This window comes from Nerophis lumbriciformis, linkage group LG25 (genome assembly GCF_033978685.3).
Source record: "Nerophis lumbriciformis linkage group LG25, RoL_Nlum_v2.1, whole genome shotgun sequence".
Lineage (NCBI taxonomy): Eukaryota > Metazoa > Chordata > Actinopteri > Syngnathiformes > Syngnathidae > Nerophis > Nerophis lumbriciformis.
This window is the reverse complement of record NC_084572.2, coordinates 3,877,457-3,949,545: the sequence shown is the minus strand read 5'-3', so window position 1 is coordinate 3,949,545 and position 72,089 is coordinate 3,877,457. Positions and strand designations below refer to the sequence as shown.

The window sequence follows — 72,089 nt, the reverse complement described above, 5'->3', positions numbered from 1 at the left end:
TTGGTGACCCCTGTACTAGGGCATCAAATCAGTGTCAGTTGAGTCGGTCCATAGGTTGCCTGTAGGGATTTTTACTGTCCAGCAGATGTCAGTATTTAGTGACACAGTATCGACACAGTATCAATACAGTTTTGCAATGTGTCGAAACGCTTCATGACGCCTCATCAACCCATCACTAGCTCGTAGCAATCACACCTCCTCCTGTTATTCGCTCAACCTTAGAGCCGGTTGCATATCTCTAGGTCACAAAGGTGTCGGATGGAAGTACGGTAGATTAGATTGGCGACGGTGATAGGAAAAAAAATAGTCTGCTCTCTACAGGATGTCTGTGTGGATTCTCAGTCGGCGTGGTTGTGGTAATCCTCTGCGGTTCTAGGTGTGGGGTTTTCTTTAATGTATGCTTTACTGGGCCTGGGCCTGTTTAAACTCTCAGGCATTTTTTTTTTTTGTCCTTGATTTGTTCCAACATTATAATGGCAAAATCTTAAAGAGAAGGTTATTGAAGAGATCTCAGGACCATTAATGTATATTAGTAACCTATCATTTCAAACAGGTACATTTCCAAACAAAATGAAAATAGCTAAAGTTGCACCAATTTACAAGACTGGCGACAAACATCAATTTACAAGCTATAGACCTGTTTGCTTACTTCCACAATTTTCTAAAATCATTGAAAAACTGTTCAATAACAGATTAGAGAGTTTCATAAATAAAAATAGAATACTCGAAGAAAATCAATATGGATACAGAGCTAATGTTTCAACTTCGATGGCTTTAATTGAAATTACAGAAGAAATGACCAATGCTATAGATAATAAAAAAATGTGCGGCAGCAGTTTTTATGGATCTAACTAAAGCATTTGACACAATTAATCCCAATATTTTAATCAAAAAACTAGAACGATATGGCATCAGAGGGTTAGTCTTAAACTGGATAAGAAGTTATCTAATGAACAGGAAACAATACGTGAAGCTAGGCGAACACACCTCTACAACGCTAAATATATCCTGTGGTGTACCTCAGGGATCAATACTAGGACCCAAATTATTCAATCTATATATAAATGACATTTGTAAAGTTACAAAAGATTTAAAGTTAGTATTATTTGCGGATGATACAACAGCGTTTTGTTCAGGAGAGAACACACAGAAGATACTACAAATAATAACAGAAGAAATGAACAAATTAAAAAGATGCTTTGACAAAAACAGACTATCGTTGAATCTCAGTAAAACTAAAATAATGCTATTTGGTAACAGTAGAAGAGAAAGTCAAACACAAATACAAATAGACGGAATAGAAATTGAAAGAGTAAATGAAACCAAATTTCTAGGTATAATGATTGATGATAAATTGAACTGGAAATCTCACGTAAAAAATATACAACATAAAGTAGCAAGAAACACGTCAATAATGAATAAAGCAAAACATGTTCTAGACCAAAAATCACTTCATATTCTCTACTGCTCACTAGTGTTACCATAACTGAGTTATTGTGCAGAAATATGGGGAAATAATTACAAAAGTACACTTCATTCATTAACGGTGTTACAAAGAAGATCAGTTATAATAATACATCATGTTGGATATAGAGAACATACAAATCCTTTATTTATTCAATCAAAGATACTGAAATTCTACGACATAGTGAATTTGCAAACAGCTAAAATTATACACAAAGCAAACTATAACCTGCTACCCAAGAATATACAACAATTCTTCTCAAAAAAAGAGGAGAAATATAATCTTGGGGAGAAATGTAATTTAAAACATTTGTATGCACGTACAACACTTAAGACCTTCAGTATATCAGTATGTGGAATTAAATGATGGAATGGATTAAGCAAAGCAATCAAACAATGTACTAATATGATCCACTTCAAGAAACTCTTCAAACTTAAAGTGTTTGCAAAGTACAAAGAAGAAGAACCATGATAAACATTCTCAATTTATTTAACTCATCCATTCTTTCATTCTTTCACTCACAAAATAATCTTACTTATCTCAACATATGAAATGTAACTTACTTCACCAATTATCATTTATTTACTTATTTGATTGTGATTACTTATGGAGTATATTGTGAATACATTGAGAACAGGAAGTGAACAAAAGTTTTAGCGACTGTTATGTAAAAGAAAAGGGGTAGGATTAAATAAGCTCTGCTTCTTCCTACTCCTTTTCGAACATGTTGAAAAGAGAAACTGGAGATTGTGATGTATCATGTTGTATACTTGCATGTTCGAAATAAACTCAAACTCAAACTCAAGTCGTCAAATAAAAATAGCAAAACTATCTATTTTAAAACACATTTTAGTTCATTTAAATGTGGCTTTCACAATGTAACTAAAAGGAGCTGCTGACAAAAACATACTCCATTATGTAAACAACCTCCCTTAATAATGATGCAAAGCTAATTAGTCATTTTCCATTGAAAAAAAAAATTGGGTTAATGTGCTTTTTATTATCAGGAGAGCCACAGATGGACATCGGGTGCTGACTACTCCACGAGCTCTCTCTCTAACGAGCTCCACTTATTGCCATGGAAACCCTTCGGCCTGCAGACAGATCATTAGAAAGTGGTGATCCTTCTCCATTGTTCAATCCTCATTCCTGACTTCAATCGCTTCTTTTTGCTCCCTACTGTACATCCATCACCCTCTATAATATTAATGATACATATTCTATAGCATCAATAATTGCCCTTGGTAGTTTTAAATAAGGAAGGGGCCTAGGACTGATTGAAGCCCCAACTACAAACCCCGTTTCCATATGAGTTGGGAAATACAATGATTTGCAAATCATTTTCAACCCATATTCAATTGAATGCACTACAAAAACAACATATTTGATGTTCAAACTCATACATTGCAAATAATAATTAACTTAGAATTTCATGGCTGCAACACGTGCCAAAGTAGTTGGGAAAGGGCATGTTCACCACTGTGTTACATGGCCTTTCCTTTTAACAACACTCAGTAAACGTTTGGGAACTGAGGAGACACATTTTTTGAAGCTTCTCAGGTGGAATTCTTTCCCATTCTTGCTTGATGTACAGCTTAAGTTGTTCAACAGTCCGGGGGTCTCCGTTGTGCTATTTTAGGCTTCATAATGCGCCACACATTTTCAATGGGAGACAGGTCTGGACTACAGGCAGGCCAGTCTAGTACCCGCACTCTTTTACTATGAAGCCACGTTGACGTAACACGTGGCTTGGCATTGTCTTTGTTACGATCATAGTTTGTTTATGTTTGAGTCACATGTGTTTTCAGCACCTTGAGTTTCGTTTATTTCTGTTGCCATGACGGCAGATTGTATACACCTGCCTCTGGTTAGTGTCCGGGACGCGCACCTGTTGCCCGGGCGCTAATCAGAGGGCTATTTAGTCTTTGCCCTGGCCTCACTCGGTCTGGCTTCCTAGTTTGTTCCCATACAACTGATAACGACTACTTAGATTTCATGCTATGCTATTTTTTCCTGCTAGCTCCCACGCTAGTCCTTTTGTTTTGCCTTTTGTGCTACGTGCATGTCTTTTGTTTATCCATCATATGATTTATATTTAAAATAAATCATTTTCCTACCTGCAAGCTGTGTCCGAAGCCGTCTGCATCCTTGGGAGAACCACATCCGCATCACTATGCGACCACGTCGTTTCAGTCTTGCTGAAATAAGCAGGGGCGTCCATGGTAACGTTGCTTGGATGGCAACATATGTTGCTCCAAAACCTGTATGTACCTTTCAGCATTAATGGCGCCTTCCCAGATGTGTAAGTTACCCATGTCTTGGGCACTAATACACCCCCATACCATCACAGATGCTGGCTTTTCAACTTTGCACCTATAACAATCCGGATGGTTCTTTTCCTCTTTGGTCCGGAGGACACGACGCCCACAGTTTCCAAAAACAATTTGAAATGTGGACTCGTCAAGACCACAGAACACTTTTCCACTTTGTATCAGTCCATCTTAGATGAGCTCAGGCCCAGCGAAGTCGACGGCGTTTCTGGGTGTTGTTGATAAACTGTTTTCGCCTTGCATAGGAGAGTTTTAACTTGCACTTACAGATGTAGCGGCCAACTGTAGTTACTGACAGCGGGTTTCTGAAGTGTACCTGAGCCCATGTGGTGATATCCTTTACACACTGATGTCGCTTGTTGATGCAGTGCAGCCTGAGGGATGGAAGGTCACGGGCTTAGCTGCTTACGTGCAGTGATTTCTCTCCAGATTCTCTGAACCCTTTGATGATATTACGGAGCGTAGATGGTGAAATCCCTAAATTCCTTGCAATAGCTGGTTGAGAAAGGTTTGTTCTTAAACTGTTCAACAATTTGCTCACGCATTTGTTGACAAAGTGGTGACCCTCGCCCCATCCTTGTTTGTGAATGACTGAGCATTTCATGGAATCTACTTTTATACCCAATCATGGCACCCACCTGTTCCCAATGTGCCTGTTCACCTGTGGGATGTTCCAAATAAGTGTTTGATGAGCATTCCTCAACTTTATCAGTCTTTTTTGCCACCTTTCCCAACTTCTTTGTCACGTGTTGCTGGCATCAAATTCTAAAGTTAATGATTATTTGCAAAAAAAAACATCAAATATTTTGTCTTTGTAGCATATTCAACTGAATATGGGTTGAAAAGGATTTGCAAATCATTGTATTCCGTTTATATTTACATCTAACACAATTTCCCAACTCATATGGAAACGGGGTTTGTACTTGCCAGTGTGCAGCAGAAGAACAAAAAAATAATCATATTTTCATCAAGAGGCACATTTTCTCAAGTGATATGTTTTCATGGCGGTCAATTGAAACTGAATAATTATGCTAATGTCCACAGGAGGATCGTGCAATCTGTTGCAGGGAATGAACAGACGCGATGACTAGTTGTTATGTTGTTGTTTGGTTACCACGGCGATGGTATAGCTGCAGAAATCGTTGTTAGGAAAGCAGTAAGTGAAACAGTTGGCATAGACTTAGTATACTTGATTGAAGTGCACTGCAATGAAGTACAGTAAATAAAACAGAGTCCAGTCCATAGTGGATCTAACATAATATTGTGAGAGTCCAGTCCATAGTGGATCTAACATAATAGTGAGAGTCCAGTCCATAGTGGATCTAATATAATAGTGAGAGTCCAGTCCATAGTGGATCTAACATAATATTGTGAGAGTCCAGTCCATAGTGGATCTTACATAATAGTGAGAGCCAAGTCCATAGTGGATCTAACATAATAGTGAGAGTCCAGTCCATAGTGGATCTAACATAATATTGTGAGAGTCCAGTACATAGTGGATCTAACATAATAGTGAGAGTCCAGTCCATAGTGGATCTAACATAATAGTGAGAGTCCAGTCCATAGTGGATCTAACATAATAGTGAGAGTCCAGTCCATAGTGGATCTAACATAATAGTGAGAGAGTCCAGTCCATAGTGGATCTAACATAATAGTGAGAGTCCAGTCTATAGTGGATCTAACACAATAGTGAGAGTCCAGTCCATAGTGGATCTAACATAATAGTGAGAGTCCAGTCCATAGTGGATCTAACATAATATTGTGAGAGTCCAGTCCATAGTCTATCTAACATAATAGTGAGAGTCCAGTCCATAGTGGATCTAACATAATATTGTGAGAGTGCAGTCCATAGTGGATCTAACATAATAGTGAGAGTCCAGTCCATAGTGGATCTAACATATTAGTGTGAGAGTCCAGTCCATAGTGGATCTAACATAATAGTGAGAGTCCAGTCCATAGTGGATCTAACATAATAGTAAGAGTCCAGTCCATAGTGGATCTAACATAATAGTGGGAGTCCAGTCCATAGTGGATCTAACATAATAGTGAGAGTCCAGTCCATAGTGGATCTAACATAATAGTGGGAGTCCAGTCCATAGTGGATCTAACATAATAGTAAGAGTCCAGTCCATAGTGGATCTAACATAATAGTGGGAGTCCAGTCCATAGTGGATCTAACATAATAGTGAGAGTCCAGTCCATAGTGGATCTAACACAATAGTGAGAGTCCAGTCCATAGTGGGGCCAGCAGGAGACCATCTCGAGAGGAGACAGGTCAGCAGCGCAGAGATGTCCCCAACCGATGCACAGGCGAGCAGTCCACCCCGGGTCCCGACTCTGGGGGTCATAATGGGACTTACCGTATTTTCCAGATTATATGGTCTATTCAGTAGTTTAACAAAAACTACTTTCAACTATTCAAGTTCTAATTTCAAAGCAATTTTGAATTAACTTAACATAACTAAAACAAAGCAAAGCTACTCTACTTTTAAAGCAGCTTGTTCTGATTTTAAGGCAATTTTAAAGGAATTAGTTGACAGTGACTACCAAAAAAAGTATTAAGTAACATTCACCTATCAATAGACTCAACTACTGTCAAGACTTGGACTATGGCGTGGTTTGTTCTCCCGAGGTGCAAATGATTTGGACCAGACATGACGTGCAGGTGAATACATATTTAATTTTAACACTCAAAAAAAGAATAAACAAAAGGTGCGCACAAGGGCGGCGTCACGGCCAGGGCGCATTGGAATGCGTCCTCATCCTTGCGCGCTGCAAGCACCGCGGGACACGCCCACGACTGTGGCGCAGATCTAGGGACGCGCCGCGCGCGTCTCCGCCCTGCAGCTGCTGCCAGCTGCAATCACTTGCCGGCAATCATCACACCTGCCTGGAATGAAGGAGCTGCCTTCATAAGCCTGGACATCTTGGCATGCCGGCGCCGGAATATAATCATCTGTTGGCGTATAGTAAGCGATCATCCTGCTTGATGCAATACTGTTCTCTCTGTCTGTTTTCCCTTCCGTGTTTCATTGTCGTGTCATCCTACTGCAGACCTCCGTTCCCGTGTTTTGACGTTGCTGTGTGTCTCGTCATTTCTCGTCGTCGTTCCCCTGCTTCTCGGACTGCTCCTTGGATCTCGACCTCCCGCTTGGACACGGATTCCCCTCTTCCCCTGGACTTCCTCATCTCTTGTTCAACACTTGGTAACGCACACCTCAGTTAAATACTACACATAGTCGTACACCATACACACTCTTGGATTTTGCCACACTCCATTTTCTTAGTTCATATATTTAGTGTTTATTATTATATATATTACTATATATAATAAATCATTGAACATTACTGCCATCTAGTGTCTGTTGCCGTCACCTCCTCTGCAAACCTTAACAGTATATTCCGGCCAATTGATTAGGGACCTGACGGCACAGTTCCTTAGCCCCGCCCCCAGTGACTTTAGCCCTGCCCCCAGTGGAAATTCTTTTTCACTTCCCTTTTTTTTTCTTTCTTTTTGCCCCTCTCAGGATGTCTTTTTCTTTTACCTCCACCCTGGACACATTTTCTAGCCCTCAACACTCCTTAAAGGGACTGTTTAACTCCAATATGAAGGAATTTACCCGTCGCTTGGACACCCTCCTCCCACCCTTAGTGACAGTCCCTCAGTCAGCTGGTAGCGTCTGGCATCCGTGTTCGGAGGGGGGGGATAGTACTAGTCTCTTCCATTTTAGCACTGGTGGCTGTTCTGATGTGGTAGCACAGCTGAACCCAGACAGGCTACCACCTGCCAGTACTAGTCTCTTCCATTTTAGCACTGGTGGCTGTTCTGATGTGGTAGCACAGCTGAACCCAGACAGGCTACCACCTGCCAGTACTAGTCTCTTCCATTTTAGCACTGGTGGATGTTCTGATGTGGTAGCACAGCTGAGCCCAGACAGGCTACCACCTGCCAGACAAATACCCCCTGTTTTCTGTTTTTCCCAGCCGCAGCCACCAGTCCCCCGGCTAGCCTCCGAGCTAGCACCAGTCCCCCGGCTAGCCTCCGAGCTAGCACCAGACCCCCGGCTAGCCTCCGAGCTAGCACCAGACCCCCGGCTAGCCTCCGAGCTAGCACCAGACCCCCGACTAGCCTCCGAGCTAGCACCAGACCCCCGGCTAGCCTCCGAGCTAGCATCAGCCACCAAGCTGGCCTCCGAGCTAGCACCAGCCACCAAGCTGGCCTCCGAGCTAGCACCAGCCACCAAGCTGGCCTCCGAGCTAGCACCAGCCACCAAGCTGGCCTCCGAGCTAGCACCAGCCACCAAGCTGGCCTCCGAGCTAGCACCAGCTCCCAGGCTGGTCCCCGCGTCTCCACCAGCTCCCAGGCTGGCCCCCGCGTCTCCACCAGCTCCCAGGCTGGCCCCCGCGTCTCCACCAGCTCCCAGGCTGGCCCCCGCGTCTCCACCAGCTCCCAGGCTGGCCCCCGCGTCTCCACCAGCTCCCAGGCTGGCCCCCGCGTCTCCACCAGCTCTCAGGCTGGCCTCGACCTCTGCGCCTCGGCCAGCAGCATTGGCTTCAGCACCTCGGCCAGCTCCTCAGCTGCCCTCCTCGTCTCCGGCTCCGATGACGTCTGCTGCTTCCACCCCTCCGACGACATCGTCCTCCTTGACTCTGGCTCCGACGACATCGTCCTCCTCGACTCTGGCTCCAAGGTATTCATCCTACTCGTCTTTGGCGGGCCTTTCCACGGCGCCGCCTGCTCCCTTGTCTCCTGCATCGTCGCTACCGCGACCTCCGGCTGGCCGGGCGCAAAGGCAGCCAACAGGCGCCCGCACACGGCGCCCTCTGTGGCCAGGGCAGGGACACTTTCTGCACCAACAGCAACGCCCAAAACATGGATATGTTTCCCGTAGGCTGCTGTGGTTCTGGCGCCACTCGCGTCTGCCCTCTGGACGTCCAAGAAGGTGGTCGTTCCTTGGTCGTCCACCTCGCAGGCTGCTGCGGCGTTCTACTCGCCGCCGCCACCAGACTCGTCCCCGCTGGATTCGGGGACACTTGGGACGACGACCCACCTCCAGTTCACCCCTCCACCCTCCCTTAACTTTTGACCTCTGTGTTCTCGTGGTTCCTGCTAGAGGACATCTGGGAGCTGTCCATAAGGAGGGGGATACTGTCACGGCCAGGGCGCATTGGAATGCGTCCTCATCCTTGCGCGCTGCAAGCACCGCGGGACACGCCCACGACTGTGGCGCAGATCTAGGGACGCGCCGCGCGCGTCTCCGCCCTGCAGCTGCTGCCAGCTGCAATCACTTGCCGGCAATCATCACACCTGCCTGGAATGAAGGAGCTGCCTTCATAAGCCTGGACATCTTGGCATGCCGGCGCCGGAATATAATCATCTGTTGGCGTATAGTAAGCGATCATCCTGCTTGATGCAATACTGTTCTCTCTGTCTGTTTTCCCTTCCGTGTTTCATTGTCGTGTCATCCTACTGCAGACCTCCGTTCCCGTGTTTTGACGTTGCTGTGTGTCTCGTCATTTCTCGTCGTCGTTCCCCTGCTTCTCGGACTGCTCCTTGGATCTCGACCTCCCGCTTGGACACGGATTCCCCTCTTCCCCTGGACTTCCTCATCTCTCATTCAACACTTGGTAACGCACACCTCAGTTAAATACTACACATAGTCGTACACCATACACACTCTTGGATTTTGCCACACTCCATTTCCTTAGTTCATATATTTAGTGTTTATTATTATATATATTACTATATATAATAAATCATTGAACATTACTGCCATCTAGTGTCTGTTGCCGTCACCTCCTCTGCAAACCTTAACAGGCGGAAGTACAAAACTTGACTCTAAACACAAAACGTGCACAAAGGCAGAAACTATGAACAATGAACAAAACTTGCAAACTATGGCATGAATAAAGAAAACTTACTTGGACGAGAAAACGGCATGAAAAAGAGCAGCAAGGGTCATAAGGGTGTGTAGAGAGTGTGATGTCGCCAGAAAGACAGCCTGGCAACTCGAAGCTTAAATAATAGTGACATGATTAGTGAAAACAGGTGCGTGACGTGACAGGTGAAAACCAATGGTTGCTATGGTGACAAAACAAACAAAAGTGCACAAAAAGTCCAAAAACAAAACCGAACATGATGACACAGACATGACAACTACTGTGTAATAAAAACTAACATAAAGCAAAAGTAATTAACATTTAAAGATGTCCATTCTGAATTCAAAGCCCTTTTAAAGGAATTTGTTGCTGACTCAAACTGTGACCACCAAAAAAAAAAAAAAAGTTTTACCTGTTTTAAGTAATATTACTTATAAAGAAAGAATAACCACTGTGCAATAAAACTAAAACAAAGCAAAACAAAATCAACATTTTAAGATGCCTGTTCTGATTTCACAGCAAATTTGAATTAATTCAATGCAGTCTTAAACTGTGACCACCAAAAACATTCTTTAACTTTTCGGTCAATATAAAAAATAAAAATAAATTAAAACTGCAAGCAGCGTTGGTCGGGCCCGCGTATTTAGCAGGTGCTAGTCCTAAGTGTCCCAATACGTTTGTCAAGTTGTAGTCCTAAGTGTCCCAATACATTTGTCCAGTGTAGGTGTCCCAATACTTTTGTCAAGTTTTAGTCCTAAGTGTCCCAATACTTTTGTCAAGTTGTTGTCCTAAGTGTCCCAATACTTTCGTCAAGTTGTAGTCCTAAGTGTCCCAATACTTTTGTCCAGACTACCAATACTTTTGTCAAGTTTTAGTCCCAAGAGGCCCAATACTTTTGTCAAATTCTGTCCTAAGTGTCCCAATACTTTTGTGCAGTTGTAGTCCTAAGTATCCCAATACTTTTTTCAAGTTGTAGTCCTAAGTGTCCCAATACTTTTGTCCAGACTACCAATACTTTTGTCAAGTTTTAGTCCCAAGTGGCACAATACTTTTGTCAAGTTTTAGTCCCAAGTGGCCCAATACTTTTGTCAAGTTTTAGTCGTAAGTGTCCCAATACTTGTGTCCAGTGTAAGTGTCCCAATACTTTAGTCCAGTGGTAGCCCTAAGTGTCCCAATACTTTTGTCCAGTTTTAGTCCTAAGTGTCCCAATACTTTTGTCTAGTGTTACTCCAAAGTGTCCTAAAACTTTGGTCCAGTTTTAGTCCTAAGTGTCCCAATACTTTTGTCCAGTTTTCATCCTAAGTGTCCCAATACTTTTGTCAAGTGTTAGTCCCAAGTGTCCCAATACTTTTGTCCAGTTTACGTCCCAAGTGTCCCAATACTTTTGTCAAGTGTTAGTCCCAAGTGTCCCAATACTTTTGTCCAGTTTACGTCCCAAGTGTCCCAATACTTATGTCCAGTTTTAGTCCTAAGCGTCCCAAAACTTTTGTCCAGTTTTAGTCCTAAGTGTCCCAATACGTTTGTTCAGTGGTATTCCTAAGTGTCCCAATACTTTTTTCCAGTATAAGTGTCCCAATACCTTTGTCCAGTTTTCGTCATAAGTGTCCCAATACTTTTGTCTACTTTTAGTCCTAAGTGTCCCAATGCATTTGTCCAGTGTAGGTGTCCCAATACTTTTGTCAAGTTTTAGTCCTAAGTGTCCCAATACTTTTGTCCAGTTTTCGTCCTAAGTGTCCCAATACTTTTGTCAAGTGTTAGTCCCAAGTGTCCCAATACTTTTGTCCAGTTTACGTCCCAAGTGTCCCAATACTTTTGTCAAGTGTTAGTCCCAAGTGTCCCAATACTTTTGTCCAGTTTACGTCCCAAGTGTCCCAATACTTATGTCCAGTTTTAGTCCTAAGCGTCCCAAAACTTTTGTCCAGTTTTAGTCCTAAGTGTCCCAATACTTTTGTTCAGTGGTATTCCTAAGTGTCCCAATACTTTTTTCCAGTATAAGTGTCCCAATACTTTTGTCCAGTTTTCGTCATAAGTGTCCCAATACTTTTGTCTACTTTTAGTCCTAAGTGTCCCAATGCATTTGTCCAGTGTAGGTGTCCCAATACTTTTGTCAAGTTTTAGTCCTAAGTGTCCCAATACTTTTGTCAAGTTGTTGTCCTAAGTGTCCCAGTACTTTCGTCAAGTTGTAGTCCTAAGTGTCCCAATACTTTTGTCCAGACTACCAATACTTTTGTCAAGTTTTAGTCCCAAGTGGCCCAATACTTTTGTCAAGTTCTGTCCTAAGTGTCCCAATACTTTTGTGCAGTTGTAGTCCAAAGTGTCCCAATACTTTTGTCAAGTTGTAGTCCTAAGTGTCCCAATACATTTGTCCAGTGTAGGTGTCCCAATACGTTTGTCAAGTTTTAGTCCTAAGTGTCCCAATACTTTTGTCAAGTTGTTGTCCTAAGTGTCCCAATACTTTTGTCAAGTTGTAGTCCTAAGTGTCCCAATACATTTGTCCAGTGTAGGTGTCCCAATACTTTTGTCCAGTTTTCGTCCTAAGTGTCCCAATACTTTTGTCAAGTTGTTGTCCTGAGTGTCCCAATACTTTCGTCAAGTTGTAGTCCTAAGTGTCCCAATACTTTTGTCCAGACTACCAATACTTTTGTCAAGTTTTAGTCCCAAGTGGCCCAATACTTTTGTCAAGTTCTGTCCTAAGTGTCCCAATACTTTTGTGCAGTTGTAGTCCTAAGTGTCCCAATACTTTCGTCAAGTTGTAGTCCTAAGTGTCCCAATACTTTTGTCCAGACTACCAATACTTTTGTCAAGTTTTAGTCCCAAGTGGCCCAATACTTTTGTCAAGTTTTAGTCCCAAGTGGCCCAATACTTTTGTCAAGTTTTAGTCGTAAGTGTCCCAATACTTGTGTCCAGTGTAGGTGTCCCAATACTTTAGTCCAGTGGTAGCCCTAAGTGTCCCAATACTTTTGTCCAGTTTTAGTCCTAAGTGTCCCAATACTTTTGTCTAGTGTTAGTCCGAAGTGTCCTAATACGTTTGTCAAGTTGTAGTCCTAAGTGTCCCAATACTTTTGTCAAGTTGTAGTCCTAAGTGTCCCAATACATTTGTCCAGTGTAGGTGTCCCAATACGTTTGTCAAGTTTTAGTCCTAAGTGTCCCAATACTTTTGTCAAGTTGTTGTCCTAAGTGTCCCAATACTTTTGTCAAGTTGTAGTCCTAAGTGTCCCAATACATTTGTCCAGTGTAGGTGTCCCAATACTTTTGTCCAGTTTTCGTCCTAAGTGTCCCAATACTTTTGTCAAGTTGTTGTCCTAAGTGTCCCAATACTTTCGTCAAGTTGTAGTCCTAAGTGTCCCAATACTTTTGTCCAGACTACCAATACTTTTGTCAAGTTTTAGTCCCAAGTGGCCCAATACTTTTGTCAAGTTCTGTCCTAAGTGTCCCAATACTTTTGTGCAGTTGTAGTCCTAAGTGTCCCAATACTTTCGTCAAGTTGTAGTCCTAAGTGTCCCAATACTTTTGTCCAGACTACCAATACTTTTGTCAAGTTTTAGTCCCAAGTGGCCCAATACTTTTGTCAAGTTTTAGTCCCAAGTGGCCCAATACTTTTGTCAAGTTTTAGTCGTAAGTGTCCCAATACTTGTGTCCAGTGTAGGTGTCCCAATACTTTAGTCCAGTGGTAGCCCTAAGTGTCCCAATACTTTTGTCCAGTTTTAGTCCTAAGTGTCCCAATACTTTTGTCTAGTGTTAGTCCGAAGTGTCCTAATACGTTTGTCAAGTTGTAGTCCTAAGTGTCCCAATACATTTGTCCAGTATAGGTGTCCCAATACTTTTGTCAAGTTTTAGTCCTAAGTGTCCCAATACTTTTGTCAAATTGTTGTCTTAAGTGTCCCAATACTTTCGTCAAGTTGTAGTCCTAAGTGTCCCAATATTTTTGTCCAGACTACCAATACTTTTGTCAAGTTTTAGTCCCAAGTGGCCCAATACTTTTGTCAAGTTCTGTCCTAAGTGTCCCAATACTTTTGTGCAGTTTTAGTCCTAAGTGTCCCAATACTTTTGTCTAGTGTTAGTCCGAAGTGTCCTAATACGTTTGTCAAGTTGTAGTCCTAAGTGTCCCAATACTTTTGTCAAGTTGTAGTCCTAAGTGTCCCAATACTTTTGTCCAGACTACCAATACTTTTGTCAAGTTTTAGTCCCAAGTGGCCTAATACTTTTGTCAAGTTTTAGTCCCAAGTGGCCCAATACTTTTTTCAAGTTTTAGTCGTAAGTGTCCCAATACTTGTGTCCAGTGTAGGTGTCCCAATACTTTAGTCCAGTGGTAGCCCTAAGTGTCCCAATACTTTTGTCCAGTTTTAGTCCTAAGTGTCCCAATACTTTTGTCTAGTGTTAGTCCGAAGTGTCCTAATACGTTTGTCAAGTTGTAGTCCTAAGTGTCCCAATACATTTGTCCAGTATAGGTGTCCCAATACTTTTGTCAAGTTTTAGTCCTAAGTGTCCCAATACTTTTGTCAAATTGTTGTCCTAAGTGTCCCAATACTTTCGTCAAGTTGTAGTCCTAAGTGTCCCAATACTTTTGTCCAGACTACCAATACTTTTGTCAAGTTTTAGTCCCAAGTGGCCCAATACTTTTGTCAAGTTCTGTCCTAAGTGTCCCAATACTTTTGTGCAGTTGTAGTCCTAAGTGTCCCAATACTTTTGTCAAGTTGTAGTCCTAAGTGTCCCAATACTTTTGTCCAGACTACCAATACTTTTGTCAAGTTTTAGTCCCAAGTGGCCCAATACTTTTGTCAAGTTTTAGTCCCAAGTGGCCCAATACTTTTGTCAAGTTTTAGTCGTAAGTGTCCCAATACTTGTGTCCAGTGTAGGTGTCCCAATACTTTAGTCCAGTGGTAACCCTAAGTGTCCCAATACTTTTGTCCAGTTTTAGTCCTAGGTGTCCCAATACTTTTGTCTAGTGTTAGTCCGAAGTGTCCTAAAACTTTGGTCCAGTTTTAGTCCTAAGTGTCCCAATACTTTTGTCCAGTTTTCGTCCTAAGTGTCCCAATACTTTTGTCAAGTGTTAGTCCCAAGTGTCCCAATACTTTTGTCCAGTTTACGTCTCAAGTGTCCCAATACTTATGTCCAGTTTTAGTCCTAAGCGTCCCAAAACTTTTGTCCAGTGGTATTCCTAAGTGTCCCAATACTTTTTTCCAGTATAAGTGTCCCAATACTTTTGTCCAGTTTTCGTCATAAGTGTCCCAATACTTTTGTCTACTTTTAGTCCGAATTGTCCCAATACTTTTGTCTAGTGTACCTACCTTGTCTGCATTGTGTGGGCACGCTGGTGCTTCCTGCTTTTAAGCAGCCTTCTTGAAAAAACAGCAGCATCAGCGCAGCGGCTCTTTGAAGGGTCATAAAATCAAAACCGGAGCAGTTATAAAAACGCTGTTCTAGATTTTTATACACAAGGGTTCAATCTCTCTCCTGTGTTAGTTTGAAGCCGAAACGACAAACGCGCTCAGATGAGATAATTTTTGAAGGAAGGTGACCGGTTTTTACAAAAATGTTGTTTTGAAGGGGGAATAGCAAACTTCCTGTAGATTTTTGCTGGGGGTTGTCAATTTATGAATTGTACGTAGAGGTTTTTGTTTCATGTCTCTCCGACCTTCCCAGTGGGAGTTACAGGCAGTTTTGTCATTTTTTTCTTCCGAGGAGCAGTTTTTTCTCCGTTTTATTCAAAAATTGCTCTAGAGCGCAATTTTGAGATTTGGAGTTAGGTTTTTTTATTAGAGCGCAATTTTTGCGTTCAGTTTGGTGAGTTTTGAAGCGTGTTAAGGGGGTCAAAATGCAGCTGAAAGAGGCAAAAGTTACTGTTTTTAGTACTTTTTTGTCTTGAAGGGGGAATTACCAACTTCCTGTTGATTTTTGCCCGAAAATGTACAATTATAAAATCTAGGTCTAAGTCAGACCTACATAGAAGTTTTTGTTTCATGTCTCTCCGACCTTTCCAGTGGGAGTTACAGGCAGTTTTGTCATTTTTCTTCTTCCGAGGAGCAGTTTTTTCTCCGTTTTATTCAAAAATTGCTCTAGAGCGCAATTTTGAGATTTGGGGTTAGGTTTTTTTATTAGAGCGCAATTTTTGCCAGTCCTGATGTGTGCGTTCATTTGGTGAGTTTTGAAGCATGTTAAGGGGGTCAAAATGCAGCTGAAAGAGGCAAAAGTTACTGTTTTTAGTACTTTTTTGTCTTGAAGGGGGAATTACCAACTTCCTGTTGATTTTTGCCCGAAAATGTACAATTATAAAATCTATGTCTAAGTCAGACCTACATAGAAGTTTTTGTTTCATGTCTCTACGACCTTCCCAGTGGGAGTTACAGGCAGTTTTGTCATTTTTTTCTTCCGAGGAGCAGTTTTTTCTCCGTTTTATTCAAAAATTGCTCTAGAGCGCAATTTTGAGATTTGGGGTTAGGTTTTTTTATTACAGCGCAATTTTTGCGTTCAGTTTGGTGAGTTTTGAAGCGTGTTAAGGGGGTCAAAATGCAGCTGAAAGAGGCAAAAGTTACTGTTTTTAGTACTTTTTTGTCTTGAAGGGGGAATTGCCAACCTCCTGTTGATTTTTGCCCAAAAATGTACAATTATAAAATCTAGGTCAAAGTCAGACCTACATAGAAGTTTTTGTTTCATGTCTCTACGACCTTCCTAGTGGGAGTTACAGGCAGCTTAGTTTTTTTTTTCTTTTTAGGGGGCGCTAGAGCACAATCTTTAGTTTTTGGGTTCGGTTTTTTTTATTAAAAGACAATTTTCGCAAGTGTGGGTCAAATATGGTGAGTTTTGAAGCATGTTAAGTGGGTCAAATTACAGCTCAAAGAGGTGGCGGAAGAAAAAAGAAAGAATAATATAATAAAACCTTACAAATTCAATAGGTCCTTATGTCCCATTGCATAAGGACTCCCTTTGGGAGTCCTTTTGCAATGGGCCATGCGGGCCCTAATAAATAAAATGCTAACCACTCTGTAATAAAACTGAAACAGAGTAAAACAAATACAAATTTTAAGATGTCTGTTCTTACTCCACTGCAATTTTGAATTACTGTATTTCCGTCTCAAACTGTGACCACCAAAATGATTAAGACTTAAAAATAATAATAATAAATTAACCACTGTGTAAAAACACGAATAAACAAAAAAGTTGTCTCAAATATCAAGGCCTTTTTTTGAAACGTATCGCCCCTATCGATACGTAATGGAGAGGAAACAGGAAGTGGTGCATACTTGCCAACCTTGAGACCTCCGATTTCGGGGGGTGGGGGGGTGGTCGGGGGTGGGGCGGGGGGCGTGGTTGGGGGCGTGGTTAAGATATATATATATATATATATATATATATATATATATATAAGAAATACTTGACTTTCAGTGAATTATAGCTATATATATATATATATATATATATATATATATATATATATATATTTTATTACATATATATATATATATATATATATATATATATATATATATATATATATATATATATATATATATATATATATATATATATATATATATATAAATAAATAAATAAAATAAATACTTGAATTTCAGTGTTCATTTATTTACACATATACACACACATAACACTCATCTCCTCATTGTTGAGTTAAGGGTTGAATGGTCCATACTTGTTCTATTCTCTGTCACTATTTCAGAACACACACATTATACAAATATACATTATAAAATCAATAAGAAAACGGGAGCTCTAATTTGGGAGTCTGAATTAGGATCAGAAGTTCCTATATAAACATTGCGCACTCACGTCGCCTTTTTGTATTGATTACTGCAGCTGTGCACTGGATTCATTCACAAATACAAACTACAACTCACAAACACTTTAGAGTTAGGCTCCACCATCAGAATGTGTACTTAAACTTATAAAGATCACATGGCTATTATTCAGGGAGTTGATTCACCAAAACTAACCTGTTATACAGGAGGAAAAAGCACACAGGACGTTTCAATTGTTCACAGACTGGTCGCGCTCATCAGAATGACAAGACACTTCCGGTCTGCAGGTGATAGCATTCAATTGGGAAGAAACGCCCTACTGCCCCCTACTGACCAATGTGAATACTGATAAATGTGTAATGACAGCTCCAAAAACGAATTCAAACCACAAAATAAAATAAATAAATCAACACAAAAATGTGACACATTATGGGTGGGTCACATATGCATGTACAGTAGATGGCAGTATTGTCCTGTTTAAAAGTGTCACAACATTGCTGTTTACGGCAGACCAACTGCTTTACGGTAGACTGCTGTTGTTGTGTGTTGTTACCGCGCTGGGAGGACGTTAATGAAACTGCCTAACAATAAACCCACATAAGAAACCAAGAACTCGCCCTCCATCATTAGCTGTTTATATTGTGGGAAAGCGGACGTGTGAACAGGCTGTCAACACGTCACTCAGGTCCGCATGGAGCTGGAGGGGGCATGGCCTCCAGCTCCGCCTGAATTTCGTGAGATTTACGGGAGAAAATTTGTCCCGGGAGGTTTTCGGGAGAGGCGCTGAATTTCGGGAGTCTCCCGGAGAATCCGGGAGGGTTGGCAAGTATGAAGTGGTGTATCGCTGCAATTAATCAATGTTCTTTTCTAAACGTCACGCAAACGAGCTCCCAGGAGTCATGCAGAAAGTCACGGCCGTCGTGACATCATCACACAGATGTCCTCACCAATGACATCATCAATGACATTATCACACCATGGGACCATAGGGCCTTGTTTTCTGATGTTTTGCAAAAATGAGGTAAACTATTTTATTTATTTTTTTCACTTCTAGTAATACAGGTATACATTTTCAAATATACATAATAAAAGGAGAAATGTGAACAAAGACCCTTTCTCCGCCATCTGGTGACAAGACAATCACACCGACGCTCTCAGCTCTCAACAGGGGGTCTCTTTTCTTTGCCGCCTCAGTCCTATCTTCCTCGGGATTCACACACACACACACACACACACACTAATCAACACAAGACGCATACACACACGAACACACTTGCAACAACACACTAACCCACACACATGCCGTAAACACACTATCCATTAGTGATGGGTTGATGAGGCGTCATGAAGCGTTTCGACACATTGCAAAACTGTATTGATACTGTGTCGATACTGTGTCACTAAATACTGACATCTGCTGGACATTAAAAATCCCTACAGGCAACCTATGGACCGACTCAACTGACACTGATTTGATGCCCTAGTACAGGGGTCACCAACCTTTTTGAAACCAAAAACTACTTCTTGGGTACTGATTAATGCGAAGGGCTACCAGTTTGATACACACTTAAATAAATAAATATATTGTCATTTGTAAGTTACACGTAAGTGTGATTTAAACAAGAATAGCTAAATAAATAAATTTATATATATAAAAAAAAATGGGTATTTCTGTCTGTCATTCCGTCGTACATTTTTTTTTCCTTTTACGGAAGGTTTTTTGTAGAGAATAAATGATGAAAAAAAACACTTAATTGAACGGTTTAAAAGAGGAGAAAACACGAAAAAAAATTAAAATAAAATTTTGAAACATAGTTTATCTTCAATTTCGACTCTTTAAAATTCAAAATTCAACCGACAAAAAGAAGAGAAAAACTAGCTAATTTGAATCTTTTTGAAAAAATTAAAAAAAGAATTTATGGAACATCATTAGTCATTTTTCCTGATTAAGATACATTTTAGAATTTTGATGACATGTTTTAAATTGGTTAAAATCCAATCTGCACTTTGTTAGAATATTTAACAAATTGGACCAAGCTATATTTCTAACAAAGACGAATCAGTATTTCTTCTAGATTTTCCAGAACAACAATTTTAAAAGAAATTCAAAATACTTTGAAATAAGATTTAAATTTGATTCTACAGATTTTCTAGATTTGCCAGAATAATTGTATTGAATTTTAATCATAGTAAGTTTGAAGAAATATTTCACAAATATTCTTCGTCGAAAAACCAGAAGCTAAAATATTTATTATTCTTTACAATAATAATAAAAAATTGTTTTACTTGAACATTGATTTAAATTGTCAGGAAAGAAGAGGAAGAAATTTAAAAGGTAAAAAGGTATATTTTTAAGGTTGTATTTTTTCTCTAAAATTGTATTTCTAAAAGTAATAAGAAGCAAAGTAAAAAATAAATGAATTTATTTAAACAAGTGAAGACCCATCCATCCATCCATTTTCTACCGCTTATTCCAAGTGAAGACCAAGTCTTTAAAATATTTTCTTGGATTTTCAAATTCTATTTGAGTTTTGTCTCTTTTGAATTAAAAATGTCGAGCAAAGCGAGACCAGCTTGCTAGTAAATAAATACAATTTAAAAAATAGAGGCAGCTCACTGGTAAGTGCTGCTCTTTGAGCTATTTTTAGAACAGGCCAGCGGGCGACTCATCTGGTCCTTACGGGCTACCTGGTGACCGCGGGCACCGCGTTGGTGACCCCTGCCCTAGTATATACAATAATATAAACCAAGTCATTGTATTTCATTTAGGATTATTTCATATCTTCATTTAAATAAAAATATATTTGTATCTTTTTTAGATACAGTCAATAAATAATGTGAACATGTATCATAACATGGAAATCTAAGAGAACGTGTTGTGGATGATTGTGGACTGGGAATTTTTTTAATTAAATTTTTTTACACATTTTTATATTAAAAAAAAAAAAAGTTTTTCCCACGTATTACATTTTAGACGATTTCTCTTCTTAGTTATTATTTCTCCGGCTGTAGAAAAGAGCCGCTCACAGGGCACAGAGGAGGCGACACAGTTGGCGTATCGGTCACGTGACCAAAACAGCTCATGATCGGTCACGTGACTTTCTAAAAGCGGTACGCGCACCGACACAGGGTTTTGCTCTATGAGCTCGATGGCACGCTGTTAATACAGATTGTAGAGGGCGTCGAATGTTGTACCATCATAGCACGCCCTTATTATATCTGTAAGGGTGAAAATCGGTGAATATTGAGTTTTCTGCGAGAGTCACTGAAATCGCGGAAGTCTCACGTGAAAATTGGGGGGTTCAGCAAGCAAGCTGCTGAGCCGCATCAGAGTGATCAAAGAGCCGCATGCGGCCCCGGAGCCGCGGGTTGCCGACCCCTGGGATAGGCAAATATAAGCTTTGGCTTCAGCCTATTCCCTTTTTCGGTCATTCTTTTTCTTTTCTTTTTGTGTGTATGATTGTTAAATATGTCTAATATGTGCTGTTAAACTGCTCACACAAAACGGTCGATGGTTGATTATACGCCCGAAATAGACTTCTTTCATTTCAAAGTGACGAGACAAGGTAAAATGCTTGAGAAAGCGGAGAAACGCGGCTCGATCTAAGCTGCTCGAATGTCGTGACCATCATCAAGGATAGAGATTTTTTGAACATGTGAAAGGATTTGCTCCGATGAATAGGATACTGGTCTCATTATTTAGACCCTCCCCCACCTAACAAGATTATCTCTCCCTGTGGCCTTTGTGGTGTGTGAGCCAACGACGGATAAAAGTAAGGAGTTGTTGTTTTCATTTCATTCTCGTATTTAAAGGGGAACATTATCACCACACCTATGTAAGCGTCAATATACAGGTAAAAGCCAGTAAATTAGAATATTTTTAAAAACTTGATTTATTTCAGTAATTGCATTCAAAAGGTGTAACTTGTACATTATATTTATTCATTGCACACAGACTGATGCATTCAAATGTTTATTTCATTTAATTTTGATGATTTGAAGTGGCAACAAATGAAAATCCAAAATTCCGTGTGTCACAAAATTAGAATATTACTTAAGGCTAATACAAAAAAGGGATTTTTAGAAATGTTGGCCAACTGAAAAGTATGAAAATGAAAAATATGAGCATGTACAATACTCAATACTTGGTTGGAGCTCCTTTTGCCTCAATTACTGCGTTAATGCGGCGTGGCATGGAGTCGATGAGTTTCTGGCACTGCTCAGGTGTTATGAGAGCCCAGGTTGCTCTGATAGTGGCCTTCAACTCTTCTGCGTTTTTGGGTCTGGCATTCTGCATCTTCCTTTTCACAATACCCCACAGATTTTCTATGGGGCTAAGGTCAGGGGAGTTGGCGGGCCAATTTAGAACAGAAATACCATGGTCCGTAAACCAGGCACGGGTAGATTTTGCGCTGTGTGCAGGCGCCAAGTCCTGTTGGAACTTGAAATCTCCATCTCCATAGAGCAGGTCAGCAGCAGGAAGCATGAAGTGCTCTAAAACTTGCTGGTAGACGGCTGCGTTGACCCTGGATCTCAGGAAACAGAGTGGACCGACACCAGCAGATGACATGGCACCCCAAACCATCACCCAACCATGCAAATTTTGCCTTTCCTTTGGAAATCGAGGTCCCAGAGTCTGGAGGAAGACAGGAGAGGCACAGGATCCACGTTGCCTGAAGTCTAGTGTAAAGTTTCCACCATCAGTGATGGTTTGGGGTGCCATGTCATCTGCTGGTGTCGGTCCACTCTGTTTCCTGAGATCCAGGGTCAACGCAGCCGTCTACCAGCAAGTTTTAGAGCACTTCATGCTTCCTGCTGCTGACCTGCTCTATGGAGATGGAGATTTCAAGTTCCAACAGGACTTGGCGCCTGCACACAGCGCAAAATCTACCCGTGCCTGGTTTACGGACCATGGTATTTCTGTTCTAAATTGGCCCGCCAACTCCCCTGACCTTAGCCCCATAGAAAATCTGTGGGGTATTGTGAAAAGGAAGATGCAGAATGCCAGACCCAAAAACGCAGAAGAGTTGAAGGCCACTATCAGAGCAACCTGGGCTCTCATAACACCTGAGCAGTGCCAGAAACTCATCGACTCCATGCCACGCCGCATTAACGCAGTAATTGAGGCAAAAGGAGCTCCAACCAAGTATTGAGTATTGTACATGCTCATATTTTTCATTTTCATACTTTTCAGTTGGCCAACATTTCTAAAAATCCCTTTTTTGTATTAGCCTTAAGTAATATTCTAATTTTGTGACACACGGAATTTTGGATTTTCATTTGTTGCCACTTCAAATCATCAAAATTAAATGAAATAAACATTTGAATGCATCAGTCTGTGTGCAATGAATAAATATAATGTACAAGTTACACCTTTTGAATGCAATTACTGAAATAAATCAAGTTTTTCAAAATATTCTAATTTACTGGCTTTTACCTGTATACCTTGATGTTGCAGAAAAAAGACCTTTTTTTTTTTTTTAACCGATTTCCCGAACTCTAAATGGGTGAATTTTGAGAGCCATCAGGAGCAAGGGGTGAAGTGTCTTGCCCAAGGACACAACGGACGTGACTAGGATGGTAGAAGGTGGGGATTGAACCCCAGTAACCAGCAACCCTCCGATTGCTGGCACGGCCACTCTACCAACTTTGCCACGCCGTCCCCGAAGGGTTTTTAAGCCTTTTTTTAAAAGCATCCACAGTCTGTGGTGCCCTCAGGTGGACAGGGAGAGCGTTCCACAGACTGGAAGCGGCGGAGCAGAAAAGCTTAAAGGGGAACATTATCACCAGACCTATGTAAGCATCAATATATACCTTGATGTTGCAGAAAAAAGACCATATATTTTTTTTAACCGATTTCCGAACTCTAAATGGGTGAATTTTGGTGAATTAAACGCCTTTCTAATATTCGCTCTCGGAAGCAATCCGCCATTTTCTCAAACACCGAGTCAAATCAGCTGTTATTTTCCGTTTTTTTCGACTGTTTTCCGTACCTTGGAGACATCATGCCTCGTCGGTGTGTTGTCGGAGGGTGTAACAACACCAACAGGGACGGATTCAAGTTGCACCAGTGGCCCAAAGATGCCAAAGTGGCAAGAAATTGGACGTTTGTTCCGCACACTTTACCGACGAAAGCTATGCTACGACAGAGATGGCAAGAATGTGTGGATATCCTGCGACACTCAAAGCAGATGAATTTCCAACGATAAAGTCAAAGAAATCTGCCGCCAGACCCCCATTGAATCTGCCGGAGTGTGTGAGCAATTCAGGGACAAAGGACCTCGGTAGCACGGCAAGCAATGGCGGCAGTTTGTTCCCACAGACGAGCGAGCTAAACCCCCTATCGACCCTAGCTTCCCTGGCCTGCTGACATCAACTCCAAAACTGGACAGATCAGCTTTCAGGAAAAGAGCGCGGATGAGGGTATGTCTACAGAATATATTAATTGATGAAAATTGGGCTGCCTGCACTCTCAAAGTGCATGTTGTTGCCAAATGTATTTCATATGCTGTAAACCTAGTTCATAGTTGTTAGTTTCCTTTAATGCCAAACAAACACATACCAATCGTTGGTTAGAAGGCGATCGCCGAATTCGTCCTCGCTTTCTCCCGTTGTGTCGTTTTCGTCGGTTTCGCTTGCATACGGTTCAAACCGATATGGCTCAATAGCTTCAGTTTCTTCTTCAATTTCGTTTTCGCTACCTGCCTCCACACTACAACCATCCGTTTCAATACATGCGTAATCTGTTGAATCGCTTAAGCCGCTGAAATCCGAGTCTGAATCCGAGCTAATGTCGCTATAGCTTGCTGTTCTATGCGCCATGTTTGTTTGTGTTGGCTTCACTATGTGACGTCACAGGAAAATGGACGGGTGGTTAAAATCAGGCACTTTGAAGCTTTTTTTTAGGGATATTGCGTGATGGGTAAAATTTTGAAAAAAACTTCGAAAAATATAATAAGCCACTGGGAACTGATTTTTAATGGTTTTAACAATTCTGAAATTCAAGGTCAAGGTCAAGGTTCAACTTTATTGTCCCCGCGGGGAAATTTGTCTTGGGCACAGTGCCTCATTGCTTTCTTAACATACCCAAAAACAACAGAACAAAAACACAAGCACAGACACAACCACAACCATACAACTAACATTTAAACATCAGAACATGGAGCTTGATAGACATAGGTGGCACTTTGATGTAGGCATCAAATCTACAGTATGGAGATAAAGATAAAGTACCAATGTGCATTGCACTAGAGCTCATGGATAAAGTGCTGTGTGCTAAAGTGCTTAGTTCTAAAGTGCTATGTGCTAAAGTGCTATGTGCTAAAAAAGTGCTAACCTATGTATTAAAATTATATTGCACATTGTTGGTCAGCTTAATGGAGGCTGGGACAAATGATAATTTAAGGCGGTTAGATTTGCATAGTGGGACCCGGAGTCTTCTCCCTGACGGCAGGGTTCCATATTCAGGAAAGAGTGGGTGTTGTGAGTTGGAAATAATTTTCTTAGCTTTTTTCCTAACTGCCTGCTCATAGATGCTCTGTATAGGCTCATATTCTTTCCTCCCTACGATTTTCATTGCCGTTTTATGCATGCCGGCCAGTTTGCTTTTTAGCTTAACGGTTAGGTTGCCAAACCATGAGGTGATCCCGTATCTAATGATGCTCTCTACAATGGCACGGTAGAAAACCATAATGATATGGCTGCTTACGCCGTACAATCTTAATCTTCGCAAAAAATATAGCCTCTGTTGCAGTCTATTGCACAGTTTGTGATAATGTTCCCCTTTAATAATAATAGAATAATTGTATCTAAGTTATCACAAAACTTTTGTGTTGCCATGTGTTCCCGGCGAGAGGACAAAAGCTGTCTTTGATCTCACCAATCAAAACTCCACTATAGGATGGGAAGCGACATGAAGGTGTCGGTTTCTTTGATGTATTGTAATCCACGGGAAGATTTTGTCCTGACCCGAGATCTACAAAGGGGAGAGGACGTTTTGCCAGAGCGTGGTACAAAGAGTACAGCTCAGACGTTTCTCCTCAATGAGCTAAATTGAATTATGTCTCTGTTTAATTCCTTGCTTCTTGTCTGTTTAATAAATGTCATCAGTGTGTGAACGTGACATTTACTACTGTATTTTATGTCATTCTGTGTTGTGTACAGACTGAAGCCCGACTTATATCACCTTTTTGTCCCCAGAGGAGAGGTACTGTAATTAATAAGGTGCATGTACTTGCCGAACTCGTGAATGAACAACATTTTACCCCTCAACTTAATTAGCCTGGTCGTCGCTCGCCGGTGCACTACTCGTCCATCATGGAGCTCCTCCCCATTAGGAGAAGTGTCTGTCACAGCTTGTGGCCCAGTGCAGTAATCACGCAGTCACACCTCAGGAACAGACGGGGGGGGGGGGGGCCCCAATCCTGGAGACGGGTCCTCGTCACACCGCCGTGCAGAATGCCGGTTTTGTGCAAGTGCGAGGGCTTGAATGAGGCTTTGTTCAAGGCGGTGCTTTCTCTCGGGGGCCGCCACGGAATCAAAGCAACAGTAATTACTGATGAAACTTGGAAAAGTGAGCAAATATGGTGACTTAACGTGCAGGAACACAAGTGGATTGATTGGTTGGACTGTTTGTGTGCATGGAGAAGAGGTGCATAAATACCTGTATTTTTTTGTATTTTTAAAATTGTTGATACATTTTGCTAAATTTAGATTTAAAAAATGTTTTAATTTATTTACAAACCCCGTTTCCATATGAGTTGGGAAATTGTGTTAGATGTAAATATAAATGGAATACAATTATTTGCAAATCCTTTTCAACCCATATTCAGTTGAATGCACTACAAAGACAACATATTTGATGTTCAAACTCATAAACTTTATTTTTTTTTTGCAAATAATCATTAACTTTAGAATTTGATGCCAGCAACACGTGCCAAAGTAGTTGGGAAAGGTGCCCTTATCGGCCTGCCGATATTATCGGCCGATAAATGCGTAAAAATGTAATATCGGAAATTATCGGTATCGGTTTTTTTATAATCAGTTTCGGTTTTTTGGGGGTTTTTTTGTTTGTTTTTTTTGTTTTTTTTATTCAATCAACATACAAAACACAAGATACACGTACAATTAGTGCACCAACCCAAAAAAACTCCCTCCCCCATTCACACTCATTCACACAAAAGGGTTGTTTATTTCTGTTAATAATATTCTGGTTCCTACATTATACATCAATATCTATCTGTCACACCGCGGTGAGGGAAGTCTTGTCTTGGTTTTTTCTGTCTTGTGATTTACATGTTTTATTTTGAAAAGCAACTCCTCTTGTTTCAGATCACGGTTCCTTCCTCTTGTGTCACCAGTCTGACGTCATTCCTGACCCTTGATTGTTTCCACCTGTTTCCCATTACCCTCATGTTCTTTATAAGCCCAAGCCTCCCCTTGTTCTGTGCCAGATTGTCTCGAGCTTTCGTGCCTGTCTTGCGTTCCATGTTCATGTTCATGCCTTGCCTTGTCCCACGTCTACGTCCTTGCTTCCAGAATATCCCACGCTGTAATTTTGAATTAACTTTTTTCCTCCCTCAGAGCGACTTTTGTTATTCTACCTTTTTCTACCGCAGTGGTGAGTTATAATTTTTCCTTAAAGATTTTTTCCTCAAAGTTTTTTGAATGATTTTTTGTTTACATTTATTAGAGTAGTTAAGTTTTATAGTCTTTATTTTCTTCCTCCTGTTGGAGCGTTTTTTTGTTAAAGTTTTTTGATAACAGATACGGTGCTAATTATAATTGTCCTTATTTTTGTATTTCCTCCTTTTGGAGTGATTTTCGGTTTTTCCCTTTTGGAACATTTTTGTCGATAGCTATTGTTGTCATTTCATAGTATTTGAATTTACTCGGCTCTGGAGGCTTAAAGAGTTTTTCAAAATAAAAGCTTTATTTGGAATCACATCTCTGCATCTGAATCCCTTCCCTTGTCCAAGCCTGACAATATCAATACAGTCTGCAAGGGATACAGTCCGTAAGCACACATGATTGTGCGTGCTGCTGCTCCACTAATAGTACTAACCTTTAACACTTCATTTTACTCATTTTCATTAATTACTAGTTTCTATGTAACTGTTTTTATATTGTTTTACTTTCTTTTTTATTCAAGAAAATGTTTTTAATTTATTTATCTTATTTTATTTTATTAAAAAAAAAATTAAAGTACCTTATCTTCACCATACCTGGTTGTCCAAATTAGACATAATAATGTGTTAATTCCCTGACTGTATATATATATATATATATATATATATATATATATATATATATATATATACATATATATATATCACTGAAAGTGGTTTTCTGAAGTGTTCCTGAGCTGATGTGGTGATATCCTTTACACACTGATGTCGGTTTTTGATGCAGATCGAAGGTCACGAGCATTCAATGGTGCGTGCAGTGATTTCTCCAGATTCTCTGAACCTTTTGATGATATTACAGACCGTTCCCTTGCAATAGCTCGTTGAGAGATGTTGTTCTTAAACTGTTCGACAATTTGCTCAGGCATTTGTTCACAAACCGGTGACCCTCGCACCATCCTTGTTTGTGAACGACCGAGCATTTCACGGAAGCCGCTTTTATACCCAATCATGGCACCCACCTGTTCCCAATCAGCCCGTTCACCCGTGGGATGTTCCAAGTGAGTGTTTGATGAGCATTCCTCAACTTTATCAGTCTTTTTTGCCACTCGTGCCAGCTTTTTTGGAACATGTTGCAGGCATCACATTCGAAATGAGCTAATATTTGCAAAAAATAACAAAAGTTTACTAGTCGGAACGTTAAATATCTTGTCTTTGCAGTCTGTTCGATTGAATATACCGTGTTTTTCGGAGTATAAGTCGCACCTGCCGAAAATACATAATAAAGAAGGAAAAAAACATATATAATTCGCACTGGAGAAAAAAACTGCGACTTATAGTACGGTAAGTTGATAAGGATTCGCTAGTGATGGGTTGATGAGGCGTCATGAAGCGTTTCGACACATTGCAAAACTGTATTGATACTGTGTCGATACTGTGTCACTAAATACTGACATCTGCTGGACATTAAAAATCCCTACAGGCAACCTATGGACCGACTCAACTGACACTGGTTTTATGACCTAGTACAGGGGTCACCAACCTTTTTGAAACCAAAAACTACTTCTTGGGTACTGATTAATGCGAAGGGCTACCAGTTTGATACACACTTAAATAAATAAATATATTGTCATTTGTAAGTTACACGTAAGTGTGATTTAAACAAGAATAGCTAAATAAATACATTTATATATATAAAAAAATGGGTATTTCTGTCTGTCATTCCGTCATACATTTGTTTTCCTTTTACAGAAGGTTTTTTGTAGAGAATAAATGATGAAAAAAACACTTAATTAAACGGTTTAAAAGAGGAGAAAACGCGAAAAAAATTAAAATTAAATTTTGAAACATAGTGTATCTTCAATTTCAACTCTTTAAAATTCAAAATTCAACCGACAAAAAGAAGAGAAAAACTAGCTCATTTGAATCTTTTTGAAAAAATTAAAAAAAGAATTTATGGAACATTAGTAATTTTTCCTGATTAAGATACATTTTAGAATTTTGATGACATGTTTTAAATTGGTTAAAATCCAATCTGCACTTTGTTAGAATATTTAACAAATTGGACCAAGCTATATTTCTAACAAAGACAAATCAGTATTTCTTCTAGATTTTCCAGAACAAAAATTTTAAAAGAAATTCAAAATACTTTGAAATAAGATTTACATTTGATTCTACAGATTTTCTAGCTTGCCGGCTGGTTTGGGGGCTGGCGGGCGGACGGGATGCATTGGCTTCTTCCCCCGTTGGGGGGCTCCTTCCCCTGGCCGGGACTCGTATGGGCACGTTGCTGTGTGGATGGCCGGGATGCGGTGTTTGCATTGGGCGTGGGGGCTGTGCGGTTTCTCTGCGTTTGGTTGCCGGTATGGGCTCTGCAGGGTTGGGTTGGGGCGGGCGGGGGCTGGCTTTGTTTGGCGGGGGGAGGGGCTCGCGTGGCGTCACGTTAAAGTGGTCTGGTGTGGGTCACGGGCTGTGGCGGGGGGTGGCGGCCTCCTGGCCGTAGTTCCTGGTTGTCTGCCGCGTGGACTGGGGGGATGTCCGGGCCCTCTACTCCTCCTACTTATAGCGCACACAGTCACACATATATAGGACTTTGGGGATTGTCCTGCGGGGAGGCATGGCGGGGGGTTGAGGATGCCTCCAATGGGGCTCCAGTCCTCCTGTCTTGTCCCCTGCTCGTCCATCCCTCAATCTTAGCTGCATATTAGACACTTAGGATTTGGGGGGCTTGGTTGGTTGGGACCCACCATGACCTTGATGTCCCCCAATTTTAATCGCATTATTAGTTCCCACAAGCATACATATCTCACTCACGCTACAGTACACACATCAATAGGGACTGGAGGTCGGCTGTAACGGCTGACCTCCTAATTTTAACTACACAGTAGACACTCTGGGGGCCTTGTACACATGCATGGGGGGTTTGGGGTTCGGCGCACCCCTCATTGCCTCGTCGGCCGGCGGGGACTGCGGTCTGGTGGCCTGCCAGGCTTTTATTCATTTATTATTGTTATATATTTATTTTTATTTTTAATGTATTTATTATTTTTATTTTTATTATTTACTTATTTTTATTTTATTTTATTTTTTAAATTTTATTTTTTATTTTATTTTATTTTTTTATTTTTTATTTTTTTAATCTTATTATTTATTTGTGTGTGGCGTCGCGCGGGTCTCACTTCCTGTTGGATGGGGTCCGTGCCCGTGTGGCCCGACCTTGCGCTGTGGGGTCTCTGTTGGTGACTTGGTGTGGTGGCGGCGCAGCCCCCGTGTCTGGTCTGGATGCTGTGTCTCGGTTGTTTGGGCGGTGGTGTGTTTGTGCGGGTTTGGGTTGGGGTGGGGGGCCTTTTGGTTGGGGGGGTTGTTGGTGTCTCTTGTTTGCGTGTTGGCGTTCGGGCTGACCGGCGGGCTGGCGCCGGCTGGTCTCCGTGGCCCTGGTGGCGTGTGGTTGCTGGTCGCAGTTTTTTTTTGATCGCTTTGATTTGATTGGCTGGTGCTGGCTGTCTGGGGTTATTGCGGCTGCTGTTTCTGCTGCCGTTTGTTTGTGGTGTGGGCGCCCGTGGCTGCTGGGTCTGGTGCAGGGGTGTGGCTGATGTTGTGACTGGTGGCAGCGCGCGCGCGTGGTGGCTGTCGGGGCTGACGAACTGTGTATATGTATGTATATGTGTGTGTATGTATGTATGTTTATATATGTGTATGTGTACATATGTGTATGTATATGTATATATGTGTATGTGTGGGTATGTATACGTGTATGTGTGTATGTGTATGTATATATGTATGTATGTATGTATATTTCTGGGGGTACGCTCTGGGCCTGCCTGTCAGACGGGGGTCGACGCCTCAGGCTACTGCATCCGAACTGCGTGTCTGGAGCTCCTGGGTCCCGCTGTCCATCCCTTCCGGGTGCCCGTCTTGGTTGGGGCCTGTTGGGCCTAGTCCCTGCGTCTATTGTGGTAGCTTGGTGCTGCAAGGTATTCCGAGGTGCTGCGAGTCGGCCAGTTGCTGGGGTAGTGACCTTGTTTTTCAGCATGTCTGTGATCTTCTTTTAATTCTTTTTTTTTTTTAAATTAATTAATTATTTATTTATTTATTTATTTTTTAATATATTTTATTAATATTATTTTTTAATTTTCCCCTCCCTCAGGGGGGGGGATCGGCGGGGCGGTTGCTGGTTGTTCCATCTCCATCGTTGGGGTCCCTGCGGGTGGGGTGGGTGGTTCCCGTGGCCCTGTGCCTGGGTGGTCCTGCGGCGGCCGGTTTGGGTGGGGTGGCCGGGGGCTGGCCTCGCCGCGCTCTCCGGGGGTGGGGGGTGGGCTCGTGGGGGCCCGGTTGCCGGTGGGGCGGGGGCGGTCTTCCCGTCCGGTTGCGGGGAGTCTCTGGGTCCCTCGGGCGGGGCGTCTCGCCTTTCTGCCCGTGTGGGGTGTGGTCTCTCGCTGGCTTGGGGTCTGGCTGTCCCCTGCTTTTCTCGTGCCCTGTCCTCTGCCGGGTGCGTCTGTCTGCGGCCTGCTGCTGGCCCTTGTGGGCGGTACGGTGGGTCGGGCTCTGGGGTTCCTGTCGCTGGCCGGCTTGGCTGCGTGGGGGCGGTGGTCCCTGGTTCCCTGGGCACCACGCCTCCTGTTTGTGGGTTGGGCTCTCGGGGGTGATGGGGCCGTGCTCTGGCTCCCACGCACTCTGGGAGTTGAATGTATTGTACATGCAAATTCACATATGCTCACATACGTACATAGGTACCTACGCTCCCACATACATACACAAATACAGTACATATTTACCTACCTAATGTTCGTACATCCACACGCACATTCAATATACAAACATACACATACTGTACATATACATTCACTGTACAAACACATATACACATTCTGTACATATACATTCATTGTACAAACACATATACACATTCTGTACATATACAAGTACATATGCATACTTACACTCATGCACATAATCACGTTTCATCAAACATATATTAACGTTGTTGCCCTAGGGTAAACTGGGTGTAACACATGGCACACTGACAAAGCTTAACCTATTGTGACTATAACAATCTACAAGGTTAATGTAGGTTGCTTCTCTTTCTCCCCCTCCATTTTTCTGCATTCTTTCGTATCTCAAGTTATCATTACGTATATGTATTGTTGCATTTAAACAACTGTATTGTTGATAATAAAGGTAAATTATTGGTATTGTTCATTATCATTAGCGCTATTTCTATTGGTATTTGTATTGATCCATTTGTAGTGTAATAATGCTCATTGTCATTTCTGTATTATTTTTTATTTTTCGCTAACTGCTTATTTGCTATTACTTTTACCATCATATTTGTACATGTCATATTTGCTGATGTTGCTCTATTGTTGTTGTTGTTGTTGTTTGCTGTTGTTGTTTTTGTCTCTCTGTCTAATCCCCCTCTTGTCCCCACAATTTCCCCCTCTGTCTTCTTTTTTTTTCTCTTTCTATCCCCTCCTGCTCCGGCCCGGCTGCACTAAATGATAATATAAATACATTTAATAAAGTCAAATACAAATAAGGCAACAAGAGAAGTATCCTACACTTCTCTTTTGTAAAGTAAATCTGAACAGCCGACATGGGCATCTACATCAACTATATGATTTGCCTGAGAAGCTGGACAGGACATAAAAAAAAAATAAAAAAAAATAAAAAAAAAATAAAAATAAAAAATAAACAAGAATAGCTAAGTAAATAAATGTATACATATTAAAAAAATGGGTATTTCTGTCTGTCATTCCGTCGTACATTTTTTTTTCCTTTTTACGGAAGGTTTTTTGTAGAGAATAAATGATGAAAAAAACACTTAATTGAACGGTTTAGGAGAAAACACGAAAAAAATAAAAATAAAATTTTGAAACATAGTTTATCTTCAATTTCGACTCTTTAAAATTCAAAATTCAACCGACAAAAAGAAGAGAAAAACTAGCTAATTTGAATCTTTTTGAAAAAATTAAAAAAAGAATTTATGGAACATCATTAGTCATTTTTCCTGATTAAGATACATTTTAGAATTTTGATGACATGTTTTAAATTGGTTAAAATCCAATCTGCACTTTGTTAGAATATTTAACAAATTGGACCAAGCTATATTTCTAACAAAGACAAATCAGTATTTCTTCTAGATTTTCCAGAACAAAAATGTTAAAAGAAATTCAAAATAATTTGAAACAAGATTTAAATTTGATTCTACAGATTTTCTAGATTTGCCAGAATATTTTTTTTGAATTTTAATCATAGTAAGTTTGAAGAAATATTTCACAAATATTCTTCGTCGAAAAACCAGAAGCTAAAATATTTATTATTCTTTACAATAAAAAAATTAAAAAAATTACTTGAACATTGATTTAAATTGTCAGGAAAGAAGAGGAAGAAATTTAAAAGGTAAAAAGGTATATTTGTTTAAAAATCCTAAAATCATTTTTAAGGTTGTATTTTTTCTCTAAAATTGTATTTTAAAAGTAATAAGAAGCAAAGTAAAAAATAAATGAATTTATTTAAACAAGTGAAGACCCATCCATCCATCCATTTTCTACCGCTTATTCCAAGTGAAGACCAAGTCTTTAAAATATTTTCTTGGATTTTCTAATTCTATTTGAGTTTTGTCTCTTTTAGAATTAAAAATGTCGAGCAAAGCGAGACCAGCTTGCCAGTAAATAAATACAATTTAAAAAATAGAGGCAGCTCACTGGTAAGTGCTGCTCTTTGAGCTATTTTTAGAACAGGCCAGCGGGCGACTGATCTGGTCCTTACGGGCTACCTGGTGACCGCGGGCACCGCGTTGGTGACCCCTGCCCTAGTATATACAATAATATAAACCAAGTCATCGTATTTCATTTAGGATTATTTTATATCTTCATTTAAATAAAAAATATATTTTAATCTTTTTTAGATACAGTCAATAAATAACGTGAACATGTATCATAACATGGAAATCTAAGAGAACGTGTTGTGGATGATTGTGGACTGGGAATTTTTTTAATTGTATTTTTTTATACATTTTTATTAAAAAAAAAAAAAAAAGTTTTTCCGACGTATTACATTTTAGACGATTTCTCTTCTTAGTTATTATTTCTCCGGCTGTAGAAAAGACCCGCTCACAGGGCACAGAGGAGGCGACACAGTTGGCGTATCGGTCACGTGACCAAAACAGCTCATGATCGGTCACGTGACTTTCTAAAAGCGGTACGCGCACCGACACAGGGTTTTGCTCTATGAGCTCGACGCATGCGCCGATGCATCGGTGTTGCCGGACCCATCACTAGGATTCGCAAATCATTGTATTCTGTTTTTATTTACCATTCACACAACGTGACAACCGGTTTTGGGGTTTGTAATACGTGCAAATGAGAGTCAGGACTGTAAGAAAAGAGGTAGACAGCACCGATGTCATTATCATTTCGGGAGCCCGTCAACGCCAGAGGGAATTACCCAGGTGACGTGATGACATGGTGACATCGTGCTTCTCCACTCACCCGATACGGGAAGGCGATGTCATCACACGACACATCAGAGCTGTCAGCGGCGAGCATTCCTGTGACGGAAAGACGGATACAGAGCTTGCGGCCTCCCGGCGCTTTATCATGAACCGTGAGGAGGTCGGCCTCCATCTTGTACACCGTCTTGCCTGAAGTGACCCCCGTCTGCAAAGCTGTCGTTGCGAATGGCGGTCACGGCCCAGACGCGGACGCACGCCATGCGTACAAAGAACTAAGTCTCCCAGTCGGTTTTAGCCAGCGGGTGAAATGTCAGTGTCCTTCTACTGCGGAGCATGGAGTGACGACGAAGACGACGACGACGACGACGACGAGCACAGTTCCCCCGGCAGCGCCTATGGAGACGACCTGCATCTGGACGTGGGGACTCTGATCGTCTCGCCCTCCTCGGAGTACCTGGTGGAGAGCGTCATGGGGTGCGGGGCCTTCGGAACCGTCGTCCACTGCAAGAACGTGTCCAACAACGACTCCGTGGCTCTGAAGATCATCATGGAGACCAAGTTCAACGTCGACGCCCGGAAAGAGGTAACAGATCCACTTGCTCGCTCGACGCCTAAACCCGCTGTCTTCCTAGGTCACCTGTCACGTCCACACACTGACAGGATGTACACCCTGAAGGTGAAGGGACATCTACAACACAAAAATACTCTATATGGCCAGTGCACTTTGCTGTTTTTAGGGATCTGATACAAAAACGGTAGTCCAAAATCCCCTGTATGATAGGTGTGTTTGTAGTTTTAGGGATCTAATGCAAAAACAATGGTCAAAAATCCCCTGTATGACAAGTGTGCTTTGCCGTTTTTAAGGATCCAAGGCAAAAACAGTAGTCCAAAATCCCCTGTATGACAAGTGTGCTTTGCGGTTTTTAAGGATCCAAGGCAAAAACAGTAGTCCAAAATCCCCTGTATGACAAGTGTGCTTTGCAGTTTTTAAGGATCCAAGGCAAAAACAGTAGTCCAAAATCCCCTGTATGACAAGTGTGCTTTGCCGTTTTTAAGGATCCAAGGCAAAAACAGTAGTCCAAAATCCCCTGTATGACAAGTGTGCTTTGCAGTTTTTAAAGTTCTAAGTCAACAACAGTAGTCAAAAATCCCCTGTATGACAACTTGACAAATGTGCTTTGCAGTTTTTAAGGTTTTAAGGCAACAACAGTAGTCCAAAATCCCCTGTATGACAAGTGTGCTTTTCAGTTTTTAAGGATCCAAGGCAAAAACAGTAGTCCAAAATCCCCTGTATGACAAGTGTGCTTTGCAGTTTTTAAGGATCCAAGGCAAAATCAGTAGTTCAAAATCCCCTGTATGACAACTTGACAAATGTGCTTTGCAGTTTTTAAGGATCCAAGGCAAAAACAGTAGTCCAAAATCCCCTGTATGACAAGTGTGCTTTGCAGTTTTTAAGGTTCTAAGGCAACAACAGTAGTCAAAAATCCCCTGTATGACAAGTGCGCTTTGCAGTTGTTAAGGATCTAATACAAAAACAATGGTTAAAAAATCCCCTGTATGACAAGTGCGCTTTGCAGTTGTTAAGGATCTAATACAAAAACAATGGTTAAAAAAATCCCCTGTATGACAACTTGACAAATGTGCTTTGCAGTTTTTTAAAATCAAATGCCAAAACCAAGATCAAAAATTCCGTGTATGACAAGTGCGCTTTGCAGTTTTTAAGAATCAAATGCCAAAACCAAGGTCAAAAATCCCCTGTACGATCAGTGCGCTTTGCAGTTTTTAAGGATCTAATGCAAAAACAATGGTTAAAATATCCCCTGTATGACAAGTGTGCTTTGCCGTTTTTAAGGTTCTGAGGCAAAAACAGTAGTAAAAAATTCCCTGTATGACAAGTGTGCTTTGCAGTTTCAAAGGATCTAAATCAAAAACAGTAGTCTAAAATTCCCTGTATGACAAGTGTGCTTTGCCGTTTTTAAGGATCTAAGGCAAAAACAGTAGTCAAAAATCCCCTGTATGACAAGTGCGCTTTGCAGTTGTTGAGGATCTAATGCAAAAACAATGGTTAAAAAAATCCTGTGTGACAAGTGTGCTTTGCAGTTTAAGGATCCAAGGCAAAAACAGTAGTCCAAAATCCCCTGTATGACAAGTGTGCTTTGCAGTTTTTAAGGATATAATGAAAAAACAATGGTTAAAAAATTCCCTCTATGACTAGTGTGCTTTGCAGTTTTTAAGGATCTAAAGCAAAAACAGCAGTCTAAAATCCCCTGTATGACAAGTGTGCTTTGCAGTTTTTAAGGTTCTAAGTCAACAACTGTAGTCAAAAATCCCCTGTATGACAACTTGACAAATGTGCTTTGCAGTTTTTAAGGATCCAAGGCAAAAACAGTAGTCCAAAATCCCCTGTATGACAAGTGTGCTTTGCAGTTTTTAAGGATCCAAGGCAAAAACAGTAGTCCAAAATCCCCTGTATGACAAGTGTGCTTTGCAGTTTTTAAAGTTCAAAGTCAACAACAGTAGTCAAAAATCCCCTGTATGACAACTTGACAAATGTGCTTTGCCGTTTTTAAGGATCCAAGGCAAAAACAGTAGTCCAAAATCCCATGTATGACAAGTGTGCTTTGCAGTTTTTAAGGATCCAAGGCAAAAACAGTAGTCCAAAATCCCCTGTATGACAAGTGTGCTTTGCAGTTTTTAAGGTTCTAAGGCAACAACAGTAGTCCAAAATCCCCTGTATGACAAGTGTGCTTTGCAGTTTTTAAGGATCCAAGGCAAAAACAGTAGTCCAAAATCCCCTGTATGACAAGTGTGCTTTGCAGTTTTTAAGGTTCTAAGGCAACAACAGTAGTCCAAAATCCCCTGTATGACAAGTGTGCTTTGCCGTTTTTAAGGATCCAAGGCAAAAACAGTAGTCCAAAATCCCCTGTATGACAAGTGTGCTTTGCAGTTTTTAAAGTTCTAAGTCAACAACAGTAGTCAAAAATCCCCTGTATGACAACTTGACAAATGTGCTTTGCAGTTTTTAAGGTTTTAAGGCAACAACAGTAGTCCAAAATCCCCTGTATGACAAGTGTGCTTTGCAGTTTTTAAGGATCCAAGGCAAAAACAGTAGTCCAAAATCCCCTGTATGACAAGTGTGCTTTGCAGTTTTTAAGGTTCTAAGGCAACAACAGTAGTCCAAAATCCCCTGTATGACAAGTGTGCTTTGCCGTTTTTAAGGATCCAAGGCAAAAACAGTAGTCCAAAATCCCCTGTATGACAAGTGTGCTTTGCAGTTTTTAAAGTTCTAAGTCAACAACAGTAGTCAAAAATCCCCTGTATGACAACTTGACAAATGTGCTTTGCGGTTTTTAAGGTTCTAAGGCAACAACAGTAGTCCAAAATCCCCTGTATGACAAGCGTGCTTTGCAGTTTTTAAGGATCCAAGGCAAAAACAGTAGTCCAAAATCCCCTGTATGGCAAGTGTGCTTTGCGGTTTTTAAGGATCCAAGGCAAAAACATTAGTCCAAAATCTCCTGTATGACAAGTGTGCTCTGCAGTTTGTAAGGATCCAAGGCAAAAACAGTAGTCCAAAATCCCCTGTATGACAAGTGTGCTTTGCAGTTTTTAAGGTTCTAAGGCAACAACAGTAGTCAAAAATCCCCTGTATGACAACTTGACAAATGTGCTTTGCAGTTTTTAAGGATCTAAGGCAAAAACAGTAGTCCAAAATCCCCTGTATGACAAGTGCACTTTGCAGTTTTTAAGAATCAAATGCCAAAACCAAGGTCAAAAACCCCCTGTATGACAGGTGTGCTTTGCAGCTTTTAAGGTTCTAAGGCAATAACAGTAGTCAAAAATCCCCTGTATGACAAGTGCGCTTTGCAGTTGTTAAGGATCTAATGCAAAAACAATGGTTAAAAAAATCCTGTGTGACAAGTGTGCTTTGCAGTTTTTAAGGATCCAAGGCAAAAACAGTAGTCCAAAATCCCCTGTATGACAAGTGTGCTTTGCAGTTTTTAAGGTTCTAAGGCAACAACAGTAGTCAAAATCCCCTGTATGACAAGTGTGCGTTGCAGTTGTTAAGGATCTAATGCAAAAACAATGGTTAAAAAAACTCCCCTGTATGACAAGTGTGCTTTGCCGTTTTTTAAAATCAAATGCCAAAACCAAGATCAAAAATTCCCTGTATGACAAGTGCGCTTTGCAGTTTTTAAGAATCAAATGCCAAAACCAAGGTCAAAAATCCCCTGCATGACAAGTGCGCTTTGCAGTTTTTAAGGATCTAATGCAAAAACAATGGTTAAAAAGCCCTTGTATGACAGCTGTGCTTTGCAGTTTTTAAGGATCTAAGGCAAAAACAGTAGTCCAAAATCCCCTGTATGACAAGTGCACTTTGCAGTTTTTAAGAATCAAATGCCAAAACCAAGGTCAAAAAACCCCTGTATGACAGGTGTGCTTTGCAGCTTTTAAGGTTCTAAGGCAATAACAGTAGTCAAAAATCCCCTGTATGACAAGTGCGCTTTGCAGTTGTTAAGGATCTAATGCAAAAACAATGGTTAAAAAAATCCTGTGTGACAAGTGTGCTTTGCAGTTTTTAAGGATCCAAGGCAAAAACAGTAGTCCAAAATCCCCTGTATGACAAGTGTGCTTTGCAGTTTTTAAGGTTCTAAGGCAACAACAGTAGTCAAAATCGCCTGTATGACAAGTGTGCGTTGCAGTTGTTAAGGATCTAATGCAAAAACAATGGTTAAAAAAACTCCCCTGTATGACAAGTGTGCTTTGCCGTTTTTTAAAATCAAATGCCAAAACCAAGATCAAAAATTCCCTGTATGACAAGTGCGCTTTGCAGTTTTTAAGAATCAAATGCCAAAACCAAGGTCAAAAATCCCCTGTATGACAAGTGCGCTTTGCAGTTTTTAAGGATCTAATGCAAAAACAATGGTTAAAATATCCCCTGTTTGACAAGTGTCCTTTGCAGTTTTTAAGGTTCTAAGGCAAAAACAGTAGTAAAAAATTCCCTGTATGACAAGTGTGCTTTGCAGTTTCAAAGGATCTAAATCAAAAACAGTAGTCTAAAACTCCCTGTATGACAAGTGTGCTTTGCCGTTTTTAAGGATCTAAGGCAAAAACAGTAGTCAAAAATCCCCTGTATGACAAGTGCGCTTTGCAGTTGTTGAGGATCTAATGCAAAAACAATGGTTAAAATATCCCCTGTATGACAAGTGTGCTTTGCCGTTTTTAAGGTTCTAAGGCAAAAACAGTAGTAAAAAATTCCCTGTATGACAAGTGTGCTTTGCAGTTTCAAAGGATCTAAATCAAAAACAGTAGTCTAAAATTCCCTGTATGACAAGTGTGCTTTGCCGTTTTTAAGGATCTAAGGCAAAAACAGTAGTCAAAAATCCCCTGTATAACAAGTGTTTTGCAGTTTTTAAGGATATAATGAAAAAACAATGGTTAAAAAATTCCCTGTATGACAAGTGTGCTTTGCCGTTTTTAAGGTTCTAAAGCAAAAACAGCAGTCTAAAATCCCCTGTATGACAAGTGCGCTTAGCAGTTTTTAAGAATCAAATGCCAAAACCAAGGTAAAAAATCCCCTCTATGACAAGTGTGCTTTGCAGTTTTTAAAGATCCAAGGGAAAAACAGTAGTCCAAAATCCCCTGTATGACAAGTGTGCTTTGCAGTTTTTAAAGTTCTAAGTCAACAACAGTAATCAAACATCCCCTGTATGACAACTTGACAAATGTGCTTTGCAGTTTTTAAGGATCCAAGGCAAAAACAGTAGTCCACAATCCCCTGTATGACAAGTGTGCTTTGCAGTTTTTAAGGATCCAAGGCAAAAACAGTAGTCCAAAATCCTCTGTATGACAAGTGTGCTTTGCTGTTTTTAAGGTTCTAAGGCAACAACAGTAGTCAAAAATCCCCTGTATGACAACTTGACAAATGTGCTTTGCAGTTTTTAAGGATCCAAGGCAAAAACAGTAGTCCAAAATCCCCTGTATGACAAGTGTGCTTTGCAGTTTTTAAGGTTCTAAGGCAACAACAGTAGTCAAAAATCCCCTGTATGACAAGTGCGCTTTGCAGTTGTTAAGGATCTAATACAAAAACAATGGTTAAAAAATCCCCTGTATGACAAGTGCGCTTTGCAGTTGTTAAGGATCTAATACAAAAACAATGGTTAAAAAAATCCCCTGTATGACAACTTGACAAATGCCATAACCAAGATCAAAAATTCCCTGTATGACAAGTGCGCTTTGCAGTTTTTAAGAATCAAATGCCAAAACCAAGGTCAAAAATCCCCTGTACGACAAGTGCGCTTTGCAGTTTTTAAGGATCTAATACAAAAACAATGGTTAAAATATCCCCTGTATGACAAGTGTGCTTTGCAGTTTTTAAGGTTCTAAGGCAAAAACAGTAGTAAAAAAATTCCCTGTATGACAAGTGTGCTTTGCAGTTTCAAAGGATATAAATCAAAAACAGTAGTCTAAAATTCCCTGTATGACAAGTGTGCTTTGCCGTTTTTAAGGATCTAAGGCAAAAACAGTAGTCAAAAATCCCCTGTATGACAAGTGCGCTTTGCAGTTGTTGAGGATCTAATGCAAAAACAATGGTTAAAAAAAATCCCGTGTGACAAGTGTGCTTTGCAGTTTTTAAGGTTCTAAGGCAAAAACAGTAGTAAAAAATTCCCTGTATGACAAGTGTGCTTTGCAGTTTCAAAGGATCTAAATCAAAAACAGTAGTCTAAAATTCCCTGTATGACAAGTGTGCTTTGCCGTTTTTAAGGATCTAAGGCAAAAACAGTAGTCAAAAATCCCCTGTATGACAAGTGTGCTTTGCAGTTTTTAAGGATATAATGAAAAAACAATGGTTAAAAAATTCCCTGTATGACAAGTGTGCTTTGCAGTTTTTAAGGATCTAAAGCAAAAACAGCAGTCCAAAATCCCCTGTATGACAAGTTCGCTTAGCAGTTTTTAAGAATCAAATGCCAAAACCAAGTTAAAAAATCCCCTCTATGACAGGTGTGCTTTGCAGTTTTTAAGGTTCTAAGGCAACAACAGTAGTCACAAATCCCCTGTATGAAAAGTGTGCTTTGCAGTTTTTAAGGATGTAAGGCAAAAACAGTAGTCAAAAATCCCCTGTATGACAAGTGCGCTTTGCAGTTGTTAAGGATCTAATGCAAAAACAATGGTTAAAAAATCTCCTGTATGATAAGTGTGCTTTGCAGTTTTTAAGGATCTAATGCAAAAACAATGGTTAAAAAATCCCCTGTATGACAAGTGTGCTTTGCAGTTTTTAAGGATCTAATGCAAAAACAATGGTTAAAGAATCCCCTGTATGACAAGTGTGCTTTGCAGTTTTTAAGATTCTAATGCAAAAACAGTAGTAAAAAAAATCCCCTGTACGACAAGTGTGCTTTGCAGTTTTAAAGGATCCAAGGCAAAAACAGTAGTCAAAAATTCCCTGTTTGACAGGTGTGCTTTGCCGTTTTTAAGAATCAAATGCCAAAACCAAGGTCAAAAATCCATTGTATAACAAATGTGCTTTGCAGTTAAGGATCTAATGCAAAAACATTGGTTAAAAAAGTCCCTGTATGACAAGTATGCTTTGCCGTTTTTAAGGATCTAATGCAAAAACAATGGTTAAAATATCCCCTGTATGACAGGTGTGCTTTGCGGTTTTTAAGGATCTAATGCAAAAACAGTAGTCAAAAATTCTGTGTATGAGGTGTGCTTTGCAGTTTTAAAGGATCTAATGCAAAAACAGTAGTCAAAAATTCCCTTTGCAGTTTTTAAGAATCAAATGCCAAAACCAAGGTCAAAAATCCCCTGTATGACAAATGTGCTTTGCAGTTGTTAAGGATCTAATGAAAAAACAATGGTTAAAAAAGTCCCTGTACAACAAGTGTGCTTTGCAGTTTTTAAGGATCTAAGGCAAAAACAGAAGTCAAAAATCCCCTGTATGACAAGTGTGCTTTGCAGTTTTTAAGGATCTAATGCAAAAACAATAGTTAAAAAATCCTCTGTATCACAAGTGTGTTTTGCAGTTTCTAAGGATCTAAGGCAAAAACAGTAGTCAAAAATCCTGTGTATGTGCAGTTTTTAAGGATCTAAGGCAAAAACAGGAGTCAAAAATCCCCTGTCTGACAAGTGCGCTTTGCAGTTTTTAAGGATCTAATGCAAAAACAATGGTTAGAAAATCCCCTGTATGACAAGTGTGCTTTGCAGTTTTTAAGGATTTAATCCACAAACGTAGTAAAAAAATAAATAAATAAAAATCTCTAACAGGTGCACTTCATTTTTAAGGATCTAACTAAAAAAAAAAACCTGGTCAAAGATCCTCCACATGACAGAAGTGCTTTCTATTAAAAAACCAATACACGACTACTTTTGAGGACAAACTACACAGACGCTGGTCAAAGATCTTCTATACAACAGGAGTGCCCTGCTGTTTTTGAGGACCAACTGCATAAAGGCTAGTCGGAAGATTTCGTGGCCATGTGCATTTTGCTCTTTTTATGGATCCTGAAAACAGGAGTACATACACAAACAAAATAAATCACAGGTGCGCAAAGCTGTTTTTGGGATCTTATAAAAACATTAGTCAAAGATCTTCGACAAATGTGCTTTGCTGTTTTTAAAGACCTAAACCTAAAGAAAACATGGTCAAAGATCCTTTACATTACAGGAGCACTTTCTGTTGAAAGATCAATATGACAGAAGTGTCCTGCTGTTGTTAGGAACCAAATCCTAGTCAATGTTTTGAATGTTAGGAGCTCCCTGCGGTTTTTAAGGACCAACTACACAAATACTAGTCAACCACCTCTGGCAGGAGCACCTGCTGTTTTTTATTTTTTTTAATCACAAATACAAGTCAAAGATGTCTATGACATGAGTGCCAGCTGTTTTTGAGGACCATCTACCATCTGTTTCAAGAGCAGGCTGCTGTTTTTAAGAACCAATGACACAAATACTAGTCAAACACAAATACACAAAAACTAGTCCAGATTTTTTAGAACCAACTACACAAATACTGGTCAAAATATCAATGTCAAGAGTGCAAATATTGCTGTTTTTATGAACCAACAACACAAAAACTAATCCTGATTTTTTTTAAAGAACCAACTACACAATGATTCCTGTTTTTGAATAACCAACAACACAAATACTAGTCAAAGATGTCTATGACGTGAGTGCCAGCTGTTTTTGAGGACCATCTACGTCAAGAGTGTGCTGCTGTTTTTAAGAACCAACAACACAAATACTATTCAAACATAAATACACAAAAACTAGTCCAGATTTTTTAGAACCAACTACACAAATACTGGTCAAAATATTGATATCAAGAGTGCAAATATTGCTGTTTTTATGAACCAACAACACAAAAACTAATCCTGATTTTTTTTAAAGAACCAACTACACAATGATTCCTGTTTTTGAATAACCAACAACACAAATACTAGTCAAAGATGTCTATGACGTGAGTGCCAGCTGTTTTTGAGGACCATCTACGTCAAGAGTGTGCTGCTGTTTTTAAGAACTAACAACACAAATACTATTCAAACAAATACACAGAAACTAGTCCAGATTTTATAAAACCAACTACTCAAATACTGGTCAAAATATCGATGTTGAGTGAAAATATTGCTGTTTTTATGAACCAACTACACAATTGCTTCTGTTTTTAAGAACCAACTACACAAATACTGGTCAATATATTGTTGTCAATAGTGCAAATATTGCTGTTTTTATGAACCAGCAACACAAAAACACAAACTAATCCTGATTTCTTTAATAATCAACTAAGAAATACTAGTCAAACACAAATACACAAAAACTAGTCCAGATTTTTTAGAACCAACTACACAAATACTGGTCAAAATATCGATATCAAGAGTGTAAATATTGCTGTTTTTATGAACCAACAACACAAAAACTAATCCTGATTTTTTTTTAAAGAACCAACTACACAATGATTCCTGTTTTTGATTAACCAACAACACAAATACTAGTCAAAGATGTCTATGACGTGAGTGCCAGCTGTTTTTGAGGACCATCTACGTCAAGAGTGTGCTGCTGTTTTTAAGAACCAACAACACAAATACTATTCAAACATAAATACACAAAAACTAGTCCAGATTTTTTAGAACCAACTACACAAATACTAGTCAAAATATTGATATGAAGAGTGCAAATATTGCTGTTTTTATGAACCCACAACACAAAAACTAATCTTGATTTTTTTAAAGAACCAACTACACAATGATTCCTGTTTTTGAATAACCAACAACACAAATACTAGTCAAAGATGTCTATGATGTGAGTGCCAGCTGTTTTTGAGGACCATCTATGTCAAGAGTGTGCTGCTGTTTTTAAGAACCAACAACACAAATACTATTCAAACACAAATACACAAAAACTAGTGCAGATTTTATAAAACCAACTACACAAATACTGGTCAAAATATCGATGTCAATAGAGCAAATATTGCTGTTTTTATGAACAAACAACACGAAAACACAAAAACCAATCCTGATTTTTTTTTAAACCAACTACACAAATACTGGTCAAAATATCGATGTCAAAACTGCAAATATTGCTGTTTTTATGAACCAACAACACAAAAACACAAAAACTAATCCTGATTTCTTTAATAACCAACTAACAAATACTAGTCAAACACAAATACACAAAAACTAGTCCGGGTTTTTTAGAACCAACTACACAAATACTGGTCAAAATATCGATATCAAGAGTGCAAATATTGCTGTTTTTATGAACCAACAACACAAAAACTAATCCTGATTTTTTTTAAAGAACCAACTACACAATGATTCCTGTTTTTGATTAACCAACAACACAAATACTAGTCAAAGATGTCTGACATGAGTACCAGCTGTTTTTGAGGACCATCTACCATCTATGTCAAGAGCAGGCTGCTGTTTTTAAGAACCAACAACACAAATACTAGTCAAACACAAATACACAAAAACTAGTCCAGATTTTTTAGAACCAACTACACAAATACTGGTCAAAATATCGATATCAAGAGTGCAAATATTGCTGTTTTTATGAACCAACAACACAAAAACGAATCCTGATTTTTTTTTTTAAAGGACCAACTACACAATGATTCCTGTTTTTGAATAACCAACAACACAAATACTATTCAAAGATGTCTATGACGTGAGTGCCAGCTGTTTTTGAGGACTATCTACGTCAAGAGTGTGCTGCTGTTTTTAAGAACCAACAACACAAATACTATTCAAACACAAATACACAAAAACTAGTGCAGATTTTATAAAACCAACTACACAAATACTGGTCAAAATATCGATGTCAATAGAGCAAATATTGCTGTTTTTATGAACAAACAACACGAAAACACAAAAACCAATCCTGATTTTTTTTTAAACCAACTACACAAATACTGGTCAAAATATCGATGTCAAAACTGCAAATATTGCTGTTTTTATGAACCAACAACACAAAAACACAAAAACTAATCCTGATTTCTTTAATAACCAACTAACAAATACTAGTCAAACACAAATACACAAAAACTAGTCCGGGTTTTTTAGAACCAACTACACAAATACTGGTCAAAATATCGATATCAAGAGTGCAAATATTGCTGTTTTTATGAACCAACAACACAAAAACTAATCCTGATTTTTTTTAAAGAACCAACTACACAATGATTCCTGTTTTTGATTAACCAACAACACAAATACTAGTCAAAGATGTCTGACATGAGTACCAGCTGTTTTTGAGGACCATCTACCATCTATGTCAAGAGCAGGCTGCTGTTTTTAAGAACCAACAACACAAATACTAGTCAAACACAAATACACAAAAACTAGTCCAGATTTTTTAGAACCAACTACACAAATACTGGTCAAAATATCGATATCAAGAGTGCAAATATTGCTGTTTTTATGAACCAACAACACAAAAACGAATCCTGATTTTTTTTTTAAAGAACCAACTACACAATGATTCCTGTTTTTGAATAACCAACAACACAAATACTATTCAAAGATGTCTATGACGTGAGTGCCAGCTGTTTTTGAGGACTATCTACGTCAAGAGTGTGCTGCTGTTTTTAAGAACCAACAACACAAATACTATTCAAACACAAATACATAAAAACTAGTCCAGATTTTATAAAACCAACTACACAAATACTGGTCAAAATATCGATGTCAAGAGTGCAAATATTGCTGTTTTTATGAACCAACTACACAATTGCTTGTTTTTAAGAACCAACTACACAAATACTAATCAAAATATCGTTGTCAATAGTGCAAATATTGCTGTTTTTATGAACAAACAACACGAAAACACAAACCAATCCTGATTTTTTAAAGAACCAACTACACAAATACTGGTCAAAATATCGATGTCAAGACTGCAAATATTGCTGTTTTTATGAACCAACAACACAAAATCACAAAAACTAATCTTGATTTCTTTAATAACCAACTAACAAATACTAGTCAAACACAAATGCACAAAAACTTGTCCAGATTTTTTAGAACCAACTACACAAATGCTGGTCAAAATATCGATGTCAAGAGTGCAAATATTGCTGTTTTTATGAACCAACAACAAAAAAACGAATCCTGATTTTTTTTTTAAGAACCAACTACACAATGATTCCTGTTTTTCAATAACCAACAACACAAATACTAGTCAAAGATGTCTATGATGTGAGTTCCAGCTGTTTTTGAGGACCATCTACGTCAAGAGTGTGCTGCTGTTTTTAAGAACCAACAACACAAATACTATTCAAACACAAATACATAAAAACTAGTCCAGATTTTATAAAACCAACTACACAAATACTGGTCAAAATATCGATGTCAAGAGTGCAAATATTGCTGTTTTTATGAACCAACTACACAAATACTGGTCAAAATATCGTTGTCAATAGTGCAAATATTGCTGTTTTTATGAACAAACAACACGAAAACACAAAAACCAATCCTGATTTTTTAAAGAACCAACTACACAAATACTGGTCAAAATATCGATGTCAAGACTGCAAGTATTGCTGTTTTTATGAACCAACAACACAAAATAACAAAAACTAATCTTGATTTCTTTAATAACCAACTAACAAATACTAGTCAAACACAAGTGCACAAAAACTTGTCCAGATTTTTTAGAACCAACTACACAAATGCTGGTCAAAATATCGATGTCAAGAGTGCTAATATTGCTGTTTTTATGAACCAACAACAAAAAAACGAATCCTGATTTTTTTTTTAAGAACCAACTACACAATGATTCCTGTTTTTCAATAACCAACAACACAAATACTAGTCAAAGATGTCTATGATGTGAGTTCCAGCTGTTTTTGAGGACCATCTACGTCAAGAGTGTGCTGCTGTTTTTAAGAACCAACAACACAAATACTATTCAAACACACACAGAAACTAGTCCAGATTTTATAAAACCAACTACACAAATACTGGTCAAAATATCGATGTCGAGTGAAAATATTGCTGTTTTTATGAACCAACTACACAATTGCTTCTGTTTTTAAGAACCAACTACACAAATACTGGTCAATATATCGTTGTCAATAGTGCAAATATTGCTGTTTTTATGAACAAACAACACGAAAACACAAAAACCAATCCTGATTTTTTAAAGAACCAACTACACAAATACTGGTCAAAATATCGATGTCAAGACTGCAAATATTGCTGTTTTTAGGAACCAACAACACAAAATCACAAAAACTAATCTTGATTTCTTTAATAACCAACTAACAAATACTAGTCAAACACAAATGCACAAAAACTTGTCCAGATTTTTTAGAACCAACTACACAAATACTGGTCAAAATATCGATATCAACAGTGCAAATATTGCTGTTTTTATGAACCAACAACACAAAAACTAATCCTGATTTTTTTTTTAAAGAACCAACTACACAATAATTCCTGTTTTTGAATAACCAACAACACAAATACTAGTCAAAGATGTCTCTGACGTGAGTGCCAGCTGTTTTTGAGGACCATCTACCATCTATGTCAAGAGCAGGCTGCTGTTTTTAAGAACCAACAACACAAATACTAGTTAAACACAAATACACAAAAACTAGTCCAGATTTTTTAGAACCAACTACACAAATACTGGTCAAAATATCGATATCAAGAGTGCAAATATTGCTGTTTTTATGAACCAACAACACAAAAACTAATCCTGTTTTTTTTTTTTTTAAACCAACTACACAATGATTCCTGTTTTTGAATAACCAACAACACAAATACTATTCAAAGATGTCTATGACGTGAGTGCCAGCTGTTTTTGAGGACCATCTACGTCAAGAGTGTGCTGCTGTTTTTAAGAACCAACAACACAAATACTATTCAAACACAAATACATAAAAACTAGTCCAGATTTTATAAAACCAACTACACAAATACTGGTCAAAATATCGATGTCAAGAGTGCAAATATTGCTGTTTTTATGAACCAACTACACAAATACTGGTCAAAATATCGTTGTCAATAGTGCAAATATTGCTGTTTTTATGAACAAACAACACGAAAACACAAAAACCAATCCTGATTTTTTAAAGAACCAACTACACAAATACTGGTCAAAATATCGATGTCAAGACTGCAAATATTGCTGTTTTTATGAACCAACAACACAAAATCACAAAAACTAATCTTGATTTCTTTATTAACCAACTAACAAATACTAGTCAAACACAAATGCACAAAAACTGGTCCAGATTTTTTAGAACCAACTACACAAATGCTGGTCAAAATATCGATGTCAAGAGTGCAAATATTGCTGTTTTTATGAACCAACAACAAAAAAACGAATCCTGATTTTTTTTTAAGAACCAACTACACAATGATTCCTGTTTTTCAATAACCAACAACACAAATACTAGTCAAAGATGTCTATGATGTGAGTTCCAGCTGTTTTTGAGGACCATCTACGTCAAGAGTGTGCTGCTGTTTTTAAGAACCAACAACACAAATACTATTCAAACACATACACAGAAACTAGTCCAGATTTTATAAAACCAACTACACAAATACTGGTCAAAATATCGATGTCGAGTGAAAATATTGCTGTTTTTATGAGCCAACTACACAATTGCTTCTGTTTTTAAGAACCAACTACACAAATACTGGTCAATATATCGTTGTCAATAGTCCAAATATTGCTGTTTTTATGAGCAAACAACACAAAAACATCTTAATTTTTTTAAGATCAAACTACACAATTATTCCTGTTTTTTAATAACCAACAACACAAATACTGGTAAACACAAATACACAAAATTTAGTCCCAAATTTTTAAGAACCAACTATACAATTGCTTCTGTTTTAAAGAACCAACTACACAAATACTGGTCAAAATATTGATGTCAAGAGTGCAAATATTGCTGTTTTTATGAATTAAGAACACAAAAACTAATGCAGATTTTTTTAAAGAATACACAATTATTCCTGTTTAATAACCAACAACACGAATACTGGTCAAACACAAATACACAAAAACTAGTCCCAAATTCTTAAGAACCAACTACACAATTACTGCTGTTTTTGAGTATTACCCAAACCCTGGTCAAAGATCTTCTATATGACATGAGTGGTGTGCTGTCTCTCTAGGTAGAGACCCTAGAGTTGCTGAAAAACTTCAACTTGGAAAAATACAACATCGTCAAATGGTATGGCTCTTTCGTCCACGAGGGCCACTACTGCCATGAGTTTGAGAAGCTGGACATGAGCCTCTACCAGTACCAGACCACTATGAAAGCGTGTCTGGAGCTCAGGGAGATCCGGCCCATTCTGCAGCAGGTTTGCGTCAACATTTGGACCGACAGAATTGTCCTACTTTGTGTGACATGAACATGATTCTCTCACAATTTCAGGTGGCTCTATCTCTGCAGCTCCTAAAGAGCCTCGGGATAGCCCACACAGACCTGAAACCAGACAATATTATGCTAGTAGATCATGTGCATCAGCCGCTGAGGGTTAAAGTCATTGATTTTGGTACGGCCATTCTGATTTCAGACCGCTGCAAGGGCCCCGAACTGCAGACGCTGTGGTTCAGGTACACTTTCACTTTCGACGTCTTTTTCGGTGCTGGTTTCTTTATGATATTTCTCAAAGGTCCCCAGAGATCCTGCTGGGGGCTTCCTTCAACGAGGCCATCGACATCTGGTCTCTCGGCTGTATTGCGGCGGAACTCTTCATGGGCAAAGCGTTGTTCCCCAGCAACGACGAGTTCGACATGGTGAGTCTTACTCTAAATGGTCCGTGGTTTCATTTCCAACATGCACCAAAATGATTCTCCCGATAGATGAGACACATACTGCGCATCATAGGAAAGCCGCCAAACCACCTGCTGAACACCGGGGCGTACACCAAACAGTTCTTCCAACATTACAGTGCAAGGAGCGAGCAAAAGAAGCCTGACCTTTGGATATTTAGGGTACGCAAAGTTGCATCCGTCTATTTTGTTTTGAGTCTAGAGTAATCAATTACTGCGATCCACCCTATTTAGTCATACTTGCACACTTGGGCTTGCAGACCCTGCACCCTCAACAGCCTCACTGACCTTCTGGAGGTAAGTTTCTGCAAACTCCGGCCAAAGATCCTCAGTATGAGAGACGCGCCGCCCCGATCCCGATCAGACTGTCCTGACGTTTTTGTTTCCGAGGGCTCCGAGGAACTCAGCGGAGAGGACGCCCGAGCCGACGACCTGGACAAGAGGAGCTTCGTGGAGCTGCTGGTGAAGATGCTGCAACTGGATCCCACGGAAAGGATCAAACCGCAGCAGCTCCTCCAGCATCCCTTCATCACGATGAGCCACCTGGTCGGGGACTTTACCGACTGCCAATAGTAAGAAGCCCGGATGGTCTTGTGTGGTTCCTGGGGGTAGATAACCTGACTAAGGCCTTGGTTGTTTTCCAGTGTCAAATCCTCCAGAGACCTCCTCAACGAACATTTAGCCCAGTCCGTTTTAAACCAAGGAGACGTCCAGCAGTCAGAAACCGCTTGACAACGCGCCAGACGGTTGAGGATTCATAGAAAACCAGGACAAACAAAGACTGTTTTGTTTTGTGGAATGTATTTTATCGAAACAAAAAAACAATATACAGAAACTACAGCGTTGTAAATCTACTTTGTCGGGTTAGTTTATACGGGCACTCCTTGTCACGCACCACAGGACAGGACAGGAAGTCCCATTCAATTTAGATAAGTGCTTTTTAATCCCCCTGTAGAACATTGAATACATCTCAGCTTCCATGGCTAGCACAGGTTCAATGCTCTGTTAGTGTCATGACTTGGACTGTGGAGTTTTTGTTTTCCCAAGATGCAAGAGAATTTGGATCGGACATGGCTTGAAGGTGGGTACATGATTTATTTAACACTATAACTACAAAGAAAGGATCAAACAAAAAGCGCGCACAGGGGCGGAGGTACAAAACTAGACTATAAAACACAAAACTTGCACATTGGCAGAAACTATGAACAATTAAACAAAACACTAACTGGCTTAATAAACAAACTTACTGTGGCATGGGATCGTGAACAGGGCTTGAAACGTGAGGATAGCAGGGTGAGAAAGGCTATGACTCCAGGACGAACAACAGAAAATGAAAAGCTTAAATAACACAGACATGATTAACGAAAAGAGGTGCGTGACTCAAAACGTGAAACAGGTGCGTGACGTGACAGGTGAAAACTAATGGTTGCTATGGTGACAAACAAGAGTGCACAATGAGTCCAAACGTGGAACAGGTGAAACTAATGGGCAATCATGCAAACAAGACAAGGGAGTGAAAAGCCAGAAACCAAAGATTCCTATAACTAAACAAAAACATGACTTAAAACAAAACATGATTACACAGACATGACAGAGCCCCTCCCTTAAGGACAGATACCAGATGTCCATAAAAAAAAAAATTAACAAGAGTCATGGGAGGGGGACATGGCGGTGGGTCACCAGACCACGTGTCCCCGTATCCACCGGGGCAGAGTTAGGTGGCGGCGGCGAGTGGAACGCCGCTGCAGCAGGCGAGGCGGGCGCCCAGGGAATGGCCACATTCGTGGCCGACTGGGAGGTGGGCGCCCTTGGCGTGGCGGGCGACCAGGTAGCGGCCATATCCGTGGCCGACGAGGAGGGAGGCGCGTCGTCATCGTGGCAGGCGTGGAAGCAGCAGATGATGCAGGCAGCGAAGCTCGGCGTGGCGCGTCAGGCGGCGAAGCTCGGCGTGGCGCGTCAGGCGGCGAAGCTCGGCGTGGCGCGTCTTGGTCTTGGCCTAGGCGTGGGTCTTGGTCTTGGCATGGCGGGTCTTGGTCTTGGTGTGGGTCTTGGTCTTGGTGTGGGTCTTGGTCTTGGTCTTGGTGTGGGTCTTGGTCTTGGTGTGGGTCTTGGTCTTGGCATGGCGGGTCTTGGTCTTGGCATGGCGGGTCTTGGTCTTGGTGTGGGTCTTGGTGTCGTCGAGCTGCGACTGGCGGGACTTGGCGTGGAGGGTCTTGGTCTTGGACTTGGCGTGGAGGGTCTTGGTCTTGGCATGGCGGGTCTTGGTCTTGGCATGGCGGGTCTTGGTCTTGGCATGGCGGGTCTTGGTCTTGGTCTTGGCATGGCGGGTCTTGGTCTTGGCATGGCGGGTCTTGGTCTTGGCATGGCGGGTCTTGGTCTTGGTCTTGGTCTTGGCATGGCGGGTCTTGGTCTTGGCATGGCGGGTCTTGGCATGGCGGGTCTTGAACAGGGCTTGAAACGCGAGGATAGCAGGGTGAGAAAGGCTATGACTCCAGGACGAACAACAGAAAATGAAAAGCTTAAATAACACGGACATGATTAACGAAAACAGGTGCGTGACTCAAAACGTGAAACAGGTGCGTGACGTGACAGGTGAAAACTAATGGTTGCTATGGTGACAAACAAGAGTGCACAATGAGTCCAAACGTGGAACAGGTGAAACTAATGGGCAATCATGCAAACAAGACAAGGGAGTGAAAAGCCAGAAACCAAAGATTCCTATAACTAAACAAAAACATGACTTAAAACAAAACATGATTACACAGACATGACAGTTAGTGGCTTTAGCCCATCTCTTCAAACCAATAACGATGTCATCCATACATTTTTGAATGTACCGTAATTCTCCTTAAACACAGGAAGCATCTAAAAGCGCAATGCTGTACAAACAAGGACCAAATGCACCATACCGACATGAATGTCAGCCATTATTTTGTATTCTCTCCCTAAATGCCACCTCAGCATGTGGTATTCTGCACATGCACTGACAGGACATACATACTGAAGGTGCGTTAAGAAGAATGAACATGGGTTCGCTGCAGAGCACAAGCAAGCCTGGCAATCAATGTTCTTCAGTTTTTTTTCCCCCAGAAACTACTGCCAAAAGGTTAGGTGCAATCTGCTTTTTCTGCACTTTTAATGATCTAGTTGTTTTTAAGGTGTGACGGCTATGATTTTGCCAGAAAAAGTCACACAAAGTCTGACGCTATTTTTAACATTTATTGCCAATTGTCTGATAAGAAATGGCACAATTCCAACAGGTTTTAGCTCCCGTGCACACAATCTCGTGTCTGGAATGCCTGGCAAACATCAGGACAAGGGCATTGCTCTGCTGTTGAATGTTCTTCAGTTTATTTTTTCCAGAAACTACTACCAAAATGATAGGTGCACTCTGCTTTTTCTGCACTTTTAACGATCTAGTCCAGGGGTCGGCAACCCAAAATGTTGAAAGAGCTATATTGGACCAAAACTACAAAAACAAATCTGTCTGGAGCCGCAAAAAATTAAAAGCCATATTACATACAGATAGTGTGTCATGAGATATAAATTGAATTAAAGCTGCAGCGTTGGTCGGGCCCGCGTATTTGGCAGGTGCTAGTCCTAAGTGTCCCAATACTTTTGTCCAGTTTTAGTAGTACGTGTCCCAATACTTTTGTCAAGTTGTAGTCCTAAGTGTCCCAATACATTTGTCCAGTGTAGGTGTCCCAATACTTTTGTCCGGTGGTAGTCATAAGTATCCCAATACTTTTGTCCGGTGGTAGTCATAAGTGTCCCAATACTTTTGTCCGGTGGTAGTCATAAGTATCCCAATACTTTTGTCCGGTGGTAGTCATAAGTGTCCCAATACTTTTGTCCGGTGGTAGTCATAAGTATCCCAATACTTTTGTCCGGTGGTAGTCATAAGTATCCCAATACTTTTGTCCGGTGGTAGTCATAAGTGTCCCAATACTTTTGTCCGGTGGTAGTCATAAGTATCCCAATACTTTTGTCAGGTGGTAGTCATAAGTGTCCCAATACTTTTGTCCGGTGGTAGTCATAAGTATCCCAATACTTTTGTCCGGTGGTAGTCATAAGTGTCCCAATACTTTTGTCCGGTGGTAGTCATAAGTGTCCCAATACTTTTGTCCGGTGGTAGTCATAAGTATCCCAATACTTTTGTCCGGTGGTAGTCATAAGTGTCCCAATACTTTTGTCCGGTGGTAGTCATAAGTATCACAATACTTTTGTCCGGTGGTAGTCCTAAGTGTCCCAATACTTTTGTCCGGTGGTAGTCATAAGTATCCCAATACTTTTGTCCAGTGGTAGTCATAAGTGTCCCAATACTTTTGTCCGGTGGTAGTCATAAGTGTCCCAATACTTTTGTCCGGTGGTAGTCATAAGTGTCCCAATACTTTTGTCCGGTGGTAGTCATAAGTATCCCAATACTTTTGTCCGGTGGTAGTCATAAGTGTCCCAATACTTTTGTCCGGTGGTAGTCATAAGTATCCCAATACTTTTGTCCGGTGGTAGTCATAAGTATCCCAATACTTTTGTCCGGTGGTAGTCATAAGTGTCCCAATACTTTTGTCCGGTGGTAGTCATAAGTGTCCCAATACTTTTGTCCGGTGGTAGTCATAAGTATCCCAATACTTTTGTCCGGTGGTAGTCATAAGTGTCCCAATACTTTTGTCCGGTGGTAGTCATAAGTATCCCAATACTTTTGTCCGGTGGTAGTCATAAGTGTCCCAATACTTTTGTCCGGTGGTAGTCATAAGTGTCCCAATACTTTTGTCCGGTGGTAGTCATAAGTGTCCCAATACTTTTGTCCGGTGGTAGTCATAAGTGTCCCAAGACTTTTGTCCGGTGGTAGTCATAAGTGTCCCAATACTTTTGTCCGGTGGTAGTCATAAGTGTCCCAATACTTTTGTCCGGTGGTAGTCATAAGTATCCCAATACTTTTGTCCGGTGGTAGTCATAAGTGTCCCAATACTTTTGTCCGGTGGTAGTCATAAGTGTCCCAATACTTTTGTCTAGTGTACCTACCTAGTCTGCATTGTGTGGGCACGCTGGTGCTTCCTGCTTTTAAGCAGCCATCTTAAAAAAACAGCAGCGCAGCAGCATCAGCGCAGCGGTTCTTTGAAGGGTCATAAAATCAAAACCGGAGCAGTTAGAAAAACGCTGTTCTGTACTTTTTCACAAGTGTTCAATCTCTCTCCTGTGTTAGTTTGAAGCCGAAACGACAAACGCGCTCAGAGGAGATAGTTTTTGAAGGAAGGTGACCGGTTTTTACAAAAAAAATGTGTTTTGAAGGGGGAATAGCAAACTTCCTGTTGATTTTTGCTGGGGGTTGTCAATCTATGAAATGTAGGTCTAAGTGAGACCTACATAGAGGTTTTTGTTTCATGTCTCTCCGACCTTTCCAGTGGGAGTTACAGGCAGTTTTGTCATTTTTTTCTTCCGAGGAGCAGTTTTTTCAGCGTTTTATTCAAAAATTGCTCTAGAGCGCAATTTTTAAATTTGGGGTTAGGTTTTTTATTAGATCGCAATTTTTGCCAGTCCTGATGTGTGTCTTCAGTTCGGTGAGTTTTGAAGCGTGTTAAGGGGGTCAAATTACAGCTCAAAGAGGCAAAAGTGACTGTTTTTAGTACTTTTTTGTCTTGAAGGGGGAATTGTCAACTTCCTGTTGATTTCTGTCCAATGATATACAGTTATGAAAACTAGGTCTAAGTCAGACCTACATACAGGTTTTTGTTTCATGTCTCTCCGATCTTCCTAGTGGGAGATATAGGCAGTCTAGTTTGTTTTTTTTCTAGGGGGCGCTAGAGCGCAATTTTGAGTTTTGGGGTTCGGTTTTTTTTTTTAAATGTAATTTTCGCAGGTCCTGATGTGTGGGTCAAATATGGTGAGTTTTGAAGCATGTTAAGTGGTTCAAATTACAGTTTGTTGTGGCGGCGGAAGAATAAAGAATAATAATAAAACCTTACAAATACAATAGGTCCTTATGTCCCATTGCATAAGGACTCCCTTTGGGAGTCCTTATACAATGGGCCATGCGGGCCCTAATTAAGAGGACTTAAAGGAAACTAAATGAGCTCAAATATAGCTACAAATGAGGCATAATGATGCAATATGTACATATAGCTAGCCTAAATAGCATGTTAGCATCGATTAGCTTGCAGTCATGCAGTGACCAAATATGTCTGATTAACACTCCACACAAGTCAATAACATCAACAAAACTCACCTTTGTGCATTCATGCACAACGTTAAAAGTTTGGTGGACAAAATGAGACAGAAAAAGAAGTGGCATAAAACACGTCGTAGAACGTCGGAGAAAGTTATACATGTAAACAAACTACGGTGAGTTCAAGGACCGCCAAAATGAGTAGGTCAAAACGGCGCTCGCCAAATACTCGAATCAGTGAAGCATGTTTAATATAAACAGTGTGCTTTACAACAATTATGGGAGGTTTGTGTCATGTGTGTCCTACAGAAACCATATTAAAACAATAGATTTTTTTTCCCCTCATCTTTTTCCATTTTTCATACATTTTTTAAAAAGCTCCAGAGAGCCACTAGGGCGGCACTAAAGAGCCGCATGCGACTCTAGAGCCGCAGGTTGCCGACCCCTGATCTAGTCTGACAGGAGTGCTCTTCTGTTTTTACAAAACTGCAAAAATAAAAATATATATGATGAGTGCTATGCCGTTTTCAAGGACATTTAAAAAAAATGTTAGCTCCATTTTGCTTTATATTGATTTTTTTTTTTTTTTTTTTTTTTAGAATCGAACCAGATCACCTGACAGGATTTCCCTTTTAATGTAACTACATGGTGCATCACCACTGCAAAATCATAGCCGTCACACCTTAAAAATAAGGTTGTTGTTTTTTACATGAAAACAAATTAAAGTAACATAATGTATTGAGCCTCCAGAAAAAGTCACACAAAGTCTGATGCTATTTTTAACTTTTATTGCCAATTATAAGATAACAAACGGCACAATTCCAACAGGTTTTAGCTCCCGTGCACACACTTTTGTGTCTGGCATGCCTGGCAAACATCAGGACAAGAGCACTGCTCTGCTGTTGAATGTTCTTCAGATTATTTTTTTCCAAAAACTACTGCCAAACAGTTAGGTGCACTCTGCTTATTCTGCACTTTTAACGATCGAGTCTGACAGTCTGAATTTTTAAGAACCAACTATACAATTGCTTCTGTTTTTAAGAACCAACTACACAAATACTGGTCAAAATATCGATGTCAAGAGTGCAAATATTACTGTTTTTATGAATTAAGAACACAAAAACTAATGCAGATTTTTTTAAAGAACCAACGACACAATTATTCCTGTTTAATAACCAACAACATGAATACTGGTCAAACGCAAATACACAAAAACTAGTCCCAAATGTTTAAGAACCAACTACACAAATACTGGTCAAAATATCGATGTCAATAGTCCAAATATTGCTGTTTTTATGAGCAAACAACACAAAAACATCATAATTTTTTAAGAACCAACTACACAATTATTCCTGTTTTTTAATAACCAACAACACAAATACTGGTAAACACAAATACACAAAATTTAGTCACAAATTTTTAAGAACCAACTACAGAATTGCTTCTGTTTTTAAGAACCAACTACACAAATACTGGTCAAAATATCAATGTCAAGAGTTCAAATATTACTGTTTTTATGAATTAAGAACACAAAAACTAATGCAGATTTTTTTAAAGAACCAACTACACAATTATTCCTGTTTAATTACCAACAACACGAATACTGGTCAAACACAAACACACAAAAACTAGTCCCAAATGTTTAAAAACCAACTACACAAATACTGGTCAGAATATCGATGTCAATAGTCCAAATATTGCTGTTTTTATGAACAAACAACACAAAGACACACACAAAAAAAATCCACATTTTTTAAGAACCAACTACACAATTATTCCTGTTTTTTAATAACCAACAACACAAATACTGGTCAAACACAAACACAAAAATTAGTCACAAATTTTTAAGAACCAACTAAACAATTGTTTCTGTTTTTAAGAACCAACTACACAAATACTGGTCAAAATATCGATGTCAAGAGTGCAAATATTGCTGTTTTTATGAATTAAGAACACAAAAACTAATGCAGATTTTTTTAAAGAACCAACTCCACATTTATTCCTGTTTAATAACCAACAACATGAACACTGGTCAAACACAAATACACAAAAACTAGTCCCAAATGTTTAAGAACCAACTACACAAATACTGGTCAAAATATCGATGTCAATAGTCCAGATATTGCTGTTTTTATGAGCAAACAACACAAAAACATCTTAATTTTTTAAGAACCAACTACACAATTATTCCTGTTTTTTAATAACCAACAACACAAATACTGGTAAACACAAATACACAAAATTTAGTCACAAATTTTTAAGAACCAACTACAGAATTGCTTCTGTTTTTAAGAACCAACTACACAAATACTGGTCAAAATATCAATGTCAAGAGTTCAAATATTACTGTTTTTATGAATTAAGAACACAAAAACTAATGCAGATTTTTTTAAAGAACCAACTACACAATTATTCCTGTTTAATTACCAACAACACGAATACTGGTCAAACACAAACACACAAAAACTAGTCCCAAATGTTTAAAAACCAACTACACAAATACTGGTCAGAATATCGATGTCAATAGTCCAAATATTGCTGTTTTTATGAACAAACAACACAAAGACACACACAAAAAAATCCACATTTTTTAAGAACCAACTACACAATTATTCCTGTTTTTTAATAACCAACAACACAAATACTGGTCAAACACAAACACAAAAATTAGTCACAAATTTTTAAGAACCAACTAAACAATTGTTTCTGTTTTTAAGAACCAACTACACAAATACTGGTCAAAATATCGATGTCAAGAGTGCAAATATTGCTGTTTTTATGAATTAAGAACACAAAAACTAATGCAGATTTTTTTAAAGAACCAACTCCACATTTATTCCTGTTTAATAACCAACAACATGAACACTGGTCAAACACAAATACACAAAAACTAGTCCCAAATGTTTAAGAACCAACTACACAAATACTGGTCAAAATATCGATGTCAATAGTCCAGATATTGCTGTTTTTATGAGCAAACAACACAAAAACATCTTAATTTTTTAAGAACCAACTACACAATTATTCCTGTTTTTTAATAACCAACAACACAAATACTGGTAAACACAAATACACAAAAGTCACAAATTTTTAAGAACCAACTAAACAATTGTTTCTGTTTTTAAGAACCAACTACACAAATACTGGTCAAAATATCGATGTCAAGAGTGCAAATATTGCTGTTTTTATGAATTAAGAACACAAAAACTAATGCAGATTTTTTTAAAGAACCAACTACACAATTATTCCTGTTTAATTACCAACAACACGAATTCTGGTCAAACACAAACACACAAAAACTAGTCCCAAATGTTTAAGAACCAACTACACAAATACTCGTCAAAATATCGATGTCAATAGTCCAAATATTGCTGTTTTTATGAGCAAACAACACAAAGACACAAAAACAAATTTCACATTTTTTAAGAACCAACTACACAATTATTCCTGTTTTTTAATAACCAACAACACAAATACTGGTCAAACACAAACACACAAAATTGAGTTGGGACCCACAAAAATTTAAAAACTGCAAAAATAAATGATTATATATGATGAGTGAAATTCCGTTTTCAAGGACATTTAAAAAAAAATGTTAACTCCATTTTGCTTTATATGGATTTTTTTTTTTAGAATTGAACCAGATCACCTGACAGGATTTCCCTCTTAATGTAACTACATGGTGCATCACCACGGCAAAATCATAGCCGTCACACCTTAAAAATAAGGTTGTTGTTTTTTTACATGAAAACAAATTAAAGTAACAATGTATTGAGCCTCCAGAAAAAGTCACAAAAGTCTGATGCTATTTTTAACTTTTATTGCCAATTATATGATAAGAAACGACACAATTCCAACGGGTTTTAGCTCCCGTGCACACACTTTCGTGTCTGGCATGCCTGACAAACATCAGGACAAGAGCACTGCTCTGCTGTTGAATGTTCTTCAGGTTTTTTTTTCCCCAGAAACTACAGCCAAACGGTTAAGTGCACTCGGCTTTTTCTGTACTTTTAATGATCTGGTCTGACAGGAGTGCTCTTCTGTTTTTAAAAGACTTCAAAAATAAAAGATTATATATGATCAGTGCAATGCCGTTTTCAAGTAATTTTTTTTTTTTAATGTTAGCTCCATTTTGCTTTATATATATAGATTTTTTTTTTTTTTTTTTTTTAATCGAACCAGATCACCTGACAGGATTCCACTCTTAATGTAACTACATGGTGCATCACCACTGCAAAATCATAGCCGCCACACCTTAAAAATACAAACCCCGTTTCCATATGAGTTGGGAAATTGTGTTACATGTAAATATAAACGGAATACAATGATTTGCAAATCCTTTTCAACCCAAATTCAGTTGAATGCACTACAAAGACAACATATTTGATGTTCAAATTCATAAACTTTTTTTTTTTTGCAAATAATAATTACCGTATTTTCCGCACCATAAGGCGCCCTGGGTTATAAGCCGCGCCTTCAATGAACGGCATATTTAAAAACTTTGTCCACCTATAAGCCGCCCCGTGTTATAAGCCGCATCTAACTGCGCTAAAGGAATGTCAAAAAAACAGTCAAATAGGTCAGTCAAACTTTAATAATATATTAAAAACCAGCGTGATGTGGGCGCGCATGGAGTCGTATATCAACATGGACGGAGCTGCGTGAAAAAAGCCACCCGGCCTCTTCGCGTAAACTTCCCTTAACCACTCGCTCATCTTTTCTTCATCCATCCATCCCTTCGAGTTAGCTTTTATGATGACGCCGGCTGGAAAGGTCTCTTTTGGCAAGGTCTTCCTTTTGAATATCACCATGGGTGGAAGTTTCTGGCCATTAGCATGGCAAGCTAGAACCACAGTGAAGGATGACTTCTCATTCCCTGTGGTGCGAATATTCACCGTACGTGCTCCCGTTGTATCCACAGTGCGGTTCACAGGAATATCAAAAGTCAGTGGAACCTCGTCCATGTTGATAATGTTCTCTGGCCGGATCTTTTTTTCAGCTATCTTGTTTTTACAATATGCACGGAAAGTAGCCAGCTTTTCTTGAAAGTCTTTAGGCAGTTGCTGTGAAATAGTAATCCGTGTGCGGATGGAGAGATTGCGTCTTTTCATGAACCGGATCCCTGTCGCTTAGTAGGAGCCATTTTGTGGTCTTTACAGATGTAAACACACAAAGGAAATGAAACGTAATATCCGCGCCCTTCTTCTTCTTCTACGCGGGCGGGTGGTTGCTTACAGTAGAAGAAGAAGCGCTTCCTGTTCTATGGGGGCGGGTGCTTACCTTGGCGGTTGCTTGCGTAGAAGAAGAAGCACTTCCTCTTCTACGGGGAAAAAAGATGGCGGCTGTTTACCGTAGTTGCGAGACCGAAACTTTATGAAAATGAATCTTAATATTAATCCATATATAAAGCGCACCGGGTTATAAGCCGCACTGTCAGCTTTTGAGTAAATTTGTGGTTTTTAGGTGCGCCTTATAGTGCGGAAAATACGGTAACTTAGAATTTCATGGCTGCAACACGTGCCAAAGTAGTTGGGAAAGGGCATGTTCACCACTGTGTTACATGGCCTTTCCTTTTAACAACACTCAGTAAACGTTTGGGAACTGAGGAGACACATTTTTGAAGCTTCTCAGGTGGAATTCTTTTCCCATTCTTGCTTGATGTACAGCTTAAGTTGTTCAACAGTCCGGGGGTCTCCGTTGTGCTATTTTAGGCTTCATAATGCGCCACACATTTTCAATGGGAGACAGGTCTGGACTACAGGCAGGCCAGTCTAGTACCCGCACTCTTTTACTACAAAGCCACGTTGATGTAACACGTGGCTTGGCATTGTCTTGCTGAAATAAGCAGGGGCGTCCATGGTAACGTTGCTTGGATGGCAACATATGTTGCTCCAAAACCTGTATGTACCTTTCAGCATTAATGGCGCCTTCACAGATGTGTAAGTTACCCATGTCTTGGGCACTAATACACCCCCATACCATCACAGATGCTGGCTTTTCCACTTTGCGCCTATAACAATCCGGATGGTTCTTTTCCTCTTTGGTCCGGAGGACACGACGTCCACAGTTTCCAAAAACAATTTGAAATGTGGACTCGTCAGACCACAGAACACTTTTCCACTTTGTATCAGTCCATCTTAGATGAGCTCAGGCCCAGCGAAGCCGACAGCGTTTCTGGGTGTTGTTGATAAACGGTTTTCGCCTTGCATAGGAGAGTTTTAACTTACACTTACAGATGTAGCGACCAACTGTAGTTACTGACAGTGGGTTTCTGAAGTGTTCCTGAGCCCATGTGGTGATATCCTTTACACACTGATGTCGCTTGTTGATGCAGTACAGCCTGAGGGATCGAAGGTCACGGGCTTAGCTGCTTATGTGCAGTGATTTCTCCAGATTCTCTGAACCCTTTGATGATATTACGGACCGTAGATGGTGAAATCCCTAAATTCCTTGCAATAGATGGTTGAGAAAGGTTTTTCTTAAACTGTTCAACAATTTGCTGACACATTTGTTGACAAAGTGGTGACCCTCGCCCCATCCTTGTTTGTGAATGACTGAGCATTTCATGGAATCTACTTTTATACCCAATCATGGCACCCACCTGTTCCCAATTAGCCTGTTCACCTGTGGGATGTTCCAAATAAGTGTTTGATGAGCATTCCTCAACTTTATCAGTATTTATTGCCACCTTTCCCAACTTCTTTGTCACGTGTTGCTGGCATCAAATTCTAAAGTTATTGATTATTTGGCCAAAAAAAAAAAAAAATGTTTATCAGTTTGAACATCAAATATGTCATACAGGGGATTTTGGACTACTGTTGTTGCCTTAGAACCTTAAAAACTGCAAAGCACACTTGTCATACAGGGGATTTTGGACTACTGTTTTTGCCTTGGATCCTTAAAAACCGCAAAGCACACTTGTCATACAGGGGATTTTGGACTACTGTTTTTGCCTTGGATCCTTAAAAACTGCAAAGCACATTTGTCAAGTTGTCATACAGGGGATGTTTGACTACTGTTGTTGACTTAGAACTTTAAAAACTGCAAAGCACACTTGTCATACAGGGGATTTTGGACTACTGTTTTTCCCTTGGATCCTTAAAAACTGCAAAGCACACTTGTCATACAGGGGATTTTGGACTACTGTTTTTGCCTTGGATCCTTAAAAACCGCAAAGCACACTTGTCATACAGGGGATTTAGTACTACTGTTTTTGCTTTGGATCCTTAAAAACTGCAAATCACACTTGTCATACAGGGGATTTTGGACTACTGTTTTTGCCTTGGATCCTTAAAAACTGCAAAGCACATTTGTCAAGTTGTCATACAGGGGATTTTGGACTACTGTTGTTGACTTAGAACTTTAAAAACTGCAAAGCACACTTGTCATACAGGGGATTTTGGACTACTGTTTTTGCCTTGGATCCTTAAAAACCGCAAAGCACACTTGTCATACAGGGGATTTTGGACTACTGTTTTTGCTTTGGATCCTTAAAAACTGCAAATCACACTTGTCATACAGGGGATTTTGGACTACTGTTTTTGCCTTGGATCCTTAAAAACTGCAAAGCACACTTGTCATACAGGGGATTTTTGACCATTGTTTTTGCATTAAATCCCTAAAACTACAAACACACCTGTCATACAGGGGATTTTGGACTACCGTTTTTGTATTAGATCCCTAAAAACAGCAAAGTGCACTGGCCATATAGAGTATTTTTTACTGGCATGTGTTGTAGATGTCCCTTCACCTTCAGGGTGTACATCCTGTCAGTCTGTGGACGTGACAGGTGACCTAGGAAGACAGCAGGTTTAAAATCCCTAAATTCCTTGCAATAGATTGTTGAGAAAATGTTTTCTTAAACTGTTCAACAATTTGCTCACGCATTTGTTGACAAAGTGGTGACCCTCGCCCCCATCCTTGTTTGTGAATGACTGAGCATTTCATGGAATCTACTTTTATACCCAATCATGGCACCCACCTGTTCCCAATTAGCCTGTTCACCTGTGGGATGTTCCAAATAAGTGTTTGATGAGCATTCCTCAACTTTATCAGTATTTATTGCCACCTTTCCCAACTTCTTTGTCACGTGTTGCTGGCATCAAATTCTAAAGTTAATGATTTGCAAAAAAAATGTTTATCAGTTTGAACATCAAATATGTTGTCTTTGTAGCATATTCAACTGAATATGGGTTGAAAATGATTTGCAAATTATTGTATTCCGTTTATATTTACATCTAACACAATTTCCCAACTCATATGGAAACGGGGTTTGTAGAAAAAAAATCCTAATAATATGACCCCTTTAATGTGCCTTTTGTATGAAAATAGACCTGAATAGAGCCGCTCATCGGCGGTGCGCCTTTTAATCGGGTGCACCCTATGGTCCAAAAAATACATATTTTATAACCAGTGACGTGCCGTCACTAGAGGCAGGTGAGGCGGGGCCTCACCTGCCATCATGGAAAGAAAAAAAATGTAAAAAGAAAAAAAAATTATTAAATTGTTAAATGTATCCAGTGATTATACTATAAAGTTATTTTCCATTTAACTTCACCAGTTTTAGATTATTTTTATTCAAAATCGCTGAATTTTCACATTTGCCGTTCAAATACTGAGAAGAGACGGTGCGGTGATCAGCAGCCAGTTGAGGCACGTCACTCAGTGCCTCAACATGGATTGCGCAATGACTCGGCTAACTGCTGGCCTGCTGTGCAGTGAGACTGTATTGCTATATGAATTATATTATACATTTCCATAGTTTAGTTAGCTGAGGTATATAATGTACAGTGTATGTTGTCAACAACTGTATGTGTGTAACGTATTTCTTGTGCTAAGCGATCATAAAACTGCTGCGAAGAGGCACTGTGTGAGGCTCGCAGTAATCCCGCCTCCTGGTGGTAGAGAATGCACTCCCGCCGTAGAATGCACCCCCTGACGGGAGTGTTGTATCAACTAAAGCCCACACTTAAACTTTCCACGTGCAAGATTGAATCTATTTAAAAAAAAGTTATTTAATAAGAAGCCAAAAAGTGCAAAAACAATAATGTTCGTGTTGGAGGAGTTGTGAATGACTGCAGGGCCACAACATTAGGTACACCTGCAGACTGCAGCACGGATTTCCTATTTCATTCATTCACAACTCCTCCAACACGAACATTATTGTTTTTGCACTTTTTGGCTTCTTATTGAGCTGCTGCATTTTTTTGGTTGGGTTGTTTATTTCTATTGAGTTACTTCTACATTTCTAAAAGGGGAGGAATGTAATAGAGTGATCTATGTTTGTCTGTTGCCATCTCCTGGTGAATGTTGGCTATAGCGTACTGTGGTTACTTTTTGGTTGGCCAACGATTTACGTGGTGTTGCGCACCTGACGTCAAGTGTGTTGAGTCTGTTCTGAAGTCTACAGTAAAGAGACGTACTTCATCAACTCGCCTGGTTATTGCCTCCAACTCAATATACAGGTAAAAGCCAGTAAATTAGAATATTTTGAAAAACTTGATTTATTTCAGTAATTGCATTCAAAAGGTGTAACTTGTACATTATATTTATTCATTGCACACAGACTGATGCATTCAAATGTTTATTTCATTTAATTTTGATGATTTGAAGTGGCAACAATTGAAAATCCAAAATTTCGTGTGTCACAAAATTAGAATATTACTTAAGGCTAATACAAAAAAGGGATTTTTAGAAATGTTGGCCAACTGAAAAGTATGAAAATGAAAAATATGAGCATGTACAATACTCAATACTTGGTTGGAGCTCCTTTTGCCTCAATTACTGCGTTAATGCGGCGTGGCATGGAGTCGATGAGTTTCTGGCACTGCTCAGGTGACCGACACCAGCAGATGACATGGCACCCCAAACCATCACTGATGGTGGAAACTTTACACTAGACTTCAGGCAACGTGGATCCTGTGCCTCTCCTGTCTTCCTCCAGACTCTGGGACCTCGATTTCCAAAGGAAATGCAAAATTTGCATGGTTGGGTGATGGTTTGGGGTGCCATGTCATCTGCTGGTGTCGGTCCACTCTGTTTCCTGAGATCCAGGGTCAATGCAGCCGTCTACCAGCAAGTTTTAGAGCACTTCATGCTTCCTGCTGCTGACCTGCTCTATGGTGATGGGGATGTCAAGTTCCAACAGGACTTGGCGCCTGCACACAGCGCAAAATCTACCCGTGCCTGGTTTACAGACCATGGTATTTCTGTTCTAAATTGGCCCGCCAACTCCCCTGACCTTAGCCCCATAGAAAATCTGTGGGGTATTGTGAAAAGGAAGATGCAGAATGCCAGACCCAAAAACGCAGAAGAGTTGAAGGCCACTATCAGAGCAACCTGGGCTCTCATAACACCTGAGCAGTGCCAGAAACTCATCGACTCCATGCCACGCCGCATTAACGCAGTAATTGAGGCAAAAGGAGCTCCAAGCAAGTATTGAGTATTGTACATGCTCATATTTTTCATTTTCATACTTTTCAGTTGGCCAACATTTCTAAAAATCCCTTTTTTGTATTAGCCTTAAGTAATATTCTAATTTTGTGACACACGGAATTTTGGATTTTCATTTGTTGCCACTTCAAATCATCAAAATTAAATGAAATAAACATTTGAATGCATCAGTCTGTGTGCAATGAATAAATATAATGTACAAGTTACACCTTTTGAATGCAATTACTGAAATAAATCAAGTTTTTCAAAATATTCTAATTTACTGGCTTTTACCTGTATTACATAAAAGGTAAGACCATAATAAGGTTTTTTTTTATTAAATGTGCTTTTTTTGTGTGCTACAGTTTGTATGTGTAAAGTTAAAGTTAAGTTAAAGTACCAATGATTGTCACACACACTAGGTGTGTTGAAATTTGTCCTCTGCATTTGACCCATCCCCTTGTTCACCCCCTGGGAGGTGAGGGGAGCAGTGGGCAGCAGCGGCGCCGCGCCCGGGAATCATTTTTGGTGATTTAACCCCCAATTCCAACCCTTGATGCTGAGTGCCAAGCAGGGAAGAATGCTGGTATGAGCTTTTAAACATAACCCGTTAACTGCTGCCAATCAAATGGTGAATAAGATACTCTTTAGGGTTCATATGTTTGTAAATGTGACTGTGATGAAGTCAGTGCCTCACCAGCCATCAACCTCACCGCACGTCACTGTTTATAACCCATATTTTGCACAGCAGGAGTGCTCTGCTATAATGTTATCTGCTGCACAAACATAAACTATCGTGTCTTTTTTGGGCCTTTTTCAGGTGGTTTATGAAAAGTTTTACCAGAAACAAAAAAAAAATGACAACCCTGTCTCGCTAGATTCCCCTGCGGCAACAGCCTTCGTCTCCGATATGTTATTTCGGGACCGAAATTATGCTCCTGCCCTCGATGAGTCAAAGACTGTGACGGAAAGGCGGGAAATTATTTGCATCAACCCCCCCCCCCCCCCCCCCCCCAACATACCCCACGTCCCCGAACCTCCCACTCGATCCGTTTCACTCTGGTTCAGCCGGAGTTTAAACGTGGCGACAACAACGCAAATAGGCCAGCGTGCCGCCACTAGCGTCGCGTCGCACACAACTCACACGCACAAACAACATTTGCACAATTCCTCCACCCAAAATATTCAACACCGTCAGACGGATTAGACTGGAGTTAACCTCAGGTCGTAATATTAGGAACACCGACTTCGACCTTTTAAACTGTAAACCATTTTGGTCCTTAATCTCCCGTTCTTTGTCCGGTTCACCTTGCAGCTCAACGTTTGAACGGATTAGTCCATGCCAGGCACACACACACACACACACACACACACACACACACACACACACACATACTGGTTATCATTTGGAATGGGGACCAAGTTTTTGATCATCACTTGTGGGGACCAGGGCCGGCCCGTGGCATAGGCCGTATAGGCAAATGCTAAGGGCGCCGTCCATCAGGGGGCGCCACGCCAGTGCCACAAATGTTGGAGAAAAAAAAAAAAGAAAAAAAAAAGTTGGTACTATTATTTCTAAATACAAAAAAAAAATCCCACGTTAATTAAAATGCAAAGTAAAGCCTATTTAATAGAAATATTATTTGTTACAACATTACGCCCCCTCCTCCCCCTGCACGGTGCGCCCCCTCCCTTCCCGTATCATGACTCTTTTTGGACGTCACCACATCAAAAAATCAACACAAGATGTCAAAACGGCCAAAACTGTCAGGTGCCCAGGGAAGAAAAAAGAGAAAAGAAGAGGAGTAGAAAAATTATGAAATTATTTGTCTGTTACAGAATGTGATAGTAACCTGGCTTTTTAGCATTAAGCTAATGTTACATGATTCGGCAATTGCTAATCAATAAATAGCTAGTTCTGTTTTAACGTCGGGTTAATATTGTGGAGGGGCTAAATTGTTATGGAAAATAATAATGTAACGTTAGGTAATTACAGTACTCCCACCTTACATTCCTCAGGGACATTTGTATTAGATCTTTTAAGCAGGTGTTTTTTGTTTACATTGTTATTGCCTTCTGGTTAGCTAATGTTTGCCCTGCAGATAATAGTCACTTTTCCACCCCTTTATATATTAGGTATAGTTGTAAGTAAAAAAAAAAAAATGTCAAAGACAAAGCTATTCGGGTTCTTGTGAGTATATACACTTCACTGCCGATGTGGGGGGGCGCCACCTAAAATCTTGCCTAGGGCGCCAGATTGGTTAGGGCCGGGCCTGGTGGGGACCACCCTTTCTACAGGTGGCGGAGGCATAAATAAAAATGGTGTAAAATGTCCACTGCCCAGTTAGCTCATACACGTCTTTAAATCTCTGGATTGATGAAGTAATGTGCTGATCATTCTTACTGGGGACCCTGGGGAAAAAAAAGAGTTAATATGGTTCACGGGGACCAAATTTAAATCATTTTGCATAATTCACACAAATTTGTACGTGACTACTGAGGAACATTTAAAAAAAAAAAAGTTCAAATTAAATATGACATCCATCCATCCATCCATCCATCTTCTTCCGCTTATCCGAGGTCGGGTCGCGGGGGCAGCAGCCTAAGCAGGGAAGCCCAGACTTCCCTCTCCCCAGCCACCTCTTCCAGCTCTTCCTGTGGGACCCCGAGGCGTTCCCAGGCCAGCCGGGAGACATAGTCTTCCCAACGTGTCCTGGGTCTTCCCCGCGGCCTCCTACCGGTCGGACGTGCCCTAAACACCTCCCTAGGGAGGCGTTCGGGTGGCATCCTGACCAGATGCCCGAACCACCTCATCTGGCTCCTCTCGATGTGGAGGAGCAGCGGCTTTACTTTGAGTTCGCCCCGGATGACAGAGCTTCTCACCCTATCTCTAAGGGAGAGCCCCGCCACCCGGCGGAGGAAACTCATTTCGGCCGCTTGTACCCGTGATCTTGTCCTTTCGGTCATAACCCAAAGCTCATGACCATAGGTGAGGATGGGAACGTGGATCGACCGGTAAATTGAGAGCTTTGCCTTCCGGCTCAGCTCCTTCTTCACCACAACAGATCGATACAGCGTCCGCATTACTGAAGACGCCGCACCGATCCGCCTGTCGATCTCACGATCCACTCTTCCCTCACTCGTGAACAAGACTCCGAGGTACTTGAACTCCTCCACTTGGGGCAAGATCTCCTCCCCAACCCGGAGATGGCACTCCACCCTTTTCCGGGCGAGAACCATGGACTCGGACTTGGAGGTGCTGATTCTCATCCCAGTCGCTTCACACTCGGCTGCGAACCGATCCAGTGAGAGCTGAAGATCCTGGCCAGATGAAGCCATCAGGACCACATCATCTGCAAAAAGCAGAGACCTAATCCTGCAGCCACCAAACCAGATCGCCTCAACACCTTGACTGCGCCTAGAAATTCTGTCCATAAAAGTTATGAACAGAATGGGTGACAAAGGGCAGCCTTGGCGGAGTCCAACCCTCACTGGAAACGTGTCCGACTTACTGCCGGCAATGCGGACCAAGCTCTGGCACTGATCATACAGGGAGCGAACTGCCACAATCAGACAGTCCGATACCCCATACTCTCTGAGCACTCCCCACAGGACTTCCCGAGGGACACGGTCGAATGCCTTCTCCAAATCCACAAAACACATGTAGACTGGTTGGGCAAACTCCCATTCACCCTCAAGGAGAGTATAGAGCTGGTCCACAGTTCCACGACCAGGACGAAAACCACACTGTTCCTCCTGAATCCGAGGTTCGACTATCCGGCGTAGCCTCCTCTCCAGTACACCTGAATAGACCTTACCGGGAAGGCTGAGGAGTGTGATCCCACGATAGTTAGAACACACCCTCCGGTTCCCCTTCTTAAAGAGAGGAACCACCACCCCGGTCTGACATGATCCTCATAATACAGCACTACAGCTGTACTCTTATAGTGTCAATGCGTGGACCTTGGAGTTCGTTTTCCCGGAATGCAAAGGAAAGTTGGCGCGGGCAAGGCGTGAATGTAAGTACATGATTTATTAAAACACTAACAAACTACAAAAAAAGGAAGCAAACAAAAGAACTTGACTAATGAAACCAAAAGACGAGCACAAAGGCAATTAACCATGAACACGAAACAAAAACACTTACTGTGGCATGGCATGAAGCATGAACTATGGTAAACAGGAATATCATGAGTAGCATAGGTATGGATAGATAGATAGATAGATAGATAGATAGATAGATAGATAGATAGATAGATAGATAGATAGATAGATAGATAGATAGATAGATAGATAGATAGATAGATAGATAGATAGATAGATAGATAGATAGATAGATAGATAGATAGATAGATAGATAGATAGATAATGTCACCAGGACGAACAACAGAAACAGACAGGCTTAAATAGCAGTGACATGATCAGTGAAAACAGGTGCGTGTGTCATGATCCGTGGTCCGGATCATGCTTTTTTTTAGTTATGCTGTTAGTTTTGGACTTCCTTAGTTCCTGGTTTCACTTCCTTGTTTGAGTTTGTTACCATGGTTACTTATTATTTTCACCTGCCGCTTGCGCACCTGTTTGCCATCACTGACACTATTTAAGCCTTTCTTTCTGTTCACTCGTTCTGCCTTCATTGTGATTTTGTCACACTGTTTACGTCTCGTTCACGCCAAGTAAGTTTTGTTCATTCCACGCCATAG

General features: G+C 40.1%; 1 protein-coding gene across 1 annotated transcript; it reads left to right on the top strand.

Annotated features, from left to right (window-relative positions):
* The first annotated feature begins 34,524 nt into the window (after positions 1 to 34,524).
* LOC133621983 (homeodomain-interacting protein kinase 1-like) lies at positions 34,525 to 51,609 on the top strand. Its single transcript, XM_061984482.1, has 8 exons — positions 34,525 to 35,088; positions 50,129 to 50,317; positions 50,392 to 50,573; positions 50,633 to 50,756; positions 50,823 to 50,954; positions 51,027 to 51,089; positions 51,183 to 51,364; positions 51,437 to 51,609. Exons 1-8 carry the CDS (start codon positions 34,813 to 34,815, stop codon positions 51,522 to 51,524), a joined length of 1,236 nt encoding a protein of 411 aa, XP_061840466.1. The 5' UTR covers positions 34,525 to 34,812; the 3' UTR covers positions 51,525 to 51,609.
* Positions 51,610 to 72,089: the final 20,480 nt, after the last annotated feature.

Bases quoted from the DNA above. Each gene is read 5' to 3' on its own strand.
- LOC133621983 (XM_061984482.1), top strand. From the start codon at position 34,813: ATGTCAGTGTCCTTCTACTGCGGAGCATGGAGTGACGACGAAGACGAC. The intron at 50,757-50,822 runs GTGAGTCTTACT...TTCTCCCGATAG, and splicing joins GCAACGACGAGTTCGACATG to ATGAGACACATACTGCGCAT. The intron at 51,090-51,182 runs GTAAGTTTCTGC...TTTGTTTCCGAG, and splicing joins GCCTCACTGACCTTCTGGAG to GGCTCCGAGGAACTCAGCGG.